At 43.6% G+C, this 63,877-nt stretch overlaps 1 long non-coding RNA gene across 2 annotated transcripts; it reads left to right on the plus strand.

The window, feature by feature from the left end:
- The first annotated feature begins 31,297 nt into the window (after window positions 1–31,297).
- On the plus strand, window positions 31,298–37,285 carry LOC106573160 (galectin-2). Of its 2 annotated transcripts, none has more exons than XR_006767485.2 (4): window positions 31,298–31,393; window positions 31,653–31,732; window positions 33,786–33,957; window positions 35,852–37,285. It is a non-coding gene; the product is annotated as a galectin-2 (long non-coding RNA). The 2 variants fall into 2 exon arrangements; XR_006767486.2 differs by having other exon boundaries at window positions 31,383–31,453.
- Window positions 37,286–63,877: the final 26,592 nt, after the last annotated feature.

The following is a 63,877-nucleotide window of genomic DNA, read 5'->3' on the forward strand; positions in this document are numbered from 1 at the left end:
ACTGGGGTAGAGACTGGGGTAGAGACTGGGGTAGAGTATGGAGTAGAGACTGGGGTAGAGACTGGAGTAGAGACTGGGGTACAGACTGGAGTAGAGAGTGGAGTATGGAGTAGAGACTGGGGTAGAGACTGGTATAGAGACTGGGGTAGAGACTGGGGTAGAGACTGGAGTAGAGACTGGGTAGAGACTGGAGTAGAGACTGGGGTATGGAGTAGAGACTGGGGTAGAGACTGGGGTAGAGACTGGAGTAGAGACTGGGTAGAGACTGGAGTAGAGACTGGAGTAGAGACTGGGGTAGAGACTGGGGTAGAGACTGGAGTAGAGACTGGGGTAGAGATTGGGGTAGAGACTGGGGTAGAGACTGGAGTATGGAGTAGAGACTGGGGTAGAGACTGGTATAGAGACTGGGGTAGAGACTGGAGTAGAGACTGGGGTAGAGACTGGAGTAGAGACTGGAGTAGAGACTGGGTAGAGACTGGAGTAGAGACTGGAGTAGAGACTGGAGTAGAGACTGGGTAGAGACTGGAGTTGTGACTGGAGTAGAGACTGGGGTAGAGACTGGGGTAGAGACTGGGGTAGAGACTGGAGTATGGAGTAGAGACTGGGGTAGAGACTGGTATAGAGACTGGGGTAGAGACTGGAGTAGAGACTGGAGTAGAGACTGGAGTAGAGACTGGGGTAGAGACTGGAGTAGAGAGTGGAGTATGGAGCAGAGACTGGGGTAGAGACTGGTATAGAGACTGGGGTAGAGACTGGAGTAGAGACTGGAGTAGAGACTGGAGTAGAGACTGGAGTATGGAGTAGAGACTGGGGTAGAGACTGGTATAGAGACTGGAGTAGAGACTGGAGTAGAGACTGGAGTAGAGGCTGGGGTAGAGACTGGAGTAGAGACTGGAGTATGGAGTAGAGACTGGGGTAGAGACTGGTATAGAGACTGGAGTAGAGACTGGAGTAGAGACTGGAGTAGAGACTGGGGTAGAGATGGAGTAGAGACTGGAGTAGAGACTGGAGTATGCAGTAGAGACTGGGGTAGAGACTGGTATAGAGACTGGGGTAGAGACTGGAGTAGAGACTGAGGTAGAGACTGGGGTAGAGTATGGAGTAGAGACTGGGGTAGAGACTGGAGTAGAGACTGGGGTAGAGACTGGAGTAGAGACTGGAGTATGGAGTAGAGACTGGGGTAGAGACTGGTATAGAGACTGGGGTAGAGATGGGGTAGACACTGGAGTAGAGACTGGGGTAGAGACTGGAGTAGAGACTGGGGTAGAGACTGGTATAGAGACTGGGGTAGAGACTGGAGTAGAGACTGGGGTAGAGACTGGGGTAGAGTCTGGTATAGAGACTGGGGTAGAGACTGGGGTAGAGATTGGGGTAGAGACTGGTATAGAGACTGGGGTAGAGATTGGGGTAGAGACTGGGGTAGACACTGGAGTAGAGATTGGGGTAGAGACTAGGGTAGAGACTGGGGTAGAGACTGGAGTAGAGACTGGGGTAGAGACCGGGGTAGAGACTGAGTGATCCCAGCAGCTAGCCAGCCCTCTGTATGACAAGCCACTATAATTATGACATCAAATGACCTCACAGGCTCTCTCCCTCAGCCACACTGTAGGGTGTCCACCACTCCGCCCAGAGTGGGTTAAAACACACGCTTTGTGATGACATTTCCCTTCCTTATGTTATAAAATACATTCTACCAAGACAAATATGATTGTTCATGTTCTGTATCGTTCAGCGTGGCCTTTCTCTGACCTATCATCAGCATTACATTCAAAAAGTCGCATTTCGTTAACCAAATACATCCAATAATAAGCACCGAGCTCAGTTGACATAGTGATGCAGCTTTACCTACAAAACCTTTGAGGATTTTTACATTTTGTGGTCGACATCTTCCAAGTTGTTTATGTGCTTCGCAAAAATAGAAAAATTTGCATGACACGAGCGGAATTTAAAAGTAAAAGTCTTTGAAAATTAAAAGCTTGTGGTAGGCTCAGTTCTCTGTTGACATTTCACAGAGATACGCTTGTTTTTTTGTGAGACGTCTTTGAAAACCCCCCCAGGAACTTCACATTAATATGAACACTGTATAGTAAAATATGCCACTACAACATGTCATCATCTATCTTACCTCTATGCTGTTTATTGTCCTCCGGATTTGAGAAGAAAGATGACGAGATCAACGGCGCGCCTGTCAGGAAGCATTAATTCTCTCACAGCATCCTAGCCTAGCTGATGCGATGCTATTTTCCTGATTTATTAAGACTTTTTTTGTTGCTCAGGCCTCCATTGATTTAGTCACCCTAACTTTTACCATCCTACAAGGGAAAACAATTACAATACGTTTTGAACGGATTACGACAGAGGGCTTCCCTGTAGCTCAGTTGGTAGAGCATGGTGTTTGCAACGACAGGGTTGTGGGTTCGATTCCCACGGGTTGCAAGCACAGGAAAAAAAAAAAAAAATGTATGAAATGTATGCATTCACTAATGTAAGTCACTCTGGGTAAGAGTGTCTGCTAAAAAGTAACATGAGGGGCACGTGCCCCCTCAGATTTGTCCTGTTGAATTTTTTTTATTATGAATTGATTTTTCTCTGTAATACTGCTAGTCACATAGCAATTTTAAGAAGTTAGCTTTAGCTAGCCCAGATAGGTTCCCAATCTCCCAACCTCGTCTTAATTAGCTACCAAGAAGCGATTTCAGGCTATCAAGTTAGAGTAGCTAGCTTGTCCTATTATCTTATCTATCCTGCTGGCAAGGTTGGTAGACTTTAGAAAATCAAGCAATAACTAAATGTGCTGAATAAGACTCACATTCCTTTAAATGTTTTATCCAGATTTTAGCAGAGATGCGGAGAAACACCAGTCAGGAGGATACAGACAGCTCAAGAGGAATGCTTAGATATGCAGAAAAATAGACAGTTTTTTTGACACAGAATTAAGATGAATGATTACGGCTCTGGATTGAAACCCTGGCCATCCTCACGTACTCTGTGCCCACTTTCAGACAGTTAGGCACAACGCAGAGACGGCCAGACACTAACACAGAGACGGCCAGACACTAACACTGAGACAGACAGGAACTAACACAGAGAAAGACAGGAACTAACACAGAGACAGACAGGAACTAACACAGAGACAGACAGACACTAACACAGAGACGGCCAGACACTAACACAGAGACGGCCAGACACTGAACACAGAGACGGCCAGACACTAACACAGAGACGGCCAGACACGTAACACAGAGACGGCCAGACACTAACACAGAGACGGCCAGACACTAACACAGAGACGGCCAGACACTAACACAGAGACGGCCAGACACTAACACAGAGACGGCCAGACACTAACACAGAGACGGCCAGACACTAACACAGAGACGGCCAGACACTAACACAGAGACGGCCAGACACTAACACAGAGACGGCCAGACACTAACACAGAGACGGCCAGACACTAACACAGAGACGGCCAGGCACTAACACAGAGACGGCCAGACACGAACACAGAGACGGCCAGACACTAACACAGAGAAAGACAGGAACTAACACAGAGACAGACAGGAACTAACACAGAGACAGACAGGAACTAACACAGAGACAGACAGACACTAACACAGAGACGGCCAGACACTAACACAGAGACGGCCAGACACTAACACAGAGAAAGACAGGAACTAACACAGAGACAGACAGGAACTAACACAGAGACGGCCAGACACAAACACAGAGACGGCCAGACACTAACACAGAGACAGACAGGAACTAACACAGAGAAAGACAGGAACTAACACAGAGACAGACAGGAACTAACACAGAGACAGACAGACACGAACACAGAGACGGCCAGACACGAACACAGAGACAAGCACACGGACACCAGAAGAAGAAGTGGAGAAAAACAACAATGGTTGATTCACTGAACGTCATACATACAACCAGTCCTGTTGTAAGATAGTGATACAACTAGTCCTGTTGATAGGACTGATACAACTAGTCCTGTTGATAGAACTGATACAACTAGTCCTGTTGATAGGACTGATACAACTAGTCCTGTTGATAGAACTGATACAACTAGTCCTGTTGATAGGACTGATACAACTAGTCCTGTTGATAGAACTGATACAACTAGTCCTGTTGTAAGATAGTAATACAACTAGTCCTGTTGATAGGACTGATACAACTAGTCCTGTTGATAGGACTGATACAACTAGTCCTGTTGATAGGACTGATACAGCTAGTGCTGTTGATAGGACTGATACAACTAGTCCTGTTGATAGGACTGATACAACTAGTCCTGTTGATAGGACTGATACAGCTAGTCCTGTTGATAGGACTGATACAACTAGTCCTGTTGATAGGACTGATACAACTATTCCTGTTGATAGGACTGATACAACTAGTCCTGTTGATAGGACTGATACAACTAGTCCTGTTGATAGGACTGAACAACTAGTCCTGTTGATAGGACTGAAATAACTAGTCCTGTTGATAGGACTCAAACAACTAGTCCTGTTGATAGGTCTCATACAACTAGTCCTGTTGATAGGATTCATACAACTAGTCCTGTTGATAGGACTGATACAACTAGTCCTGTTGATAGGACTGATACAACTAGTCCTGTTGATAGAACTGATACAACTAGTCCTGTTGATAGGACTGATACAACTAGTCCTGTTGATAGGACTGAAACAACTAGTCCTGTTGATAGGACTCAAACAACTAGTCCTGTTGATAGGTCTCATACAACTAGTCCTGTTGATAGGTCTCATACAACTAGTCCTGTTGATAGGACTGATACAACTAGTCCTGTTGATAGGACTGATACAACTAGTCCTGTTGATAGGACTGATACAACTAGTCCTGTTGATAGGACTGATACAAGCTATGTCCTGTTGATAGGACTGATACAACTAGTCCTGTTGATAGGACTGATACAACTAGTCCTGTTGATAGGACTGAAACAACTAGTCCTGTTGATAGGACTGATACAACTAGTCCTGTTGATAGGACTGATACAACTAGTCCTGTTAATAGAACTGATACAACTAGTCCTGTTGATAGGACTGATACAACTAGTCCTGTTGTAAGCTACTGATACAACTAGTCCTGTTGATAGGACTGATAAAACTAGTCATGTTGATACAACTAGTCCTGTTGATAGGACTGATACAACTAGTCCTGTTGATAGGACTGATAAACTAGTCCTGTTGATAGAACTGATACAACTAGTCCTGTTGATAGGACTGATACAACTAGTCCTGTTGTAAGCTACTGATACAACTAGTCCTGTTGATAGGACTGATAAAACTAGTCATGTTGATACAACTAGTCCTGTTGATAGGACTGATACAACTAGTCCTGTTGATAGGACTGATACAACTAGTCCTGTTGATAGAACTGATACAACTAGTCCTGTTGATAGGACTGATACAACTAGTCCTGTTGTAAGATAGTGATACAACTAGTCCTGTTGATAGGACTGATACAACTAGTCCTGTTGATAGGACTGATACAACTTGTCCTGTTGATAGAACTGATACAACTAGTCCTGTTGATAGGACTGATACAGCTAGTCCTGTTGATACAACTAGTCCTGTTGATAGGACTGATACAACTAGTCCTGTTGATAGGACTGATACAACTAGTCCTGTTGTAAGATAGTGATACAACTAGTCCTGTTGATAGGACTGATACAACTAGTCCTGTTGATAGAACTGATACAACTAGTCCTGTTGATAGGACTGATACAACTAGTCCTGTTGATAGAACTCATACAACTAGTCCTGTTGTAAGCCACTGATACAACTAGTCCTGTTGATAGGACCGATACAACTAGTCCTGTTGATAGGACTGATACAACTATTCCTGTTGATAGGACTGATACAACTAGTCCTGTTGATAGAACTGATACAACTAGTCCTGTTGATAGGACTGATACAACTAGTCCTGTTGATAGAACTCATACAACTAGTCCTGTTGTAAGCTACTGATACAACTAGTCCTGTTGATAGGACCGATACAACTAGTCCTGTTGATAGGACTGATACAACTAGTCCTGTTGATAGGACTGATACAACTAGTCCTGTTAATAGAACTGATACAACTAGTCCTGTTGATAGGACTGATACAACTAGTCCTGTTGTAAGCTACTGATACAACTAGTCCCTTTGATAGGACTGATAAAACTAGTCATGTTGATACAACTAGTCCTGTTGATAGGACTGATACAACTAGTCCTGTTGATAGGACTGATACAACTAGTCCTGTTGATAGAACTGATACAACTAGTCCTGTTGATAGGACTGATACAACTAGTCCTGTTGTAAGCTACTGATACAACTAGTCCTGTTGATAGGACTGATAAAACTAGTCATGTTGATACAACTAGTCCTGTTGATAGGACTGATACAACTAGTCCTGTTGATAGGACTGATACAACTAGTCCTGTTGATAGAACTGATACAACTAGTCCTGTTGATAGGACTGATACAACTAGTCCTGTTGTAAGATAGTGATACAACTAGTCCTGTTGATAGGACTGATACAACTAGTCCTGTTGATAGGACTGATACAACTTGTCCTGTTGATAGAACTGATACAACTAGTCCTGTTGATAGGACTGATACAGCTAGTCCTGTTGATACAACTAGTCCTGTTGATAGGACTGATACAACTAGTCCTGTTGATAGGACTGATACAACTAGTCCTGTTGTAAGATAGTGATACAACTAGTCCTGTTGATAGGACTGATACAACTAGTCCTGTTGATAGGACTGATACAACTAGTCCTGTTGATAGAACTGATACAACTAGTCCTGTTGATAGGACTGATACAACTAGTCCTGTTGATAGGACTGATACAACTAGTCCTGTTGTAAGATAGTGATACAACTAGTCCTGTTGATAGGACTGATACAACTAGTCCTGTTGATAGGACTGATACAACTAGTCCTGTTGATAGAACTGATACAACTAGTCCTGTTGATAGGACTGATACAACTAGTCCTGTTGATAGGACTGATACAACTAGTCCTGTTGTAAGATAGTGATACAACTAGTCCTGTTGATAGGACCGATACAACTAGTCCTGTTGATAGGACTGATACAACTAGTCCTGTTGATAGGACTGATACAACTAGTCCTGTTGATAGGACTGATACAACTAGTCCTGTTGATAGGACTGATACAACTAGTCCTGTTGATAGGACTGTGGTGATATATGACCAGGAGAGAGTTACTTGAAACCAGCCTGTGGTGATATATGACCAGGAGAGAGACTGGAGACCAGCCTGTGGTGATATATGACTAAAGATACAGGAGCCCTAGGTGTCTGCTCATCTGTCTTGGTTGACCTTGTCTCAAATGACTGTCTCTGTTCAGTGTGACAGAGAGAGAGAGAGTATGTGTGAGTTTGTGTGTTTTCAAGCGAGAGATAGAGAGAGCCTCTCCTGGGTTGTGTCTCCTGCTCCATGTCCGTGTCTTGCCTGATTATTTAATGGAGCACAAGGCTTTCACTACTGAACCAATCCAAGCCTGTCCCCAAGGAGATACAGACTACATCCCATAGAGCACCATGTTCTTACCTACTGAACTAGTCTTGACCAGGACCCATAGGGCACCATGTTCTTATCTACTGAACTGGTCTTGACCAGGACCCATAGGGCACCATGTTCTTATCTACTGAACTAGTCTTAACCAGGACCCATAGGGCAACCATGTTCCTATCTACTGAACTAGTCTTGACCAGGACCCATAGGGCAACCATGTTCCTATCTACTGAACTAGTCTTGACCAGGACCCATAGGGCAACCATGTTTCTATCTACTGAACTGGTCTTGACCAGGACCCATAGGGCAACCATGTTCTTATCTACTGAACTGGTCTTGACCAGGACCCATGGGGCACCATGTTCTTATCTACTGAACTGGTCTTGACCAGGACCCATAGGGCACCATGTTCCTATCTACTGAACTGGTCTTGACCAGGACCCATAGGGCAACCATGTTCCTATCTACTGAACTAGTCTTGACCAGGACCCATAGGGCACCATGTTCTTATCTAATGAACTGGTCTTGACCAGGACCCATAGGGCACCATGTTCCTATCTACTGAACTAGTCTTGACCAGGACCCATAGGGCACCCTGTATCTCCTTGAGTGAAGAGAGATCCATCCGTAAACATAACATAACAAGCCATTCTTCCAGCCAGTGGTTAAATGCTACATGAATCAAGAAGCTTTGATGGATGGATGAATAGATGACGGATGGACGGATGGAAGTGAGGTTTTCCACTCAAAACAGATGGGTCACTGAGTCAAAGAGGGAAGGGAAGATGAGTGAACAAGATATCCCCAACTCATAGGTCCTATTTATATCAGATGGCTAAGTGCATCGCTATACTGCCTTCCTGAGACACTGGCTGGAAGAATGGGTTCCCTTACAACAAAAACACGTCAAATTTGCAGTTTCACATGTGAAATAGCTGTTTTCACATGTTGAGCATAAATTTCACACGTGAAACTATGTTTTTTACATGAATTATATTTAGAGTTCACATGTTAACACCACTTTCACATGTGAGGAGAATAACATGTTTTGAATTGCAGTTTCACATGTAAAATGTGTGGATTCACATGTTTCTTGTTAAAATTGGATATGCAGTTTCACATGTAAAAAACATTCACATGTGAAAATCACACTTTCACATGTGTAATTGTACGTTCACGTGTGAAAATCTATCATGTGAAAATCAAATTTGCAGGTTCAAATAGAAAATAATTGAAAGAAATAATTGTATTTTCCTCACGTGTGAAAAGAGGGTGTTAACATGTTGCAGTAACAATGTTTCCTCCGGTGGAATTAGGGCGACCACATCTAAAAAGTCCAAATGCAGGACAAGAAAATTATTTTGCTGGACATTCGCTGAACAGTGGACAGAAGAATGTTTTTGGAGGGGTGGGCAGGTTAATGGATCACGTTTTACATATGAGATGAGTGATGCAAGATTTGTAAACATTAAGTGACTAAGATACCGTAGAATAGTATAAAAACAGTATATACATATGAGATGAGTAATGCCAGATATGAAAACATTATTAAAGTGACTAGTGTTCCATTCCTTAAAGTGGCCAGTGATTCCTAGTCTATGCCTACAGGCAGCAGCCTTTAATGTGCTAGTGATGGCTGTTTAACAGTCAGATGGCCTTGAGATAGAAGCTGTTTTTCAGTCTCTCGGTCCCAGCTTTGATGCACCTGTACTGACCTCGCCTTCTGGATGATAGCGGGGTGAACAGGCAGTGGCTTGGGTGGTTGATGTCCTTGATGATCTTTTTGGCCTTCCTGTGACATTGGGTGCTGTTGATGTCCTGGAGGGCGGGTAGTTTGCCCCTGGTAATGCGTTGGGCAGACCGCACCATCCTCTGGAGAGCCTTGCGGTTTGCTTTCAATTGTGCATCTGTAAAAATTTGTGAGGGTTTAAGGTGACAAGCCAAATTTCTTTAACCTCCTGAGGTTGAAGAGGCTCTGTTGCACCTTCTTCACGACACAGTCTGTGTGCGTGGTCCATTTCAGTTTGTAATAGAGTAAAAGAATGTATTGTATGGTGCAATCCTCTAGTGAGTCATTTACTTTGTAACATTCATATCAAGCAAAACTTCTGAAGTCGAGAACAAAAATTCTTAGTATTGCAAACAAAAATAATGATATTGAAAACAAAACATAAACTCAAAAGTGTTAATATCAAAATAAAATATTGCAAGGACATAATTTCCAAATTCGAGAACAAATCAATTATAAATGGATGCAACGTTTGTTTTTGCAGTTTTAAAAGAATTATGATAACACAATTTAATAAAACTTTCCCATCTTTCCTGCAGGTTTCCCTATCTTCAGTTGTTGCCTCATTGTCTTACATCAGATGACGTATCGATTCCGCCTGCGCTGATTGGTTGAGAGACGAGATGACGTAAGACAATGTTACCCTGGCCTTTGCTTTCGCTGCCTTTTTTTTCCAGTTGTAAGTTTTGGCATATTCATTCCAGCAACACAGCACCCTGCATCCCATTGCTTTGTATGGCCTCTGAAGCTAAGCAGGGCTGGTCCTGGTCGGTCCCTGGATGGCAGACCAGATGTAGCTGGAAGTGGTGAAAAATAAACATGTGGAAAGTAAATGTCATGTTGAGAATTCTTCTTTCACATGAGGGAAAAAACGTGAAAAATGAACATGTGAAAATTCACACGTGTCTGAAAACCATGTGTTTGACTAATGTGAAAAATGTTATCATTGTGTCTGGCCCTAGGCCCCAGGAGCAGGGGTTACCCTTACAAAATAAAGAGGGGGGGGAAAAAACCTGCTCATTGGGCCTAGGGCCAGACAATGAGAACAGGGCCTCCCTGGAAAACACTGGCAAATGTAACATGTACAGTGCTCCACTTCAACGGCTGAATGTGCTCATCTCCCCGTCCTTCTTAACCACAGACAGAAAATACAATAACAAAACATTTTTTTTTTTTAAGATTGTCTGTGGAAAGTTTCATCAGTTTTAACAGTTTGTAAGGAAATAAAAAGCTGTGAAAACAAGCCAACATGTTTCTGAGAAGGTTTCAGTTCGGCTTGGATGCATATTTGATGTGGTTGAAATACTGTCAGTTTTTATGATGCTGATAAAGATAGCACCTTTACAGACGGTATCTAACTGCACATTCACATTCTGTCAAGATGCTAAAAGAAATATATCATATTTCTCATTTTACTGCAAAAAAATGCTTAATTCTGCAGGAATATATGAAGGCTCTGGGAGAGGTTATAGACCTACAGTCAGTGTCCAGATTTCAGTTTCCATTTATCCCATCTGAACAGTAGGCTACAGTTCCCTTTGACGTGCCATAGGCCTGTTTAAATCCCTGTCTTGTGACTATCGAATTTGTGACAATCATCATCACACATCATAACCATAGCTGACACTGCTATCATCCTCTTCATCACATCGTAACATAGCTGCTATCATCCTCTTCTACCTCGTCACCTGATCTTTCCCAAACACCACTGTTCTGGTCCTCCCTTCTCTTTATTCTCAACTCTCCATTTCACAGCTTTTCTCTTATTGAATTAAACATCCTGCGGGTGGACATTAACTTTTTCTGCCTCTTCCCAAAAGCATTTGGCGATTGGCATGTAGGCAATTTAGGACACATACAGTCAGACCCTAAAGCTTAGGTTTATGCACTAATGCCAGACAGACTAAAATAATTAAAGAAAACCTCAATGTAGCCTATAGATATAACTTGCACAAGAATGATACATTTATGGATTTTTAAGGTATCGTTTTCTCTTTATTCAACCTGGACCGCCAGTTAAGTTGGCAATCAAACTACATCCGGTTTCGGCAAGGGATTGTTTATCCTTACCAATATGGCCGACTAGTGACGTCATCACGTCCTGGGTTACTTCCTGTTATAGTCATGTGCCCCATCCAACATGGCAGCCCCCCCGTGGCCATCTTATTGTTTACATACTAGCATTGCTATCCATAGCATACTAACCCACTAGCCGCTAACCATAGTGCTAATGTTTGCCATGCCAACCCAGTAATGCGAGCATACTGTAGGTCTATGGCTGTATTGGTAATGCATGCCATATGAGGAGCTGCTAAATGGATTCACATAGCTGATATACTGAGAGAGAATGACAATCAAATAAAAACACATCAGAGATCTTACAATTAGACAAGAAGGAAATGTTCATTTGAGAAAACAACACAGAAACAGACACAGAGACAAATAACCCCTTCCCCTTCTTTATTGCAGGCTTGTGATATGTGATTAATCAACATTGACACTAGTTCATTTTAAAATAGTAGTTTAACAATTAAAACACGTTTAGAAACACTTCACTTCAAAGAATAAACACTTCATCACATCAAAATGTACAAACAAGATAAGTGGTATGTAAAGGTTAGACATGTCCGGGTAAACAACAACAGATCACTGAGTAGTAGCAGCAGGCTATTATTACTGAAGCATCATACCAGCTGGCCAACCTCCACTGGAGATATGGGACTGTAGGGTTGTTGGTCCACCTAGCTATCTGGAGATGAATGTACTGACTATGACTGGTCCACCTAGCTATCTGGAGATGAATGTACTGACTATGACTGGTCCACCTAGCTATCTGTAGATGAATGTACTGACTATGACTGGTCCACCTAGCTATCTGGAGATGAATGTACTGACTATGACTGGTCCACCTAGCTATCTGGAGATGAATGTACTGACTATGACTGGTCCACCTAGCTATCTGGAGATGAATGTACTGACTATGACTGGTCCACCTAGCTATCTGTAGATGAATGTACTGACTATGACTGGTCCACCTAGCTATCTGGAGATGAATGTACTGACTATGACTGGTCCACCTAGCTATCTGGAGATGAATGTACTGACTATGACTGGTCCACCTAGCTATCTGGAGATGAATGTACTGACTATGACTGGTCCACCTAGCTATCTGGAGATGAATCTACTGACTATGACTGGTCCACCTAGCTATCTGGAGATGAATGTACTGACTATGACTGGTCCACCTAGCTATCTGTAGATGAATGTACTGACTATGACTGGTCCACCTAGCTGTCTGTAGATGAATGTACTGACTATGACTGGTCCACCTAGCTATCTGGAGATGAATGTACTGACTATGACTGGTCCACCTAGCTATCTGTAGATGAATCTACTGACTATGACTGGTCCACCTAGCTGTCTGTAGATGAATGTACTGACTATGACTGGTCCACCTAGCTATCTGGAGATTAATGTACTGACTGTAAGTCTCTTTGGATAAGAGTGTCTGCTAAATCACTAAAATGTTGAATGTAAAATGATGTCTGTAGAAAAAACAGACTGTATTAGCCTGCCCTATATATGAGAGTAGCGTGGCAATAATATTATAGACAGGCATAAATTTGCTGACTCTCAGCATTTTTACTTCATGTACTTTAGTTCGTAAGGGAGTTCTATGAGGTCTAGTCACATGATCTAGTCACACTATCATCTCCTGAGAATGTTGACAGTTTTTATCCATTTCCACGGAGCTCAGAGATGAAAGGGATTCTGTCTTCATCCCTAGGTAGCACTGTAGGACCATTACAGAACCCCAAATGAATCCACTCTCTCGCTTTGCTGGAGGATGGGGGGGTAAGGGAAGGGGCGAGGCGCTCTGACTATTAAGTACCCAGTGGAGTCACACAAACACTGTTTAAAAAAAAAAGCTTTTTAAGAAAGCCATTGCTGTGTTGATTAAATCAGTGATAACTGTTGCAGCTTTGGGGACGTGTTGAGAGAGTGAGCCTGTGGACGGGGTACTTGGTAGGTACAGCATTTTGTGGAGTTTGTTACAGTGGTTTATTGTCCAATCTTGGAAAGGAAATTTGAACATGTAACTATAATAAACATAGAATGTAATGTACTTCCTGAAACTCTTTGGAGATGATGCTGATTTCAGGAAGAATAAACAACGTTTTACAAATCCAGCTCGGTCACATTTTGGTCTGTTGGCATTTAAAAATAAACAAACAAAAAAAAGTAGAAAATAAGCATTAGAAAGTCAGAAGTGTGTTAATACAAGAAACCTGTTCATTTCCATGTTTCCTCTCAATATGGCTGTGTATCAGATGTAAAGACACTGTCAAGCCCCTTAGACTGATTCTACACATTCACTGCTCTGCAGAAGAAGCCTTTGCCACCTGTTTTTCTTCAAGCCCTTTTGAAAGGAATAGTTTTTCCACGTCTGGGGAAACAATGGAGCACCCAGAGGGTTGTAGATGAGTGTGTGTGTGAAAGAGAGAGAGAGAGAGAGAGTGTGCCGAGGGGAGGGAGAGGGAGAGGGGAGAGTGAGAGAGAGACAGCGAGAGAGAGCGAGAGGGGGGAGATGGGGAAAGAGAGAGAGAGAGAGAGAGAGGGAGAGAGAGGGAGAGCGAGAGAGAGAGAGAGAGAGAGAGAGAGAGAGAGAGAGAGAGAGATAGAGAGAGAGAGAGAGAGAGAGAGAGAGAGAGAGAGAGAGAGAGAGAGAGAGAGGGAGAGCGAGAGAGAGAGAACAGAAGAAAAAAGAGAGAGAGAGAGGTTGTTGCTTAGAAATATAAAAGGAGCCAAGACAGTTGTCAGTGTTGTGCACTCTGAAAAAAATAGGCCAAGTATTATTAAAAATATATAGGCCAACTATTATCCTTTTAAATACACAGGAGGTGATGTTGTTTTTGTGAAAAATACTCCCAAATATGTGCGAGAGCATTGAGTGATTACCATATTTACGACAATGCAACATTTGTTTTCTATTGTAAAAATCATTTTGGGTTGTTGCAAAATATTTCAAATATTTCAAAATATATATATATTTTAAAGAGAACACATCTGATTGTCTACCTCTATTTATCCTGAATGGCATGAGTGACACAGTACCAGCAGCAAAACATCACATCACCATGCTGCTGCAGGGATATTCAGGAAGATCACGCTGCTACTTGAGGAGAATAGAAAACCTGCTCTCTCCTTTCATTCCCATGTTGAGTGACAGCATTCTGACCTCCAGAATGCTACGAGCCATTTCAGGAGACATCAGAGACAGAACACTAGGCCTTCAGAAGCCGTTTGGCAGCTATACTAGATTTGTAGCTCTGCTCTGGGTGCCTTCATGGTGAGACACAGACAGATCAAATATAATTGTCATTTCTGACTGATCCCCTCTATCCATGAGAAAAAGAGAGAGATACAGAGAGAGATACAGAGAGAGATAGAGGGTAGGGAGGGAGGGAGATACAGAGAGAGAGAATGAGGGAGGGAGGGAGGGAGGGAGGGAGGGAGGGAGGGAGGGAGGGAGGGAGGGAGGGAGGGAGGGAGGGAGGGAGGGAGGGAGGGAGGGAGGGAGGGAGAATTTCTGTTGGTTGGATTCAAAAGAAGAGTAACAGTCATTGGGTTATTGGTAGAAGAGTAACAAATCAAATTCTAGTAGTCACATGCGCTGAATACGGATAAGAATAAGAGATAAAAGTAACAAGTAATTAAAGAGGAGCAGTAAAAAATAACAATATATACAGAGGGGTGCCGGTACAGAGTTAATGTGCTGTGGCACCGGTTAGTTGAGGTAGTATGTACATGTAGGTAGAGTTAATTAAAGTGACTATGAATGATTGACAACAGAAAGTGGCAGTGGTGTGGAGAGGGGAGGGAGCGGGGCTACACAAATAGTCTGGGTAGCCATTTGAATAGATGTTCAGGAGTCTTATGGCTTGGGGGTAGAAGCTGTTTAGAAGCCTCTTGGACCTAGACGCTCCGGTACCGCTTGCCGTGTGGTAGTAAAGAGAACAGTCTATGACTAAGGTGGCTGGAGTTTTTGAAAATGTTCAGGGCCTTCCTGTGACACCGCCTGGTATAGAGATCCTGGATGGCAGGAAGCTTGGCCCCAGTGATGTACTGGGCCGTTCGCACTACCCTCTGTAGTGCCTTGTGGTCAGAGGCCGAGCAGTTGCCATACCAGGCTGTGATGCAACCAGTCAGGATGCTCTTGATGATGCAGCTGTAGAACCTTTTGAGGATTTGAGGACCCATGCCAAATCTTTTCAGTCTCCTGAGGGGGAATAGGTTTTGTCGTGTCCGCTTCACGACTGTCATGGTTTGTTTGGACCATGTTAGTTTCTTGGTAATGTGGACACCAAGGAACTTGAAGCTCTCAAATTGTTCCACTGGAGCCCCGTCGATCAAAATGGGGGCATGCTCTGTCCTCTTTTTCCTGTAGTCCACAATCATCTCCTTTGTCTTGATCACGTTGAGGGAGAGGTTGTTGTCCTGGCACCACACAGCCAGGTCCTATAGGCCGTCTCATTGTTGTTGGTGATCAGGCGTACCGCTGTTGTGTCATCGGCAAATGTAATGATTGTGTGGAGTCGTGCCTGGCCGTGCAGTCATGAGTGAACAGGGAGTACAGGAGGGGGCTGAGCACGCACCCCTGAGGGGCCCCTGTGTTGAGGATCAGCGTGGCGTATGTAGTCATTTAGGCAGGTTACCTTAGTGTTCTTGGGCACAGGTACTATGGTGGTCTGCTTAACACATGTTGGTATTACAGACTCGGACAGTGAGAGGTTGAAAATGGCAGTGAAGACACTTGCTAGTTGGTCAACGCATGCTCGCAGTACACGTCCTGGTAATCCTCTGGCCCTGCGGCCTTGTGAATGTTGACCTGTCCAAGGTCTTACTCACATCAGCTGCGGAGAGTGATCACACAGTCTTCCGGTACAGCTGGCGCTCTCATGTATGTTTCAGTGTTATTTGCCTCGAAGCAAGCATAGAAGTAGTTTAGCTCGTCCAGGTAGGCTCGTGTCACTGGGCAGCTATCGGCTGTGCTTCCCTTTGTAGTCTGTAATGGTTTGCAGGCCCTGCCACATCCGACGAGCGTCAGAGCCGGTGTAGTATGACTCGATCTTACTTCAGTATTGACGCTTTGCCTGTTTGATGGTTTGTCGGAGGGCATAGCGGGATTTCTTATAAGCTTCCGGGTTAGTCCCGCTCATTGAAAGCGGTAGCTCTAGACTTTAGCTCAGTGCAGATGCTGCCTGTAATCCATGGTTTCTGGTTGGGGTATGTACATACGGTCACTGTGAGGACGACGTCGACGATGCACTTATTGATGAAGCCAATGACAGATGTGGTCCAATGCCATTGGAGGAATCCCGGAACATATTCCAGTCTGTGCTAGCAAAACAGTCCTGTAGCTCAGCATTTATTGATCTAGTCACTGGTACTTCCTGCTTTCATTTTTGCTTGTAAGCAGGAAACAGGAGGATAGAATTATGGTCAGATTTGGCAAATGGAGGGCGAGGGAGGGCTTTGTATGCATCTCTGTGTGTGGAGTATAGATGGTCCAGAGTTCGTTTCCCTCTGGTTCCACATTTAACATGCTGATAGAAATTTGGTAAAACTGATTTAAGTTTCCCTGCATTAAAGTCCCCGGCCACTAGGAGCACCGCCTCTGGGTGAGCGTTTTCTTATTTGCTTATGGCGGAATATAGCTCATTCAGTGCTATCTTGGTGCCAGCCTCTGACTATGGTGGCATGGAAACAGCTACAAAGAATATAGATGAAAACTCTCTCGGTAGGTAATGTGGTCTGCAGCTTATCATGAGAAACTTTATCTCAGGCGAGAAATGGCTCGAGACTTCCTTAGATATCGTGCACCAGCTGTTGTTTACAAAAATACATAGACCGCCGATTCTGCCAGTCCGTGGTGAGTAATCACAGTCCTGATGTCTAGAAGTTATTTTTGGTCATAAGAGACGGTAGCGGCAACATTATGTACAAAAATAGCAAAAAAAAGAAGTTACAAACAACACAGATAAATGAACAAAAAAACATAATCGGTTGGGGGCACCTAAAACGTCTGCCTTCTGTTCCGGCGCCATTTTAGGTCAGCGGGTCAGAGTTAGAAGGGTAACAGTCAGTGTATTCAGTTTCCTTGTTGGTTTATTGTTTTGTAGAAGTTTCACTGTTTATTAAAAGATGTGGAACTCTAATCACGCTGCGCCTTGGTCCGTCTCTCATCACGATCGTGACAATGGTTCTATTCAGTTAGGCCGTGGATCTATTCAGTTAGGTCGTGGATCTATTCAGTTAGGCCGTGGTTCTATTCAGTTAGGCCGCGGATCTATTCAGTTAGGCCGCGGATCTATTCAGTTAGGCCGTGGTTCTATTCAGTTAGGCCGCAGATCTATTCAGTTAGGCCGTGGATCTATTCAGTTAGGCTGCGGATCTATTTAGTTAGGCCACGGATCTATTCAGTTAGACCACGGTTCTATTCAGTTAGGCCGTGGATCTATTCAGTTAGGCCGTGGATCTATTCAGTTAGGCCGTGGTTCTATTCAGTTAGGCCGTGGTTCTATTCAGTTAGGCCGTGGTTCTATTCAGTTAGGCTGTGGATCTATTCAGTTAGGCCGCGGATCTATTCAGTTAGGCCGTGGATCTATTCAGTTAGGCCACGGATCTATTCAGTTAGACCACGGTTCTATTCAGTTAGGCCGTGGATCTATTCAGTTAGGCCGTGGATCTATTCAGTTAGGCCGTGGTTCTATTCAGTTAGGCCGTGGTTCTATTCAGTTAGGCCGTGGTTCTATTCAGTTAGGCTGTGGATCTATTCAGTTAGGCCGCGGATCTATTCAGTTAGGCCGCGTATCTATTCAGTTAGGCCGTGGATCTATTCAGTTAGGCCGTGGATCTATTCAGTTAGGCCGTGGTTCTATTCAGTTAGGCCGTGGATCTATTCAGTTAGGCCGTGGATCTATTCAGTTAGGCCACGGATCTATTCAGTTAGACCGCAGATCTATTCAGTTAGGCCGTGGATCTATTCAATTAGGCCACGGATCTATTCAGTTAGACCGCAGATCTATTCAGTTAGGCCGCGGATCTATTCAGTTAGGCCGCGGATCTATTCAGTTAGGCCGTGGTTCTATTCAGTTAGGCCGCAGATCTATTCAGTTAGGCCGTGGATCTATTCAGTTAGGCTGCGGATCTATTTAGTTAGGCCACGGATCTATTCAGTTAGACCACGGTTCTATTCAGTTAGGCCGTGGATCTATTCAGTTAGGCCGTGGATCTATTCAGTTAGGCCGTGGTTCTATTCAGTTAGGCCGTGGTTCTATTCAGTTAGGCCGTGGATCTATTCAGTTAGGCCACGGATCTATTCAGTTAGGCCGTGGTTCTATTCAGTTAGGCCGTGGATCTATTCAGTTAGGCCGTGGATCTATTCAGTTAGGCCGTGGATCTATTCAGTTAGGCCGTGGATCTATTCAGTTAGGCCACGGATCTATTCAGTTAGACCGCGGATCTATTCAGTTAGGCCGTGGATCTATTCAGTTAGGCCGTGGATCTATTCAGTTAGGCCGCGGTTCTATTCAGTTAGGCCGTGGTTCTATTCAGTTAGGCCGTGGTTCTATTCAGTTAGGCCGTGGTTCTATTCAGTTAGGCCGTGGATCTATTCAGTTAGGCCGTGGATCTATTCAGTTAGGCCACGGATCTATTCAGTTAGACCGCAGATCTATTCAGTTAGGCCGTGGATCTATTCAGTTAGGCCGTGGATCTATTCAGTTAGGCCGCGGATCTATTCAGTTAGGCCGTGGATCTATTCAGTTAGGCCACGGATCTATTCAGTTAGACCGCAGATCTATTCAGTTAGGCCGTGGATCTATTCAGTTAGGCCGTGGATCTATTCAGTTAGGCCGCGGATCTATTCAGTTAGGCCGTGGATCTATTCAGTTAGGCCACGGATCTATTCAGTTAGACCGCAGATCTATTCAGTTAGGCCGTGGATCTATTCAGTTAGGCCGTGGATCTATTCAGTTAGGCCGTGGATCTATTCAGTTAGGCCACGGATCTATTCAGTTAGACCGCAGATCTATTCAGTTAGGCCGTGGATCTATTCAGTTAGGCCGTGGTTCTATTCAGTTAGGCCGTGGATCTATTCAGTTAGGCCGTGGATCTATTCAGTTAGGCCGTGGTTCATGTTGGAACACGAGATGATTTAGAAGCCTTTCATCTGTCCTTTCCATTTGAACAGAGTCATTGGTTTCTGAATGGCAGAACGACTGCCAGGCGAGCTATTCTTCAGTTCATCTGCTCACCTACTTTTCCGTCAGGAGGGATACGCATCTTAATAAGCTATTCTATATTCTAGGCCTATGTATAGAATTCATTTGTGGATGACCTACGCTCCTCAGAGCATGACAGGAGGCAAAGTAAGTCGATGTTTAGAAATAGAATGACCAGGGAAATAAAATAAATTACTAAATGTATATTATTTATTTTTAGAGAATGACTGTCTTGAAATTGGATCAGGCAATTAATTAGTAAGTGCATTAACTAGTGCAATTATCTCTGAGGTAGAAAATGTAATGTATTTCAGATGGAGAAATGGCATTGCTAACGACAGCACTCCACCACGATGGAGAATGAGAAATGACAACACGAGTGAATAATTGATACATAACGATGTAATTTGTTCTCATCTCATCATATAATTAAGCAATAATGGCCGATTGGGTGTGGTATATGGCCAATATACCACGGCAAAGGGCTGCTCTTAGGCATGACGCAACGCAGAGCCGTGGTATACTGGTCATATATCACTAACCCCCTGAGGAGCCTTGTTGCTGTTAAGAACTGGTTACCAACGTAATTAGAGCAGTAAATATACATGTTTTGTCATACCAGTGGTATACGGTCTGATATACCACGGCTGTCAGCCAATCAGCATTCAGGGCTCAAACCACCCAGTTGATAATGTATATTAGTGGTTAATTATCCTAGATTCATCTTGCTTTTCATCATGTGTAGATCCCCTTCCATGTTACTGGTATGCCTAGTTTATTCACCCTGCCAAACACTTAAATATTCAGCAATAGCATTTAGACATCTAGAGCAGGACTCTCTAACCCTGTTCTTGGAGAGCTACCGTCCTGTAGGTTTTCGCTCCAACCCTAATCTAGCACACCTGATTCTAATAATTAGCTGGTTGGTATATTTAATCAGGTTAGTTACAGCTGGTGTTGGATTGAAAACCTACAGGAGGGTGTCTCTCCAGGAACAGGGTTGGAGTTAAAACCTACAGGAGGGTCTCTCTGCAGGAACAGGTTTGGAGTTAAAACCTACAGGAGGGTGTCTCTCTGCAGGAACAGGGTTGGAGTTAAAACCTACAGGAGGGTGTCTCTCTGCAGGAACAGGGTTGGAGTTAAAACCTACAGGAGGGTTCATCTGCAGGAACAGGGTTGGAGTTAAAACCTACAGGAGGGTTCTCTGCAGGAACAGGGTTGGAGTTAAAACCTACAGGAGGGTGTCTCTCCAGGAACAGGGTTAGAGTTAAAACCTACAGGAGGGTCTCTCTGCAGGAACAGGGTTAGAGTTAAAACCTAAAGCAGGGTATCTGTCCAGGAACAGGGTTGGACAGCCCTGCTGTAGAGTATGTCTGTGTTGGTGGTAGTATGCCTACCCTTCTTCTTGTTTTGTCATTTATCAGGTGAAGACTTCAAATAATGTCTCCCTCGTTTACTGACAAGACTTAAATGAAAGTGCATTCTAAAAGGTGACATTTAAAACTCGAAGGAGAGTCTGATCAGGGATGTGTATGGCCTCGGTGTCAGATTAGGAATCTTCATATGATAACTAATTGCCGATGTATTCAGCCTTGCGATTAAAATGTCATTCAGTCTTCACAGTTCACACAATGTTCACCAGTCTTCACAGTTCACAAAATGTTCACCAGTCTTCACAGTTCACAAAATGTTCACCAGTCTTCACAGTTCACAGCAACATGTTCCAACCAGTCTTCACAGTTCACAAAATGTCAACCAGTCTTCACAGTTCACACAATGTTCACCAGTCTTCACAGTTCACAAAATGTTCACCAGTCTTCACAGTTCACACAATGTTCACCAGTCTTCACAGTTCACACAAAACCTGAAATGCAAATATGGTGGCAATAAGGCAATGGGGAATTGTGTGTGTGTGTGTGTGTGTGTGTGTGTGTGTGTGTGTGTGTGTGTGTGTGTGTGTGTGTGTGTGTGTGTGTGTGTGTGTGTGTGGGGGGGGGGGGGGGGCTTCATTAAATAGTACCCGCAAAACACCAGTCTCAACATCAACAGTGAAGAGGCCATATCTCAGCCTGGCCAATAAAAATAAAAGATTTAGATGGGCAAAAGAGCACAGACGCTGGACAGAGGAACTCTGCCTAGAAGGCCAGCATTCCGGAGTTGCCTCTTCACTGATGACGTTGAGACTGGTGTTTTGAGGGTACTATTTAATGAAGCTGCCAGTTGAGGACTTGTGAGGCATCTGTTTCTCAAACTAGACACTCTAATGTACTTGTCTTCTTGCTCAGTTGTGCACCGGGGCCTCCCACTCCTCTTTCTATTCTGGTTAGAGCCAGTTTGCTCTGTTCTGTGAAGGGAGCAGTACACAGCGTTGTTCGCGATCTTCAGTTTCTTGGCAATTTCTCGTATGGAATTGCCTTCGTTTCTCAGAACAAGAATAGACTGACGAGATTCAGAAGTAAGGTCTTTGTTTCTAGCCATTTTGAGCCTGTAATCGAACCTACAAATGCTGATGCTCCAGATACTCAACTAGTCTAAAAAAGGCCAGTTTTATTGCTTCTTTAAATCAGAACAACATTTTTCAGCTGTGCTAATAGAATTGCAATAGGGTTTTCTGATGATCAATTAGCCTTTTAAAATGATAGACTTGGATTAGCTAACACAACGTGCCATTGGAACACAGGAGTGATGGTTGCTGATAATGGGTCTCTGTAGACATTCCATAAAAAATCTGCTGTTTCCAGCTACAATAGTCATTTACAACATTAACAATGTCTACACTGTTTTTCTGATCAATTTGATGTTATGTTAATAGACAAAAATGTTTGCTTTTCTTTAAAAAACAAGGACACTTCTAACTGACCCCAAACTTTTGAACGGTCGTGTATATAATGGACATATATAATGGACATATATAATGGTCATATATAATGAATATAGACTGTATATTGACCATATATAATGGACATATATAATGGACATATATAATGGACATATATAATGAATATAGACTGTATATTGACCATATATAATGGACATATATATATATTTTATTTATTTTTTATTTCACCTTTATTTAACCAGGTTGGCAAGTTGAGAACAAGTTCTCATTAACAATTGCGACCTGGCCAAGATAAAGCAAAGCAGTTCGACACATACAACAACACAGAGTTACACATAGAATAAAACAAACATACAGTCAATAATACAGTAGAAAAATAAGTCTATATACAATGTGAGCAAATTATGTGAGATAAGGGAGGTAAAGGCAATAAAGGCCATGGTGGCAAAGTAAATACAATATAGCAAGTAAAACACTGGAATGGTAGGTTTGTAGTGGAAGAAAGTGCAAAGTGGAAATAGAAATAATGGGGTGCAAAGGAGCAAAATAAATAAATAAATACAGTAGGGGAAGAAGTAGTAGTTTGGGCTAAATTATAGATAGGCTATGTACAGGTGCAGTGATCTGTGAGCTGCTCTGACAGCTGGTGCTTAAAGCTAGTGAGGGAGATAAGTGTTTCCAGTTTCAGAGATTTTTGTAGTTCGTTCCAGTCATTGGCAGCAGAGAACTGGAAGGAGAGGCGGCCGAAGGAGGAATTGGCTTTGGGGGTGACCAGTGAGATATACCTGCTGGAGCGCGTGCTACAGGTGGGTGCTGCTATGGTGACCAGTGAGCTAAGGGGGGACTTTACCTAGCAGGGTCTTGTAGATGACCTGGAGCCAGTGGGTTTGGCGACAAGTATGAAGCGAGGGCCAGCCAACGAGAGCGTACAGGTCGCAGTGGTTGGTAGTATATGGGGCTTTGGTGACAAAACGGATGGCACTGTGATAAGACTGCATCCAGTTTATTGAGTAGGGTATTGGAGGCTCATTTGTAATGGACATATATAATGGACATATATAATGGACATATATAATGAATATAGACTGTATATTGACCATATATAATGGACATATATAATGGACATATATAATGGACATATATATATATATAATGAATATAGACTGTATATTGACCATATTTATTGACCATATATAATGGACATATATATAATGAATATAGACTGTATATTGACCATATTTATTGACCATATATAATGGACATATATATAATGAATATAGACTGTATATTGACCATATATAATGGACATATATAATGGACATATATATATATATATATATATATATATAATGAATATAGACTGTATATTGACCATATTTATTGACCATATATAATGGACATATATATAATGAATATAGACTGTATATTGACCATATATAATGGACATATATAATGGACATATATATATAATGAATAAAGACTGTATATTGACCATATATAATGGACATATGTAATGGACATACATAATGGACATATATAATGGACATATATATATATAATGAATATAGACTGTATATTGACCATATATAATGGACATATATAATGGACATATATAATGGACATACATAATGGACATATATAATGGACATATCTATATATAATGAATATAGACTGTATATTGACCATATATAATGGACATATATAATGGACATATATAATGGTCATATATAATGAATATAGACTGTATATTGACCATATATAATGGACATATATAATGGACATATATAATGGACATACATAATGGACATATATAATGGACATATCTATATATAATGAATATAGACTGTATATTGACCATATATAATGGACATATATAATGGACATATATAATGGACATATATAATAAACATTCATGTTCAAAGTGAGAGACATGCTGGCTTAACAACTCATCTTCAGTAGATTGTGTGGAGGACGATCAAGCGGAGCTGTTTTAATCATTTTAATCAACTGTAGAGATATACAGGCCATAGTACATTGGAGAATTCCTTCCATTGCCTTTCCTTGGTCGTTAGTTAGGGGGTTTCTTATATATATTTTAATCATTTTCCATCTTGGTTGTTGATTAAGATGTTCTAATCATTATCCATCTTGGTTGATGATTAAGATGTTCTAATCATTATCCATCTTGGTTGATGATCAAGATGTTCTAATCATTATCCATCTGGGTTGATGATTAAGATGTTCTAATCATTATCCATCTTGGTTGATGATCAAGATGTTCAAATCATTATCCATCTTGGTTGATGATTAAGATGTTCTAATCATTATCCATCTTGGTTGTTGATTAAGATGTTCTAATCATTATCCATCTTGGTTGTTGATTAAGATGTTCTAATCATTATCCATCTTGGTTGATGATTAAGATGTTCTAATCATTATCCATCTTGGTTGATGATTAAGATGGTCTAATCATTATCCATCTTGGTTGATGATTAAGATGTTCATTACAACAGGTCAGGAGTTGATCACTTCGACAACGTGATGTAATGTGTGTCACCACAAAGAAAGTGTTACGCCCTGATCTGTTTCACCTGTCCTTGTGCTTGTCTCCACCTCCCTCCAGGTGTCGCCCATTTTCCCCATTATCCCCTGGGTACTTATACCTGTCTTCTCTGTTTGTCTGTTGCCAGTTCGTTTTGTTTCGTCAAGCCTACCAGCGCTTTTCCCTCTGGTCCTGTCTATTGATTCTTCATGTTTTGGCCATTTCTGCCCGCCCTGACCCTGAGCCTGTCTGACGTCCTGTACCGTTGCCCCACAACTCTGGATTACCAACCTCTGCCCGCCCTGACCCTGCCTGACGTCCTGTACCGTTGCCCCACAACTCTGGATTACCAACCTCTGCCCGCCCTGACCCTGAGCCTGCCTGACGTCCTGTACCGTTGCCCCACTAGTCTGGATTACCAACCTCTGCCTGACCTGACCCTGAGCCAGCCTGACGTCCTGTACCGTTACCCCACTAGTCTGAATTATCGACCCCTGCCTGCCTTGTCCTGTCGTTTGCCTGCCCCTTTTGCTGTAATAAACATTGTTACTTCAACACAGTCTGCATTTGGGTCTTACCTGAAATGTGATAGAAAGTCTCGGTATGTTGGATACAATGGAAATTGATGGTATGAAAAATCTTTAGCCGCAGTCCAATTTACATAATTAAATCAGTTTGTTTACATTATTGAAGAGCCCCTGAGAGCAATCGTTTTTCACATAATACTACTGAATTCCCTGTTTTCTCTCTGAACGCGTGTTGCTCTAGTCCTGGGCTAATAGAAAACCCCTCATATTGTAGCCCAATTAACATGTCTCTCCAGGGGGAATACAGCTGAAGCATTAAACTAAAATCTACTGTTGAACTATCTTCAGGTCATCTGAATGGGTTTTATTTCTCTTTGTAAATCACCAAAACAAACAACCAGGAGGGACTGTTTCTAACTTGTTCGATTGATTGATTCACCGTGCCTTCAGAAAAACTCCCTAGTCCTTGCAGATGACTCCATAACGTGATGCAGCCACCACCATGCTTGAAAATATGAAGAGTGGTACTCAGTGATGTGTTCTGTTGGTTTTGCCCCAAACATAACACTTTGTAATCAGATCATAAAGTACATTTCTTTGCCACATTTTTTCATATTTTACTTTAGTGCCTTATTGCAAACAGGATGCATGTCTCGGTAATGGTTTATTCTGTACACTTCCTTCTTTTCACTTTGTCAATTAAGTTAGGTTTGTGGAGTAACTACAATGTTGTTGATCCATCCTCAGTTCTCATATCACAGCCATTAAACTCTATAAATGTTTTAAAGTCATTGGCCTCATGGTGAAATCCCTGAGCTGTTTCCTTCTTCTGCGGCAACTGAGTTAGGTAGGACGCCTGTATCTTTGAAGCAACTGGGTGTATTGATACACCATTGAAAGTGTAATTAACTTCACCATGTTCAAAGGGATATTCAATGTCTGCTTTTTTATTTATTTTTTTACAATAGTTGCCATTCTGTGGGAGGCATTGGAAAACCTCCCTGATCTTTATGGTTGAATCTAAATCTGAAATTCACTGCTCGACTGAGGGACCTTACAGATAATTGTATGTGTTTGGTACAGAGATGAGGAAGTCATTCAAAAATTATGTTAAACACTATTATTGCACACAGAGTGAGTCCATGCAATTTATTATGTGACTTGTTAAACCCTCTTTGGGCTAGACTTCCACTGGAACTGAAGGGCGCGCAATTGGATATGGATATTAAACATTTAGGTACATACAAGTGTCTTATATCGGTTGAAAGCTTAAATTCTTGTTAATCTAACTGCACTGTCTGATTTACAGTAGGCTTTACAGTGAAAGCATGCCATGCGATTGTTTGAGGACGGCGCCCCACATCAACATATATTTCCACTGGCACAGGTTTCATAAAATCACAAATAGCAATTGAATATTCACTTACTTTTTGAAAATCTTCCTCTGATTTGTCATCTAACGGGTTTCAGCTATTACATGTAGTGTCGTTTTGTTAGATAAAATCCTTCTTTATATCCCAAAAAGTAAATTTAGTTGGCGCCATCGATTTGAGTAATCCACTCGTTCAACATGCAGAGAAAGGAATCCAAAAATCTACACCTAAACTTTGTTTCAACAAGTCAGAAATACGTTTCTATTTATTCCTCAGGTACCCTAAAATGTAATTAAACTATAATATTTAATACGGAAAGAAGTATTAGCAGGTGTGCATCCTCTTCATCGTGCGCGCAAACACAGATTTCCAAACTTGTGTCATTGTACTAAAACTAATATTTCTTACTCGTTATTCAAGTTACAAGCCTGAAACCTTGAACAAAGACTGTTGATAGCCAGTGGAAGCCATAGGAATTGCAATCTGGGAGCTGGAATTGGATATGCCTCTATGCTTTCCATTGTAATAGCATGGGCTCTCAAAAAATATATATTTCCAGTTGGATTATCTTTGGATTTTCTCCTACCATATCTATTGTGTTATAATCTCATACATTATTTTAACATTTCTACAAACTTCAAAGTGTTTTCTATCCAACGGTACCAATCCCATGCATATCCTGGCTTCTGGGCCTGAGTAACAGGCAGTTTACTTTGGGCACGTCAGTCAGGCGGAGATTCTGAAAAAAGGACCCTAGCCCTATTTTAACTAGAGAGGTCTGGTATAGTGTTAATTAGAGAGGTCTGGTATAGTGTTAATTAGAGAGGTCTGGTATAGTGTTAATTAGAGAGGTCTGGTATAGTGTTAATTAGAAAGGTCTGGTATAGTGTTAATTAGAGAGGTCTGGTATAGTGTTAATTAGATAGGTCTGGTATAGTGTTAATTGGAGAGGTCTGGTAGAGTGTTAATTAGAGAGGTCTGGTATAGTGTTAGTTAGAGAGGTCTGGTATAGTGTTAATTAGAGAGGTCTGGTATAGTGTTAATTAGAGAGGTCTGGTATAGTGTTAGTTAGAGAGGTCTGGTATAGTGTTAATCAGATAGGTCTGGTATAGTGTTAATTAGAGAGGTCTGGTATAGTGTTAATTAGAGAGGTCTGGTATAGTGTTAATTGGAGAGGTCTGGTATAGTGTTAATTAGATAGGTCTGGTATAGTGTTGATTAGAGAGGTCTGGTATAGTGTTAGTTAGAAAGGTCTTGTATAGTGTTAATTAGAAAGTTCTGGTATAGTGTTGACTAGAGAGCCATTTTGCTGGAGGGGGAGAGGAAGACCAGTCTAGCGTAACCCAGAAGGTGATGATTGAAAGCCCAGGCCGGACATAAGGCCAATTGTGTGTTATCAATCTGCTTTCTCAGTAGTATCTTCTCAGTAGTATCTTCTCAGTAATATCGTCTCAGTAGTATCTTCTCAGTAATATCGTCTCAGTAGTATCTTCTCAGTAATATCCTCTCAGTAGTATCTTCTCAGTAATATCGTCTCAGTAGTATCTTCTCAGTAATATCCTCTCAGTAGTATTCCACCGTTCCGCCACACCGTTCCACCACAACACCGTTCCACCAAGCAGTCAATCTCATTGAAATGATGGATTCCTTCTGTCAACAATTACAGGGCTTTATGTACCAGACAAACTGAGACTGGGTAGGTGCAGGGGTAAATCATTTACAGAGCTATGTGTACCAGACAAACTGAGACTGGGTAGGTGCAGGGGTAAATCATTTACAGAGCTATGTGTACCAGACAAACTGAGACTGGGTAGGTGCAGGGGTAAATCATTTACAGAGCTATGTGTACCAGACAAACTGAGACTGGGTAGGTGCAGGGGTAAATCATTTACAGAGCTATGTGTACCAGACAAACTGACACTGGGTAGATGCAGGGGTAAATCATTTACAGAGCTATGTGTACCAGACAAACTGAGACTGGGTAGGTGCAGGGGTAAATCATTTACAGAGCTATGTGTACCAGACAAACTGAGACTGGGTAGGTGCAGGGGTAAATCATTTACAGAGCTATGTGTACCAGACAAACTGAGACTGGGTAGGTGCAGGGGTAAATCATTTACAGAGCTATGTGTACCAGACAAACTGAGACTGGGTAGGTGCAGGGGTAAATCATTTACAGAGCTATGTGTACCAGACAAACTGAGACTGGGTAGGTGCAGGGGTAAATCATTTACAGAGCTATGTGTACCAGACAAACTGAGACTGGGTAGGTGCAGGGGTAAATCATTTACAGAGCTATGTGTACCAGACAAACTGAGACTGGGTAGGTGCAGGGGTAAATCATTTACAGAGCTATGTGTACCAGACAAACTGAGACTGCAGGGGTAAATGATTTATATTTTTTCAAAGTTTGGAAGCATCATGCTTGTATATTGTTGAACAACAGGAAGAAACAACTTGTCTTTTTATTGGCTGATGCAGGTGACATGAAGAAACAACTGGTCTGTTATTGGCTGATGCAGGTGACATGAAGAAACAACTGGTCTGTTATTGGCTGATGCAGGTGACATGAAGAAACAACTGGTCTGTTATTGGCTGATGCAGGTGACATGAAGAAACAACTGGTCTGTTATTGGCTGATGCAGGTGACATGAAGAAACTTCACAAACAACGGTTTGTGATATAATCAGTGCCATTCACTTTTCATATAATGCTATTTTTGCACCTAATTTAAAGAAATGTAAAACATGAATTAATGTGCTGTTGTTTTCTTGCTGGTTCTGGTCCTGTACGTGAGGAAAAACTAAATCAGCATTTATTGAAGGAGCATGCGTATTCTCTAATGAATTAAATATAATATTTTCAGCTAATTTTCTGCTTAAGTCTCTGCTCAAGCATATCTAATTGAGTTCATGCTATTGTAGGTTTGATGCAAAAGGTAAGTTACTCAAGTAATATGTAATGCAAATTTACTGCAAGATCACAAAATGTGTTGACACAAGCACATAGCTATTGTTGTTATTTTGGGTTTTAATGTGCTGATTGTTTATGAAGTCACCTAATCCCAGAGCTGGACTGGGTGAAATCTGAATGAGCAACTCTGCAAGATTTAACAAGAAATAATCCCTGATGAATTTGATCACAAAGCCTTTGCTATAATTTACACCTAAATAATAATGTATTTAATGTTACATCGATAGTGTTTTTAAAATATTAAATATTAAAAGATTCATTGCATTATAATTTACAGTAATGGTAAGAATACAGCTGAATCATCTAGGCTTATCTGTATTGATTTGAATGGTTTGCAATCCGTGTCAGCAGTGACACCAGCGAGAGGGCAACGATTACGAAATGACTGGTGCACGACCATCATAACCCTGATCATCAATATAACCCTGATCATTACCATAACCCTGATCATTACCATAACCCTGATCATTACCATGGATCATAACCCTGATCATTACCATAACCCTGATCATTACCATGGATCATAACCCTGATCATTACCATAACCCTGATCATTACTATAACCCGGATCATTACCAAAACCCTGATCATTACCATAACCCTGATCATTAACATAACCCTGATCATTAACATAACCCTGATCATTACCATGAACCATAACCCTGATCATTACCATGAACCAGAACCCTGATCATTACCATGGTAACACCCTGGTTAGGCCAGGGTGTTACATGGGTGGGCGTTCTATGTTTATTTTTCTATGTTGGTTTGTTTCTTTGGTTGGCCGTGTGTGGCTCTCAATCAGGAACAGCTGTAGTTCGTTGTTGCTGATTGGGAGTCATACATAGGCAGCCTGTTTTTCCTTTGGGGTTTGTGGGTGATTGTTTTCTGTGTAGAGTTAATCCTGACAGGACTGTTTGGCTGTCGTTTCTTTTCGTGTTTCGTTTGTCGTGTTCTTTCGTTTATTAAAATTCCTAATGATGAACACATCCTCCGCTGCACCTTGGTCTCTTTCTGACGACGGCCGTTACAGCCATGCTCTCTCTCTCTTTCTCTCTCTATTGTACCATAGTATAGTCCTGTGTGTGGAAAAAAATATTATCTCTCTCAACATAGTGGCATTTGAGTACTGATCAATCACAGTTGATTACAGATCAAAGAGCAGGCTGTTCAGTATGAGTGACATCATCAGTGCAGTACAGTAGTAAGCTGTCTATACTGTCACCAAGCTCCTTGTTAAAGCCCAGTATTGGGCTCTAGGCTAAGTGAGATAATCAAACAGCTGTGGGTTGAATCATCATGAAGTACCTCTTGACCCCCTCATCATGCTAATCAGTTAGTGATATGTGAAGGGGGCTGGACTTATAACCTCACCTTTTAATCTCTCTTTGTCTCAGCATAGAGGCTTCTCTTGTCCCATCCCATAGTAGATTCAGGACTGCTTTTCACCACCAGTGACAACATGGCAAAGCCAATGGGAAGTCTTATTAACCTTCATGCTCGTGTGGATAATAAAGGTACATATTGAACAGGCTTTGTAACCTACATGTTTACTGCATTGAGATATGTGTTGCTGGGTAAATTATCTGGTTACTATTATGTACATCGCTATACAATATTAGTGGGACATAAACTGTAAATTGTGATTACAATGATTATCAAAAGCCAGAGATAAATGATTGAATAGCATAAAGCAAACCAAACGTGACACATTTAAAAGACGATCCCTTTCACCTTATGTTCAAAGATAGTCAACTATATGCTTCTTAACAACAGGAACTTGAGCTGAAGAATGTGAAGCTGAGAGCTGGAGACCAGTTGAAAGTGGAGGGGAGGATTCTGCATGAGGCGAAGGGGTACGTACATTTAACTGGTTTGGTCTGGTCTGGTCTGGTCTGGTCTGGTTTGGAAATCACACCCAGAGACCCATCACATTCATTTAGAAGAATAACTGAAAAACAAACCATCAGTTCCACAAATGTTTGTTCTAAAGACTAAAGAATGGAGAATGCTTTAGTGTTGGTATACTGTATGTGTGGTATACTGTATGTCTAGTATACTCTATGTGGTATACTGTATGTGTGGTATACTGTATGTCTAGTATACTCTGTGGTATACTGTATGTGTGGTATACTGTATGTGTGGTATACTGTATGTCTAGTATACTCTATATGGTATACTGTATATGTGGTATACTGTATGTGGTATACTGTATATGTGGTATACTGTATGTGGTATACTGTATGTGGTATTCTTATGTGTGGAATACTGTATGTGGTATACTGTATATGTTGTATACTGTATGTGGTATATTGTATGTGTGGTATACTGTATGTCTAGTATACTCTATGTGGTATACTGTATGTGTGGTATACTGTATGTCTAGTATACTCTATGTGGTATACTGTATGTGTGGTATACTGTATGTCTAGTATACTCTATGTGGTATACTGTATGTGTGGTATACTGTATCTCTAGTATACTCTATGTGGTATACTGTATATGTGGTATACTGTATGTCTAGTATACTCTATGTGGTATACTGTATGTGTGGTGTACTGTATGTCTAGTATACTCTATGTGGTATACTGTATGTGTGGTATACTGTATGTCTAGTATACTCTATATGGTATACTGTATATGTGGTATACTGTATGTGGTATACTGTATATGTGGTATACTGTATATGTGGTATACTGTATGTGGTATACTGTATGTGGTATACTGTAAGTGTGGTATACTGTATAGTGTGGTATACTGTATATGTGGTATACTGTATGTGTGGAATACTGTATGTGTAATACTGTATGTGGTATACTGTATGTGTGGTATACTGTATATGTGGTATATCGTATGTGTGGTATACTGTATATGTGGTATACTGTATGTGTGGTATACTGTATGTGTGGTATACTGTATGTGGTATACTGTATATGTGGTATACTTTATGTGGTATACTGTATGTGTGGTATACTGTAGGTGGGGTATACTGTATGTGGGATATACTGTATGTGGGGTATACTGTATGTCTAGTATACTCTATATGGTATACTGTATGTGTGGTATACTGTATGTGTGGTATACTGTATGTCGTATACTGTATGTGGTATACTGAATGTGGTATACTGTATATGTGGTATACTGTATATGTGGTATACTGTATGTGGTATACTGTCTGTGGTATACTGTATGCGGTACACTGTATGTGGTATACTGTATGCGGTACACTGTATGTGGTATTCTGTATGTGTGGTATACTGTATGTGTAGTATACTGTATGTGTGGTATACTGTGTGTGTGGTATACTGTATGTGTGGTATACTGTATATGGTATACTGTATGCAGTATACTGTATGTGGTACACTGTATATGGTATACTGTATATGGTATACTGTATGCGGTGTACTGTATGTGGTATACTGTATGTGGTATATTGTATGTGTGGTATACTGTATGTCTAGTATACTCTATATGGTATACTGTATGCGGTGTACTGTATGTGGTATACTGTATGTGTGAAACCAATTCATGTTAGAGAAGTGCAGACATGTAGTGGGGTTTCTGGAATGATTTGTCTTGTGACTTCCTATTGCACATGTGACGAGGTGAGTTCAAGAAGGGTTCTGTTTGCGGCGAACATGTTACTTAGCAACAATTTCAATTGAACGATTTGAATGAACAGCTATGATTACTGTGGTCATACTGCTAATGACTTCATATTCCTACTACATGCAATAGAAAGCCTACATGGACACATTATTATTTGTATTGGCAGTTTAGACCCAAAACAGACACTTATGTTCGCCGCACACTACCCTTCTCGGACTGATTCCTAATGTTACCGAACGTTTGCGGCTAGCTCAAATGGAATATGATAGCGAATTATTTCCCTTGTTGAACAAACCTCAGGTTCCAGATAGAACTGGGCTGTGACGAAGATCACCTGGCACTGCACTTCAACCCACGTTTTAAGGATGACACTGACGGCGCTGTGCTTGTGTGCAACTCAAAGATTGACGGCTGCTGGGGTCATGAGGAGAGAGAGAAATACAGTGACCTCCAAAGGGGTTCTACTGTCAAGGTGGGACAATTGTTGGGATGGGAAGAGGGTCCTGACTGGACCAAGGTGGATGTTTGTCCGGATATATACAAATGTTTAAATAAATGAAAATATAATATTTGAGGAAAAAAGGGCATTGTGGTATTTCTTAAAGGGATGAGTCAGATGAACTATTCGATAACATTTTTATGTCTCTGAGTCCACTATGATGGAAGTTAAAGGTAGTTTTGCGTGCCAATGCTAACTTGTGTTAGCGCTAGCTTAGTGCAAAGACTGAAAGTATGCTAGCTGTACACGAAGACTAGCAATCTTTTTTGCTGATTCACCACCTATAACTTCATACTGGACGATTCACCACCTATAACTTCATACTGGACGATTCACTACCTCTAACTTCATACTGGACGATTCACTACCTCTAACTTCATACTGGACGATTCACTACCTCTAACTTCATACTGGACGATTCACTACCTCTTCATACTGGACGATTCACTACCTCTATCTTCATACTGAACGATTCACTACCTCTAACTTCATGCTGGACGATTCACTACCTCTTCATACTGGACGATTCACTACCTCTAACTTCATTCTGGACGATTAACTACCTCTATCTTCATACTGGACGATTCACTACCTCTAACTTCATTCTGGACGATTCACTACCTCTTCATAATGGACGATTCACTACCTCTTCATACTGGACGATTCACTACCTCTAACTTCATTTTGGACGATTAACTACCTCTATCTTCATACTGGACGATTCACTACCTCTAACTTCATACTGGACGATTCACTACCTCTTCATACTGGACGATTCACTACCTCTAACTTCATTCTGGACGATTCACTACCTCTTCATACTGGACGATTCACTACCTCTAACTTCATACATGGACGAATCACTACCTCTTCATACTGGACGATTCACTACCTCTAACTTCATACTGGATTATTCACCACCTCTGACTTCATACTGGACGATTCACTACCTCTAACTTCATACTGGACGATTCACTACCTCTTCATACTGGACGATTCACTACCTCTAACTTCATTCTGGACGATTCACTACCTCTTCATAATGGACGATTCACTACCTCTTCATACTGGACGATTCACTACCTCTAACTTCATTTTGGACGATTAACTACCTCTATCTTCATACTGGACGATTCACTACCTCTAACTTCATACTGGACGATTCACTACCTCTTCATACTGGACGATTCACTACCTCTAACTTCATTCTGGACGATTCACTACCTCTTCATACTGGACGATTCACTACCTCTAACTTCATACATGGACGAATCACTACCTCTTCATACTGGACGATTCACTACCTCTAACTTCATACTGGATGATTCACCACCTCTGACTTCATACTGGATGATTCACCACCTCTGACTTCATACTGGACGATTCACTACCTATAACTTCATACTGGACGATTCACTACCTCTAACTACATGCTGGACGATTCACTACCTCTAACTTCATACTGGACACAGAGACATACAAACGATATCCACGAGTTCATCTGACTCTGGGGAAGTAGATGAAGGGCTTTATTGTCAAAATCCTGAACTATCCCTTTAAGATTGTTCAGTTTAGTTAGTGATGAGTTATTAAATACTGACTGCATTATTCAGTGTAGTTAGTTATAAGTTATATCATACTGACTGGATTATCGAGCATGCAGTACTGCAGTACAGCCTTTTATTACTAGATAAATGGATAATCTTGGGCGTATATTTCTTTTTAAATGTATTTAACCTCTAATGAACTAGGCAAGTCAGAGTTGAACTAGGCATATAGTGATGTAACAATGAAACCATGTGGGTGTTAGAGTAAGTCAAAGTGTTGTCATAGTGACGGCTTTCCTCTCTCCGTTCTCTCTCTCAAGATTGTCCTGAAGCTGACCGGAGATGTGTTTGAAGTGGAGATGCCTAATGGACATGTGATCAAGTTCCCCAACCGTCACGTCCTGGAAGTCATTACCTACGTTCGTATCAGAGGGGACTTGAAGCTCACCGCCTTTAAGATCTACTAAAGAGACCCATAACATCCACCTTGTGTAGCCTGGCAATTTGTTTCGTAGGTCTTCCAACTTCCGGTGCATTCTGGCCCAATGACACACAAGCAAGTGGGCGGAGCTACATATAGTGTTAGACCAATGGGTAGTAAGACAGGATCAATGGCCTGTATCAAATACTAAATGGAAATATGGGATGACCATGGTACGGTTTGTTGTAAGAATATTCTGACATACACTAAACACAAGGGACAACTGGGGACGAGGTTAGGATACTGTCAACTAATTACATTCCTTTACAAATACAGACGTGTTACACACACACACATCTTGGCCGGATGAAATATCAGTCAATGTTTTACTTGTTTTGGTGAGAAAGAGCAAACTAAATGTTTTAGTAATCACTTCAAAGAATGTATTCTGATACTGTAGTAGACCCAAATGATTACATTATGACTGACCTAATCTCTCATGTTCTGATACTGTAGTAGACCCAAATGATTACATTATTACGGACCTAATCTCTCATGTTCTGATACTGTAGTAACCCAAATGATTACATTATTACTGACCTAATCTCTCATGTTCTGATACTGTAGTAGACCAAATGATTACATTATGACTGACCTAATCTCTCATGTTCTGATACTGTAGTGACCCAAATGATTACATTATGACTGACCTAATCTCTCATGTTCTGATACTGTAGTAGACCAAATGATTACATTATTACTGACCTAATCTCTCATGTTCTGATACTGTAGTAACCCAAATGATTACATTATTACTGACCTAATCTCTCATGTTCTGATACTGTAGTAACCCAAATGATTACATTATTACTGACCTAATCTCTCATGTTCTGATACTGTAGTAACCCAAATGATTACATTATTACTGACCTAATCTCTCATGTTCTGATACTGTAGTAGACCAAATGATTACATTATGACTGACCTAATCTCTCATGTTCTGATACTGTAGTGACCCAAATGATTACATTATGACTGACCTAATCTCTCATGTTCTGATACTGTAGTAGACCAAATGATTACATTATTACTGACCTAATCTCTCATGTTCTGATACTGTAGTAGACCAAATGATTACATTATGACTGACCGTGACTCTCGTCGACAGATTGCGTCAACAATTACTGAGCAGAAAATAGAATAGCCATTGACTCCATGGCAAAAAAAATGTATGATGATTTGAAAATGTTATTTTCTGTATACATTTAATGAAGCAAAACATAATGGATACATGTCATGTCATCAATAAAGTTCAGCATCATTAAGTAGTGAATTCCGTTTCTTTAGTTCCATGATAACATTGTAGCCCTATTCCATACATTTAAACGTTTTTTTTAAACGATCTTATTTTCTTAGAGTATAATTGTCCCAAAAGTTGAACTCCCAAGCTTCAAGGCTTTCGATATAGCTTTAAAAAAAAGAAGAAGAGATTCCTCCATTTGGGTGACACCCACTTCTGTGGAATGTTTTGTGTGTGTCTTGCTGGTTCACCTGGAATCTATAAAACGACATCTTTATCAGATCAAACACTATAAAGACTTCATGAATAGCCCTTGAGAGAGTATTATCTGGTGTACTCCTACACACAAGAACAGATTTTCCTGAGTGTGAATTGGAAGGTGGGGATCCACTGGGGTATACAGCATCAAGGTATAAAAAGACCACGTGAGAATCCAAGCTATACGTATAATCTCTCCTATCACCGAAAAGGAATTACTTTTAGATGCCTTATGTTCTTCAGACCCACTCCTTTCCTGTCCTGTCCTGAACTGTCCTGTCCACTCTCCCAGACTCCCAAAGGGACAATATATCACGGGCCATGTGAGAGGTTGTCCCTCAGAGTGACTGCAGCTTCAATTACAAGCCAGTTGAGAATGAGGCCAAGGCATCCATCAACAGCAGGCGAGCAATACCTCGAGACCTCTTTAACTTTAGACATCGGGCACAAGCTGTTATTGACAAATAGACACACGCCACCACCCCTCGTCTTATCAGACGTAGCTGTTCTGTCCTGCCGATGCACGGAAAACCCAGCCAACTGTATATTATCCTTGTCATGGTTCAGCCACCACTCGGTGAAACATAAGATGTTACAGTTTTTAATGTCTCGTTGGTAGGATAGTCTCAAACTGAGATCATCCAGTTTATTCTCCAGTGATTACACGTTGGCCAATAGAATGGATGGTAGAGGCGGGTTACCCACTCACCCAAGAATTCTCACAAGGTACGCTGATCTCTACCCTATGTATTTCCGTCTTTTCTTCACACGATTGACAGGGATTTGGGCCTGGTCTCGGAGAAGCAGTATATCCTTTGCGTCAGACTCATTAAAGAAAAAATATTCATCCAATTCGAGGTGAGTAATCACTATTCTGATATCCAGAAGCTCTTTTCGGTCATAAGAGACGGCAGCAGCAACATTATGTACAAAATAAGTTACAAACAATGTGAAAGAACTAACAAAATAGCACAGTTGGTTAGGATCACATAAGACGGCAGCCATCCTTACTATATGAATGCAGGTTGAGGTGAACGCTTCAGCCTCTCATCTGACTGACCACAGTAATAGAAGACATGGATGGAAGAAGAAGAGTTGACATAAAACAGAACAGTGCAAATAAACTGTGCCAAATAAATATTGCAGAACTCTGTTTCTGTACCCCCCCCTCTCTCTCTCTCTCCCCAATTTTTCACTCTCTCTCTCTTCCCTGTCTCTCTCTCTCTGTACCCCTTCCCTCCCTCTCTCTTCTCTCCCCCTCGCTCTCTCTCTCTCTCTTTCTCACTCTCTCTCTTCCCTGTCTCTCTCTCTGTTCCCCTTCCCTCCCTCTCTCTTCTCTCCCCCTCGCTCTCTCTCGCTCTCTCCTCTCTCTCTCTCTCTCTCTCTCTCTCTTTCTCACTCTCTCTCTTCCCTGTCTCTCTCTCTCTGTTCCCCTTCCCTACCTCTCTCTTCTCTCCCTCTCTCTGTATCCCCCTCTCCCCCCTCTCATCTAGCGACAACAAAGGGAAGGTGTTGGAATAATTCAGCATTGGAACTTCTTACACACGGAACAGCATTCTCCTTTGATCTAGGAAGCTTTGAGTTTTTTGTTGGGTGCAAATATGTTTGGGTAAAAATACCGCCCAATTCCCCTTAGCAACAACATTGGCCTATCAGGCCCACTTCACCCTCTTTCTTTACTCTCTCTCCACTCTTTCACTCCTTTTTCTCTCTCCTTTCTCCTCTTTTTGCTCTTTTTTGTCCCTCTCTCACCTTTCTCCAGTCTCACTCCATCCCTCTCCCTCTGCTCTCTCTCTGTCCTCTAGTCAATGAGAGGAGGAGAGGAGAGAGCAGACTAGAACTAAGTTAGGTCTGCACTCTAATGACAGCATGGTCTGCTGATCCCGCTGACCGACCAGCTCTCTCCCCCCTCTCTCCTTGTACCTCACTCCCTCTCTCCCTCTCTCCTTGTACCTCACTCCCTCTCTCCCTCTCTCCTTGTACCTCACTCCCTCTCTCCCTCTCTCCTTGTACCTCACTCCCTCTCTCCCTCTCTCCTTGTACCTCACTCCCTCTCTCCCTCTCTCCTTGTACCTCACTCTCTCTCTCCCTCTCTCCTTGTACCTCACTCCCTCTCTCCCTCTCTCCTTGTACCTCACTCCCTCTCTCCCTCTCTCCTTGTACCTCACTCCCTCTCTATCTCCCCCCTTTCTCTCTCCCCCTCTCCCTCGCTACCTCTCTCCCTCCCTCTCTCCGTCTCTCTCCCCTCTCCCTCTCTCCTTGTACCTCACTCCCTCTCTCCCTCTCTCCTTGTACCTCACTCCCTCTCTATCTCCCTCCTTTCTCTCTCCCCCTCTCCCTCGCTACCTCCCTCCCTCTCTCCTTGTACCTCACTCCCTCTCTCCCTCTCTATCTCCCCCTTTCTCTCTCCCCCTCTCCCTCCCTCCCTCCCTCCCTCTCGCCGTCTCTCTCCCACTTTCTCTCTCTCCCACCCTCTCCGTCCTCTCTCTCCCCCTCCCTCTCTCCATCTGTCTATCCCATAATAACCCCAACTGTTTGATGACACAATGACATACTGTCCTGTAAGAAAGCAGTCAAATCAGCCACAGTGTTATTCCACCAGGAACCTGGCTGACAGACCACAGTGTTATTCCAGTAGGAGCCTGGCTGACAGACCACAGTGTTATTCCACCAGGAGTCTGGATGACAGACCACAGTGTTATTCCACCAGGAGTCTGGCTGACAGACCACAGTGTTATTCCACCTGGAGCCTGGCTGACAGACCACAGTGTTATTCCACCAGGAGCCTGGCTGACAGACCACAGTGTTATTCCACCAGGATCATGGCTGACAGACCCCAGTGTTATTCCACCAGGAGCCTGGCTGACAGACCACAGTGTTATTCCACCAGGAGCCTGGCTGACAGACCCCAGTGTTATTCCACCAGGATCCTGGCTGACAGACCACAGTGTTATTCCACCATGAGTCTGGCTGACAGACCACAGTGTTATTCCACCAGGAGTCTGGCTGACAGACCACAGTGTTATTCCACCAGGAGCCTGGCTGATAGACCACAGTGTTATTCCAGTAGGAGCCTGGCTGACAGAGCACAGTGTTATTCCACCATGAGTCTGGCTGACAGACCACAGTGTTATTCCAGTAGGATCCTGGCTGACAGACCACAGTGTTATTCCAGTAGGATCCTGCCTATCAGACCACAGTGTTATTCCACCAGGAGCCTGGCTGACAGACCACAGTGTTATTCCAGTAGGAGTCTGGCTGACAGAACACAGTGTTATTCCACCAGGAGCCTGGCTGACAGACCACAGTATTATTCCATGAGGAGCCTGGCTGACAGACCACAGTGTTATTCCACCAGGACCTGGCTGACAGACCACAGTGTTATTCCACCTGGAGCCTGGCTGACAGACCACAGTGTTATTCCAGTAGGAGCCTGGCTGACAGACCACAGTGTTATTCCACCAGGACCTGGCTGACAGACCACAGTGTTATTCCACCATGAGTCTGGCTGACAGACCACAGTGTTATTCCAGTAGGATCCTGGCTGACAGACCACAGTGTTATTCCAGTAGGATCCTGCCTATCAGACCACAGTGTTATTCCACCAGGAGCCTGGCTGACAGACCACAGTGTTATTCCACCAGGAGCCTGGCTGACAGACCACAGTGTTATTCCATGAGGAGCCTGGCTGACAGACCACAGTGTTATTCCAGTGAGGAGCCTGGCTGACAGACCACAGTGTTATTTCAAGAGGAGCCTGGCTGACAGACCACAGTGTTATTCCACCTGGAGCCTGGCTGACAGACCACAGTGTTATTCCACCTGGAGCCTGGCTGACAGACCACAGTGTTATTCCACCAGGAGCCTGGCTGACAGACCACAGTGTTATTCCACCTGGAGCCTGGCTGACAGACCACAGTGTTATTCCAGTAGGAGTCTGGCTGACAGACCACAGTGTTATTCCACCTGGAGCCTGCCTGACAGACCACAGTGTTATTCCAGTAGGAGCCTGGCTGACAGACCACAGTGTTATTCCACCTGGAGCCTGGCTGACAGACCACAGTGTTATTCCACCAGGAGCCTGGCTGACAGACCACAGTGTTATTCCACCAGGAGTCTGGCTGACAGACCACAGTGTTATTCCACCATGGAGCCTGCCTGACAGACCACAGTGTTATTCCACCTGGAGCCTGGCTGACAGACCACAGTGTTATTCCAGACACACACACACACACACACACACACACACACACACACACACACACACACGCAAACACACACACGCACACACACACACACACACACACACACGCACACACACACACACACACACACACACACACACACACACACACACACACACACACACACACACACACACACACACACTAGTGCTGAGCGATTAGTGCTTTTTGTGGCCGGTTCAGTTTTAGTTTGATTATTACAAAATAATCACGGTTTTCAATGTCTTGTTTTAATGTATTTTCTTTACATTAAATGTACTGTGCATTATGTGGGTTGAAGGCTGTAACAACACAGAATAAAACAATGAATTAAAGTCCCATGATGGTAGTGACTGTCCGTTGCTGCTTATCTGCCAAGGTGGCATTGAGCTCACAGAAAAAAACTGAATGATGTGGAATTCAAATCATTGAACCTACATTGGTTAATTAGTTGTTTAATAACTGAAAGATAAGCAAACTTTCGGTTAACGTCCAGCATTAACACACACACTACGGCAAGGGGACAGTACTAATTAACATCACTTTATTGGTCAATTGTTCCCACCGAAATTTGTCTTCAGCTTTTAATCCAAGTTCTCCGAAAGAAACACACAGCCCACAGACAGACAGACAGACAGACAGACAGACAGACAGACAGACAGACAGACAGACAGACAGGCATACAGACAGACATACATACAGACATACAGACATACAGACAGACAGACAGACAGACAGACAGACAGACAGACAGACATACAGACATACAGACAGACAGGCAGACAGACAGGCAGACAGACAGGCATACAGACAGACAGACAGACAGACATACAGGCATACAGACAGACAGACAGACAGGCAGACAGACAGGCATACAGACAGACAGGTATACAGACAGACAGACAGGCATACAGACATACAGACATACAGACAGACATACAGGCATAAAGACAGGCATACAGACATACAGACATACAGACAGACATACAGACAGGCATACAGACAGGCATACAGACAGACAGGCATACAGACAGACAGACATACAGACAGACAGACAGACAGACAGGCATAAAGACAGGCATACAGACAGACAGACAGGCATACAGACAGACAGGCATACAGACATACAGGCATACAGACATACAGACATACAGACATACAGACATACAGGCATACAGACATACAGACATACAGGCATACAGACATACAGGCATACAGACATACAGACATACAGACATACAGACATACAGGCATACAGACAGACAGGCATACAGACATACAGACATACAGGCATACAGACAGGCATAAAGACAGGCAGACAGGCATACAGGCATACAGACATACAGACAGACATACAGGTAGACAGACATAAAGACATACAGACAGGCATACAGACAGGCATAAAGACATACAGACAGGCATACAGACAGGCATAAAGACAGACAGACAGGCAGACAGCAAGGCATAAAGACATACAGACAGGCAGACATACAGGTAGACAGACATAAAGACATACAGACAGGCATACAGACAGGCATAAAGACATACAGACAGGCATACAGACAGGCATAAAGACAGACAGACAGGCAGACAGCCAGGCATAAAGACATACAGACAGGCATACAGACAGGCATAAAGACAGACAGACAGGCAGACAGCCAGGCATAAAGACATACAGACAGGCATACAGACAGGCATAAAGACATACAGACAGGCAGACAGGCATAAAGACAGACAGACAGGCAGACAGCAAGGCATAAAGACATACAGACAGGCATACAGACAGGCATAAAGACAGACAGGCATAAAGACAGACAGACAGGCATAAAGACAGACAGACAGGCATACAGACAGGCATAAAGACAGACAGACAGGCAGACATACAGGTAGACAGACATAAAGACAGACAGACAGGCAGACAGCCAGGCATAAAGACATACAGACAGGCATACAGACAGGCATAAAGACAGACAGACAGGCAGACAGCCAGGCATAAAGACATACAGACAGGCAGACAGGCATAAAGACATACAGACAGGCAGACAGGCATAAAGACAGACAGACAGGCAGACAGGCATAAAGACAGACAGACAGGCAGACAGCCATAAAGACATACAGACAGGTAGACATAAAGACAGGCAGACATACAGACATACAGACAGGCATACAGACAGGCATACAGACATAAAGACATACAGACATACAGACAGGCATACAGGCAGGCATAAAGACATACAGGCATACAGACAGGCAGACAGGCATACAGGCATACATACAGGCATACATACAGGCATAAAGACATACAGGCATACAGACAGGCATAAAGACATACAGGCATACAGACAGGCATAAAGACATACAGGCATACAGACAGGCATACATACAGGCATAAAGACATACAGGCATACAGACAGGCATAAAGACATACAGGCATACAGACAGGCATACAGACATACAGGCATACATACAGGCATACAGGCAGGCATAAAGACATACAGGCATACATACAGGCATAAAGACATACAGGCATACAGACAGGCATAAAGACATACAGGCATACAGACAGGCATAAAGACATACAGGCATACATACAGGCATACAGGCAGGCATAAAGACATACAGGCATACATACAGGCATAAAGACATACAGGCATACAGACAGGCATACAGACATACAGGCATACATACAGGCATACAGGCAGGCATAAAGACATACAGGCATACATACAGGCATACAGACATACAGGCATACATACAGGCATACAGGCAGGCATAAAGACATACAGGCATACATACAGGCATAAAGACATACAGGCATACAGACAGGCAGCCATAAAGACATACAGACATACAGACAGGCATACAGGCAGGCATAAAGACATACAGACAGGCAGACATACATAAAGACATACAGACAGGCAGACAGACATACAGACAGGCAGACAGACATACAGACAGGCAGACAGACATAAAGACATAGACAGGCAGGCATAAAGACATACAGACAGGCAGGCATAAAGACATACAGACAGGCAGACATACAGACAGACAGGCAGACATAAAGACATACAGACATACAGACAGGCATCCAGGCATCCAGGCTGGCATAAAGACAGACAGGCAGACATAAACAGGTTTTGGAGGTGTGGAGGTGTGGGGGGCTGCCCCACTAGGTGCCTGGGGAGCTGTTGTTATGGGGGAGGGGTGGTAAGTGCCTTCCTCAAGAGCACAATGACAGGCAATGGCATCTAGGATTTAATACCAGAAACCATCCGTTGTTGGCTCACCTCTCTAACCACTAGGATACCTGCTACCCCTCAGACCAGTCATTCAACTCCTCCTGTGTGTTTTCAAGGCAGCCCAAATGGTTCCCTATTCCCTATATGGTGCACTACTTTTGACCAGAGCCCATATGGTTGAGACCAGGGGACAGGAGGAGCTCCGTAAGCCCTGGTCAAAAGTAGTGCATTAAAAATGGGAATTGGGTGCCATTTGGGACACAACCATGGACAGGGTGAATCTGAACGGTCTCCTGTTTATACAGAGGTACTAATAAAAATATATCACCTGGTCTCAACCTGTTTGACACTAACAATGATAAAACCGTCTGGTTAGGCTGGTTGCTTACTGAAGAGATCAGGTGTAATTTAGCCAGGTTGGTAAGTATGTGTGATATTAAACTGGATGTGTGATGACCGGGAACCAAGGTTGAGTGAGGGTGACGTGGACATATGGTGACTAGTTACACCACCTTAATGTCATGGCTGCAGCTCCCACTCCACAGGAAGGAACTCTCTCTACACCACCTAGCCAGGATACAGCTCCCACTCCCCAGAGAGGAACTCTCTCTACACCACCTAGCCAGGATACAGCTCCCCAGGAAGGAACTCTCTCTACACCACCTAGCCAGGATACAGCTCCCACTCCCCAGGAAGGAACTCTCTCTACACCACCTAGCCAGGATACAGCTCCCCAGGGAGGAACTCTCTCTACACCACCTAGCCAGGATACAGCTCCCCAGGGAGGAACTCTCTCTACACCACCTAGCCAGGATACAGCTCCCCAGGGAGGAACTCTCTCTACACCACCTAGCCAGGATACAGCTCCCCAGGGAGGAACTCTCTCTACACCACCTAACCAGGATGCAGCTCCCACTCCCCAGGGAGGAACTCTCTCTACACCACCTAACCAGGATGCAGCTCCCACTCCCCAGGGAGGAACTCTCTCTACACCACCTAGCCAGGATACAGCTCCCACTCCCCAGGGAGGAACTCTCTCTACACCACCTAGCCAGGATGCAGCTCCCACTCCCCAGGGAGGAACTCTCTCTACACCACCTAGCCAGGATGCAGCTCCCACTCCCCAGAGAGGAACTCTCTCTACACCACCTAGCCAGGCTGCAGCTCCCACTCCCCAGGGAGGAACTCTCTTTACACCACCTAGCCAGGATACAGCTCCCACTCCCCAGGGAGGAACTCTCTCTACACCACCTAGCCAGGTTGTGTCTCCGGACCCGGCTCCAGGAGTGGGCTAAAGGAGGCTTAGCCTCCTCAGCTCAAACTTGATGACCCTCAGTTTTAGTTTTATGTCCCTATATAAGTTAAAATGATTGAGCGACAGGTTTGCGCACCCAAAAAAGTGTATCCCCGCTGCACTCCATCAGCACAATGGACAGTGCGTCCTCCGGTGTGTGTAGGGGGCTGTGGTAAGCCACTGGCCAGTTAGGTATAAAAATAGGGATTTTTTTTTCTTCTCATCTCTCATCTCTGAGTAACATGATTGTCCATGTTTGAAGCGGAACTATAGGCCTATTTATTAGGCAAGACAGCAGTGGATGGCTGTTTCTCACTGTAGTAGACTGTAGGCTGTATCTCACTGTAGTAGACTGTAGACTGTAGGCTGTATCTCACTGTAGTAGACTGTAGGCTGTAGACTGTATCTCACTGTAGTAGAGTGTAGGCTGTATTTCACTGTAGTAGACTGTAGGCTGTATCTCACTGTAGTAGACTGTAGACTGTAGGCTGTATCTCACTGTAGTAGACTGTAGTCTGTATCTCACTGTAGTAGGCTGTAGTCTGTATCTCACTGTAGTAGACTGTAGGCTGTAGGCTGTATCTCACTGTAGTAGACTGTAGTCTGTATCTCACTGTAGTAGACTGTAGTCTGTATCTCACTGTAGTAGGCTGTAGTCTGTATCTCACTGTAGTAGACTGTAGGCTGTAGTCTGTATCTCACTGTAGTAGGCTGTAGGCTGTATCTCACTGTAGTAGACTGTAGTCTGTATCTCACTGTAGTAGACTGTAGTCTGTATCTCACTGTAGTAGGCTGTAGGCTGTAGACTGTATCTCACTAAGGTAGACTGTAGTCTGTATCTCACTGTAGTAGACTGTAGTCTGTATCTCACTGTAGTAGACTGTAGGCTGTAGACTGTATCTCACTAAGGTAGACTGTAGACTGTATCTCACTGTAGTAGACTGTAGGCTGTATCTCACTGTAGTAGACTGTAGTCTGTATCTCACTGTAGTAGACTGTAGACTGTAGGCTGTATCTCACTGTAGTAGGCTGTAGTCTGTATCTCACTGTAGTAGGCTGTAGACTGTAGACTGTATCTCACTGTAGTAGACTGTAGGCTGTAGACTGTATCTCACTGTAGTAGACTGTAGTCTGTATCTCACTGTAGTAGACTGTAGGCTGCATCTCACTGTAGTAGACTGTAGGCTGTAACTCACTGTAGTAGACTGTAGGCTGCATCTCACTGTAGTAGACTGTAGGCTGTATCTCACTGTAGTAGACTGTAGGCTGTATCTCACTGTAGTAGGCTGTAGCTGCTGTCTTGGCAGGAACTAATGGGGATCCATAATAAACCCCAGGAAGAGTAGCTGCTGTCTTGGCAGGAACTAATGGGGATCCATAATAAACCCCAGGAAGAGTAGCTGCTGCCTTGACAGGAACTAATGGGGATCCATAATAAACCCCAGGAAGAGTAGCTGCTGCCTTGGCAGGAACTAATGGGGATCCATAATAAACCCCAGGAAGAGTAGCTGCTGCCTTGACAGGAACTAATGGGGATCCATAATAAACCCCAGGAAGAGTAGCTGCTGCCTTGACAGGAACTAATGGGGATCCATAATAAACCCCAGGAAGAGTAGCTGCTGCCTTGGCAGGAACTAATGAGGATCCATAATACTGAATACAAATACAGCTGTGTGTACGGCTGCATTCACATAGGCTGTTTGTAATAGGTGAATTGCCCTGACTATACTACATGGCCAAAAGTATGTTGAACATCTCATTCCAAAATCATGGGCATTAATATGGAGTTGGTCCCCCCTTCGCTGCTATAACAGCCTCCACTCTTCTGGGAAGGCTTTCCACTAGACGTTGGAACATTGCTGTGGGGACTGCCTCAAGAGCATTAGTGAGGTCGGGCACTGATGTTGGGTGATTAGGCCTGGCTCGCAGTCTATGTTATAATTCATCCCGAAGGTGTTTGATGTGGATGAGGTCTCTGTGCAGGCCAGTCAAGTTCTTCCACACCGATCTCGACAAATCATGTACGGACCTCGCTTTGTGCACAGGGGCATTGTCATGATGAAACAGGAAAGGGCCTTCCCCAAACTGTTGCCACAAAGTTGGAAGCACAGAATCGTCTAGAATGTCATTGAATGCTGTTTCCCTTTACTGGATCTAAGGGGCCTAGGCTGAACCATAAAAAACAGCCCTAGACCATTATTCCTCCTCCACCAAACTTTACAGCTGGCACTATGCATTGGGGCAGGTAGCTTTCTCCTGGCATCCACCAAACCCAGATTTGTCCGTCTGACTACCAGATGGTGAAGTGTGATTCATCACTCCAGAGAACGCGTTTCCACTGCTCCAGAGCCCAATGGCGTCGAGCTTTACACCACTTCAGACGACGCTTGGCATTGCGCATGGTGATCTTAAGCTGGTGTGCGGCTGCTCGGTCATGGAAACCCATTTCAGGAAGCTCTCGATGAACAGTTCTTGTGCTGACGTTTCTTCCAGAGGCAGTTTGGAACTCGGTAGTGAGTGTTGCAAACGAGGACAGACGATTTTTACGTGTTATGCGCTTCAGTACTCGGCAGTCCCGTTCTATGAGCTTGTGTGGCCTACCACTTCGCGGCTGAGCCGTTGTTGCTCCACTTCACAACAACAGCACCTACAGTACAGTTGACTGGGACAGCTCTAGCAGGGCAGACATTTGACGAACTGTAATGTTGGAAAGGTGGCATCCTGTGACGGTGCCACGTTGAAAGTCACTGAGTTTTTCAGTAACGTCATTCTACTGCCAATGTTTGTCTAAGGAGGATTGCATGGCTGTGTGCTCGATTTTATACACCTGTCAGCAACAGGTGTGGCTGAAATAGCGGAATCCACTAATTTGAAGCGGTGTCCACATACTTTTGTATATACAGTGTATCTTATTGCCTATATTCATTACCAAAACAGCTGGTACAGAGATACAGATCTATAAACCCCTCAATGATCTTGGAGTCTCGGCATTTGAACGTTCTGTTTTATTCTGGTATATTGTGATTATAGAAGCAAAAAAACAATGTTTTGCCCCACCACCGATTTCAACTGCCCCCTTAGTCATTTTATTCTGGCGCCGGGTCGTACAGAAACATCTGTAGTGTCCTAAACGGTTTGACCTAAAAAAAACGATTGTATGACCACTCCACTGTTTTGCTCTATCTATGACCCCGACAGGAGACTCGTCTGAAGTCGGCACCGTCGATGTGCCAACTTCTGTTTGGTAGAGTACGAACCGTTTCGTCTACAAACACGATGGTGTGCTCCGTTTTACTCTACGACTCCCACAAGTGTCAAGGGACTTGTCTGAAGGTAACCGGTACCGGTGGAAAGGAACTGACGGAAGTATGAAAGAAAAGGGGTTAAATACCGTGTGTAAAAAAAATGTAAAGCTACATTTTGAATTTAGGACAGAAAGTTCAAAAACCTTATTTCTTGTGATTTATTATTTGACTGTCTTTTTTTGCCATTTCTGAATGTGATATTCAATGTGTTTCTATGTGTCTGTGCGGCTCCCAGGGGAGGGACTCCCTGTCTGCTCCATCACCTACTCTTAGCACTAGGTCCAGCTGCTGCTAGCCCCCGGAACATCTCAGCCACAGTACATGCTGAGAGATGCCTCCGTTTAAATGTTGAGTATGGGGAAGCAGGACAAAGCAGGAGGATGCTGGAATGAAGCAGGAGGATGCAGGAGGATGCAGGAGGAAGCAGGAGGATGCAGTCGAAGAAGCCGTCAAATAGGCAGCATTTTATTCTCTCCTTCCTCTCTCTCCTTCCCTCCTCTTCTCTCCTCCCTTGGCTTAGCTGTGACAGGGAGAATACATCAAAGAGACAGACATGTCAACTCCTATCCTCATATCCTACTAAGTTCACTTCACCATCCGAGTATCCGAGCCACAGACAAATTCTTCATCCCAAATCTGAATCCTTGGTGTGATTAACAACCTTGTGTTGTCCAACTTAGTTTTTCCACCTTTTTCTTTGGCGGAGAAATCCGCAATGCGGCAGGGTCTGAGTGGAAATATCTGATGTCGTCCTCCTCGTCAAAGAGAACCCACTCCCAAAAAACGTATCCTTTTCCCACTTCCATCCACAAAAGGCGAAAAGCGATAGTCCCATTCTCCCTAATGTGTAATAATAAAGCAGTCAGAGATCATCGCAGAGAGACGCTCTTCTTCGCTGTTGTTAAAACCCCCCAATAGTACCATCTTCCTCCTGTCTCACCAATGGGAGTAATGTTTCTCTTGTTTCAGGGCAGCCAGACACAGACAGCGCCTGGCAGACGACTCTCTGTCTGTGGCATCGAAGAGACAAGCGACCAAACAATACAAGGAGGAGAGGAAAAAGGCTGCAGCAGTAAAATGAGGTTCATATTTCTCTGGTTTTACATTTCTGTCACTCTCTTCGTCGCTCCACCTCGTCACGATTCCGGACTCTATTTTTGGGAGGGATTTTATTTTTGTGTTCTGTCGACATTCGGCTGCTGAGAGGAGAAGGAGGTGGTGAAAAGCTGTTCAGTTCTGTGTTCTTCTGACGCACCAGAGAAAGTCCTATATCATGACGCCATAAGATGATGAAGAGGGTGAATTGGCCAAGCCCTATATCATGGAGCCATATGATGATGAAGAGGGTGAATTGGCCAGGCCTTATATCATGAAGCCATAAGATGATGAAGAGGGTGAATTGGCCAAGCCCCATATCATGGAGCCATATGATGATGAAGAGGGTGAATTGGCCAAGCCCCATATCATGGAGCCATATGATGATGAAGAGGGTGAATTGGCCAAGCCCCATATCATGGAGCCATATGATGATGAAGAGGGTGAATTGGCCATAAAGGACAGAAGGGGATGGTTTGGAGGATGAAGATGAAAAAGTCCCTGGTGTAGATGAGTGGGAAAGCCTCCCCTCCAGTTGCTCTGATATCTCTCCTGCAACTCAATATGAAGGATATGTAAAAGCCCTGTCTGGGTTGCAGAGGACGTTACTCCAGGAATATTTGATGGCAGCAACAGTACTCTCCATCGAGCTAAATTACCATTCATATGAGTGTGGGTTACATTCTCTGTTGCTACGGAGATAAGACCAAATATAGAACCAAAGTGTCATAAAGTATCGCTTTAATACTTTGGTACCAGGTTACACTCCCCAACCATAACTCTCTCCTCCATCAGGAGGGTTCTAGAGGTACCAGGTTACACTCCCTAACCCTAACTCTCTCCTCCATCAGGAGGGTTCTAGAGGTACCAGGTTACACTCCCTAACCCTAACTCTCTCCTCCATCAGGAGGGTTCTAGAGGTACCAGGTTACACTCCCTAACCCTAACTCTCTCCTCCATCAGGAGGGTTCTAGAGGTACCAGGTTACACTCCCTAACCCTAACTCTCTCCTCCATCAGGAGGGTTCTAGAGGTACCAGGTTACACTCCCTAACCCTAACTCTCTCCTCCATCAGGAGGGTTCTAGAGGTACCAGGTTACACTCCCCAACCCTAACTCTCTCCTCCATCAGGAGGGTTCTAGAGGTACCAGGTTACACTCCCTAACCCTAACTCTCTCCTCCATCAGGAGGGTTCTAGAGGTACCAGGTTACACTCCCTAACCCTAACTCTCTCCTCCATCAGGAGGGTTCTAGAGGTACCATGTTACACTCCCTAACCCTAACTCTCTCCTCCATCAGGAGGGTTCTAGAGGTACCAGGTTACACTCCCTAACCCTAACTCTCTCCTCCATCAGGAGGGTTCTAGAGGTACCAGGTTACACTCCCCAACCCTAACTCTCTCCTCCATCAGGAGGGTTCTAGAGGTACCAGGTTACACTCCCTAACCCTAACTCTCTCCTCCATCAGGAGGGTTCTAGAGGTACCATGTTACACTCCCTAACCCTAACTCTCTCCTCCATCAGGAGGGTTCTAGAGGTACCAGGTTACACTCCCTAACCCTAACTCTCTCCTCCATCAGGAGGGTTCTAGAGGTACCAGGTTACACTCCCTAACCCTAACTCTCTCCTCCATCAGGAGGGTTCTAGAGGTACCAGGTTACACTCCCTAACCCTAACTCTCTCCTCCATCAGGAGGGTTCTAGAGGTACCAGGTTACACTCCCTAACCCTAACTCTCTCCTCCATCAGGAAGGTTCTAGAGGTACCAGGTTACACTCCCCAACCCTAACTCTCTCCTCCATCAGGAGGGTTCTAGAGGTACCAGGTTACACTCCCCAACCCTAACTCTCTCCTCCATCAGGAGGGTTCTAGAGGTACCAGGTTACACTCCCCAACCCTAACTCTCTCCTCCATCAGGAGGGTTCTAGAGGTACCAGGTTACACTCCCCAACCCTAACTCTCTCCTCCATCAGGAGGGTTCTAGAGGTACCAGGTTACACTCCCTAACCCTAACTCTCTCCTCCATCAGGAGGGTTCTAGAGGTACCAGGTTACACTCCCCAACCCCAACTCTCTCCTCCATCAGGAGGGTTCTAGAGGTACCAGGTTACACTCCCCAACCCTAACTCTCTCCTCCATCAGGAGGTTTCTAGAGGTACCAGGTTACACTCCCCAACCCTAACTCTCTCCTCCATCAGGAGGGTTCTAGAGGTACCAGGTTACACTCCCCAACCCTAACTCTCTCCTCCATCAGGAGGGTTCTAGAGGTACCAGGTTACACTCCCTAACCCTAACTCTCTCCTCCATCAGGAGGGTTCTAGAGGTACCAGGTTACACTCCCTAACCCTAACTCTCTCCTCCATCAGGAGGGTTCTAGAGGTACCAGGTTACACTCCCTAACCCTAACTCTCTCCTCCATCAGGAGGGTTCTAGAGGTACCAGGTTACACTCCCTAACCCTAACTCTCTCCTCCATCAGGAGGGTTCTAGAGGTACCAGGTTACACTCCCTAACCCTAACTCTCTCCTCCATCAGGAGGGTTCTAGAGGTACCAGGTTACACTCCCTAACCCTAACTCTCTCCTCCATCAGGAGGGTTCTAGAGGTACCAGGTTACACTCCCTAACCCTAACTCTCTCCTCCATCAGGAGGGTTCTAGAGGTACCAGGTTACACTCCCTAACCCTAACTCTCTCCTCCATCAGGAGGGTTCTAGAGGTACCAGGTTACACTCCCTAACCCTAACTCTCTCCTCCATCAGGAGGGTTCTAGAGGTACCATGTTACACTCCCTAACCCTAACTCTCTCCTCCATCAGGAGGGTTCTAGAGGTACCAGGTTACACTCCCCAACCCTAACTCTCTCCTCCATCTGTAGGGTTCTAGAGGTACCAGGTTACACTCCCCAACCCTAACTCTCTCCTCCATCAGGAGGGTTCTAGAGGTACCAGGTTACACTCCCCAACCCTAACTCTCTCCTCCATCAGGAGGGTTCTAGAGGTACCAGGTTACACTCCCCAACCCTAACTCTCTCCTCCATCAGGAGGGTTCTAGAGGTACCAGGTTACACTCCCCAACCCTAACTCTCTCCTCCATCAGGAGGGTTCTAGAGGTACCAGGTTACACTCCCCAACCCTAACTCTCTCCTCCATCAGGAGGGTTCTAGAGGTACCAGGTTACACTCCCTAACCCTAACTCTCTCCTCCATCAGGAGGGTTCTAGAGGTACCAGGTTCCACTCCCTAACCCTAACTCTCTCCTCCATCAGGAGGGTTCTAGAGGTACCAGGTTACACTCCCCAACCCTAACTCTCTCCTCCATCAGGAGGGTTCTAGAGGTACCAGGTTACACTCCCTAACCCTAACTCTCTCCTCCATCAGGAGGGTTCTAGAGGTACCAGGTTACACTCCCTAACCCTAACTCTCTCCTCCATCAGGAGGGTTCTAGAGGTACCAGGTTACACTCCCTAACCCTAACTCTCTCCTCCATCAGGAGGGTTCTAGAGGTACCAGGTTACACTCCCTAACCCTAACTCTCTCCTCCATCATCTCATTGCCAACCCCTCTTGCTCTCATTGCCCACCCCTCCTGCTCTCATTGCCCACCCCTCCTGCTCTCATTGCCCACCCCTCCTGCTCTCATTGCCCACCCCTCCTGCTCTCATTGCCCATCCCTCCTGTTCTCATTGCCCACCCCTCCTGCTCTCATTGCCCATCCCTCCTGCTCTCATTGCCATCTCCTCCTGCTCTCATTGCCATCTCCTCCAACCATCCAGCTCTCCATGCCAGCCCATCTGAAATGCTCTCCTCCCAGTCCGAGAGGCTCAACCACTCAGCCTCCCCAGCCTTTTATCCCTGGAAAAATGTGATGTGTTCCAGCAGCTCATCAGTGTTGTGTCATTCTGTTTCCACCTAACTACCTGACTATCACCTGGTCCTCTCTGTTCTGTCTGCGTCCCAAGTGGCACTCTATTCTCTTTGATAGTGTACTACTTTAGACCAGGGCCCAGTGGACCCTTAGGCAATAGGGTACCATTTGGGATGCATCCTCTGTCCTCAGCCTCTTGGAAGATCCAGCTCCTCTCTCTCTCTACACTTGAACCTGAAAGGGTTCTTCAACTGTCCCCATAGGAGAACCCTTTGAATAACCGTTTTTGGTTCCAAGTTGAACCTTCTTGGTTCCAGGTAGAACCCTTTTGAGTTCCATGTAGAACCCTTTACAAAGAGGGCTCTTCATGGAAACCAAAAGAGTTCTACTTATATGGTTTTCCTGTGTGGGAGAGCCGAAGGACTCTTTTTAAACCCTTTTTTTGTCTGAGAGTGTACGGCTGGAGACAGCTGGCTTCAGACTAATGAGGCAGAATAACACTGACCTATTGTGTCCCATAGATCTCTATGGCATCCTATAGAGAAGAGACAAATGCATAGATACTATTAAATTACTATTCTGAAATTACTATTTATTCCTAATTCTATTGACAAATTGTTAATTTTGACGTTTGCCTTTTTAGAAAACAGTTATTTCTACTGAAAACGTGCCAAAGTATCCTATGAAGAATAAAACTGTCGATTTTGACATTTTCCTATTGGGAAACGGATTAAATACTTAAATGATGTCTAATTTCAAAGAAGCTTATTATTATTTATTTTTATTTTTATTGTAAACGTGCCAAAGCAGGGTTATTGTATGTCGATAGAAGTGCAGTCTGCCAGTAGAAGCGTTGGTGATAATAACCATTTAACCATATGCAAAACCACGTGCACCAAACAGCACAATATCTATTTGAAGTGTTTTTTCCTTTATACCTTCTCATTAATCTTCCTTAAATATAATCCAGAAACCGTTTGCTACAGCACCATATTTTTAGGGAGACGGGAGATGAAAAAATAAGACCAGGAGGAAATATTAACACCTCACCCCTCCCCAAAATAGGAATAAATCACGCCACACGTTAATTGCATTTAAAGGGAGGGGGGGGCGGCAGTGTGCTTGGCATACACCATGTTTCCATGACAACCGCCTCCGACTCCAAAAAGAGAGAGATGTGAAAAGGAGGGGATGAGGAGGGGTAGAGGGGTGTGAGAGGAAGGGTGTGGAGACCCCCCAAAAGGATCAGCATAATTACAGCTAGCCTGTCTGTCTGTCTGTCTGTCTGTCTGTCTGTCTGTCTGTCTGTCTGTCACAAGGGGACTAGCTACTGCAGGTCTGGAGATTACAGCTAGCCTGTCTGTCTGTCTGTCTGTCTGTCTGTCTGTCTGTCTGTCTGTCTGTCTGTCTGTCTGTCTGTCTGTCTGTCTGTCTGTCTGTCTGTCTGTCTGTCTGTCTGTCTGTCTGTCTGTCTGTCTGTCTGTCTGTCTTTCAGTCAGTCACAGGGGCACTAGCTAATGCAGGTCTGGAGATTACAGCCTGTCTGTCTGTCTGTCTGTCTGTCTGTCTGTCTGTCTGTCTGTCTGTCTGTCTGTCTGTCTGTCTGTCTGTCTGTCTGTCTGTCTGTCTGTCTGTCTGTCTGTCTGTCTGTCTGTCTGTCTGTCTGTCTGTCTGTCACAGGGGCACTAGCTACTGCATGTCTGAAGGCACAGATACAGCTCTATCTATCAACCTCACGAGACCAAAACAATTAAAAACATTTAAAGAAACGATATTGTAGTAGTTTAGTCTACATTTTAAATATTTTGGTTTCATGTATTCTCCAGTTAGTCAGGGTAGGTAACAAAGTATTTCAGTTAATGGGAGATTTGTAATGATTCCAACTATAATTTATTTCAGAGTATCCTGCACAGTTTCTGCAATTGTCTTGTGTAATATAAAAGCTTGTTTTATTGTTTTTCCACTTTGACCCCTAGACATCACGCATCGCTGTGGGATGCCAAGTAGATCTTAGCTGTGACAGAGGTCTCCTTTGACTCTGACTTCTTAGTGCGGTACACTGAATTTTCAGCTGATTTAATTCAGTGTACGTACGTTGATGTGCGGCAGTAGACATATGAAATGTGTATCTTCATCTGTTTGAGTGCTGAGGCATGCCTTAATATAGGTGTGGTTCTATACTCTGGGGTTTTCACAATGAACGTTGATTTCTTCTGCACTTCTCAAACATATTTCCTGGGCTCAACTGTTCACTATTCATGTCAGAAACATCACAATCTGTTAAATGAAGTGTTGTGAGCACAAACGTTACATATTACTTGCTATGATTAATTAACAAAAGTAATGAGCTTTAGCTTAACAAACACAATCAAATGGAAACAAATAAATACACTTGGCAAATGCACTGATACCAGATACGATATATGAGGTATCAGATATGAATTACGATATATGAGGTATGAGATATGAATTACGATATATGAGGTATGAGATATGAGATGAAATATGAGGTATGAAATATGATATATGAGGTATGAGATATGAAATATGAGGTATGAGATATGAGATATGAGGTATGAGATATGAGATATGAGATTTGAGCTCTACTATATTAGATATAAGAAATGAGGTATGAGGTTTAAGGTATGACGTATGAGGTATGACGTATGAGATATGAGGTATGAGATATGAGATGAAATATGAGGTATGAGATATGAGATATGAGATATGAGAAATGAAATATGTGGTTTGAGGTGTGAGATATGAGGTTTGACGTATGCGATACGAGGCATGAGGTATGACGTATGAGTACGAGGTATGAAGTATGAGATATGAGGTATGAGATACAAGGTATGACATATGATGTATGAGATATGAAATATGAGATATGACAAATGAAATATGAGATATGAGGTTTGACGTATGAGATACGAGGTATGAGATATGACGTATGAGATGTGAGGTATGAGTATGAGGTATGAAGTATGAGATATGAGGTATAAGATTTGAGCTATACTATATTAGATATAAGAAATGAGGTATGAGGTATGAGGTGTGAGATATGATGTATGAGGTATGAGGTATGAGAAATGAGGTATGAGGTATGAGATACGAGGTATGAAATAAGAGATATGAGGGGGAAAAAATCGTATTCATTTTTCTTCTGGGTCCAGCTACACTACAGTATTCTGTCCCAAGCTACCTCCATACATGTCCTTCACTCTAGTCTGTGGAGAATGGTAAATAAATCCAGCATTATTAAAGGATGTGCAGCTAGCGCACAGCAACAGAGAGATCATAGTGTTGAACTGAAGCACACAGCAACAGAGAGGTCATAGTGTTGAACTGAAGCACACAGCAACAGAGAGGTCATAGTGTTGAACTGAAGCAGCTAGCACACAGCAACAGAGAGGCCATAGTGTTGAACTGAAGCAGCTAGCACACAGCAACAGAGAGGTCATAGTGTTGAACTGAAGCAGCTAGCACACAGCAACAGAGAGGCCATAGTGTTGAACTGAAGCAGCTAGCACACAGCAACAGAGAGGTCATAGTGTTGAACTGAAGCCCACAGCAACAGAGAGGTCATAGTGTTGAACTGAAGCACACAGCAACAGAGAGGTCATAGTGTTGAACTGAAGCAGCTAGCACACAGCAACAGAGAGGTCATAGTGTTGAACTGAAGCAGCTAGCACACAGCAACAGAGAGGTCATAGTGTTGAACTGAAGCAGCTAGCACACAGCAACAGAGAGGTCATAGTGTTGAACTGAAGCACACAGCAACAGAGAGGTCATAGTGTTGAACTGAAGCAGCTAGCACACAGCAACAGAGAGGTCATAGTGTTGAACTGAAGCACACAGCAACAGAGAGATCATAGTGTTGAACTGAAGCACACAGCAACAGAGAGGTCATAGTGTTGAACTGAAACAGCTAGCACACAGCAACAGAGAGGTCATAGTGTTGAACTGAAGCAGCTAGCGCACAGCAACAGAGAGGTCATAGTGTTGAACTGAAGCACACAGCAACAGAGAGGTCATAGTGTTGAACTGAAGCACACAGCAACAGAGAGGTCATAGTGTTGAACTGAAACAGCTAGCACACAGCAACAGAGAGGTCATAGTGTTGAACTGAAGCAGCTAGCACACAGCAACAGAGAGGTCATAGTGTTGAACTGAAGCACACAGCAACAGAGAGGTCATAGTGTTGAACTGAAGCAGCTAGCACACAGCAACAGAGAGGTCATAGTGTTGAACTGAAGCACACAGCAACAGAGAGGTCATAGTGTTGAACTGAAGCACACAGCAACAGAGAGGTCATAGTGTTGAACTGAAGAACACAGCAACAGAGAGGCCATAGTGTTGAACTGAAGCAGCTAGCACACAGCAACAGAGAGGTCATAGTGTTGAACTGAAGCACACAGCAACAGAGAGGTCATAGTGTTGAACTGAAGCAGCTAGCACACAGCAACAGAGAGGTCATAGTGTTGAACTGAAGCACACAGCAACAGAGAGGTCATAGTGTTGAACTGAAGCAGCTAGCACACAGCAACAGAGAGGTCATAGTGTTGAACTGAAGCACACAGCAACAGAGAGGTCATAGTGTTGAACTGAAGCACACAGCAACAGAGAGGCCTTAGTGAAAAGCAGAGTCATAAAGCAGACATGTCCAGTTTAATCGACCATAGTTCATATCAGAGGCACTAAACGTCAGACGAGTTTCCTGACTGCAGTAACTCCTGGTCTGAGGCGCCTGTCAGAACCCTGTTTATGTCAGAGGGAAGGAAAACATCATGTTGACCATGAACGGAGAACAAATGTTCTGCTAGGCCTTCTGAGTGCAGCTCTGGAGCCTTCTGTGGAAAAGCACTATTTCATCTCAGATTCACTTCCTAAGACAGAACAGCAATGACAAGGGAGAAAAAAGGAAAGCAACTAGCCCCATTTGTTACAGACAGACATGAAACATTTATGAGGGGAAAAATCCTGGGACAACACCTCTCTCTGTCCCAGGGATACACAGCTGGGGTTAGACTCACAGAGATACACAGAGATTCAGAGCTAGGGTTAGACTCACAGAGATACACAGCTAGGGTTAGACTCACAGAGATACACAGCTAGGGTTAGACTCACAGAGATACACAGCTAGGGTTAGACTCACAGAGGTACACAGCTAGGGTTAGACTCACAGAGATACACAACTGGGGTTAGACTCACAGAGATACACAGCTAGGGTTAGACTCACAGAGATACACAGAGATACACAGCTAGGGTTAGACTCACAGAGATACACAGCTAGGGTTAGACTCACAGAGATACACAGCTGGGGTTAGACTCACAGAGATACACAGAGATACAGAGCTGGGGTTAGACTCACAGAGATTCACAGCTAGGGTTAGACTCACAGAGATACACGGCTAGGGTTAGACTCACAGAGATACACAGCTGGGGTTAGACTCACAGAGATACACAGCTAGGGTTAGACTCACAGAGATACACAGAGATACACAGCTAGGGTTAGACTCACAGAGATACACAGCTAGGATTAGACTCACAGAGATACACAGCTAGGGTTAGACTCACAGAGATACACAGAGATACAGAGCTGGGGTTAGACTCACAGAGATACACAGCTGGGGTTAGACTCACAGAGATACACAGCTAGGGTTAGACTCACAGAGATACACAGCTAGGGTTAGACTCACAGAGATACACAGGGACACACAGCTGGGGTTAGACTCACAGAGATACAGAGATACACAGCTAGGGTTAGACTCACAGAGATACACAGGGATACACAGCTAGGGTTAGACTCACAGAAATACACAGCTAGGGTTAGACTCACAGAGATACACAGGGACACACAGCTAGGGTTAGACTCACAGAGATCCAGAGATACACAGCTAGGGTTAGACTCACAGAGATACACAGAGATACACAGCCAGGGTTAGACTCACAGAGATACACAGAGATACAGAGCTAGGGTTAGACTCACAGAGATACACAGCTAGGGTTAGACTCACAGAGATACACAGAGATACACAGCTAGAGTTAGACTCACAGAGATACACAGAGATACAGAGCTGGGGTTAGACTCACAGAGATACAGAGCTAGGGTTAGACTCACAGAGATACAGAGCAAGGGTTAGACTCACAGAGATACACAGTTTAGACTTGGGCTTAATGACATACACAGAGCCCCACAGAGACACAGAGAGGTCCACAGACACAGCTAGGTCAGAGACTCAACACAAGACTAACAGACTCCCAGATCCACATCTAGGACTAGCGAAGTGGTACACAGACACACTGCGAGGTCCAAGTCGTGATGTATTATGCATGTGGTTTGGATTAATTGCAGGGATTTTATTTGCATAGCCCTCTTCTACTTTGATCAACTATGCTCATTTCATCACGGCAGTACCATCCCCATGACCTTGGCTGGCTGTGGGTGGGAGGCAGGCCTGCTGCAGGCTGTTTACTTTATATCAATGGGGTTTTCTTTTCTTAATTATGTTTAACGCTTGTATGTTTATTAATAGTTTTTCTAAATTAATTTAGGGTCCCAAATGGCACCCTATTCCCTTTATAGTATACTACTTCTGACCACTATCCATCCACATACACAGAAATGTGGAAAGACGTGTGGAACAAGCTTTCATTTTGTTAAGCTTGTCTGATCCTGAATTTTTGTTTGTCAGACCACTTGCTCAGTCCCTCCTATGGGTCCTGGTCAAAAGTAGTGCACCCTATTCCCTATGGTCCCTGGTCTAAAGTAGTGCACCCTATTCCTTATGGGCCCTGGTCAAAAGTAGCGCACCCTATTCCCTATTGGCCCTGGTCTAGTCGTGCACCCAGGGTGACCACATGTCCCAGATTGTGAGGGACAGTTCCGCATTTTGGCTCTTCTTTGTCCCGCCTCCCACAACCAACCAATCATGTCCCGGACTTTTATCAACAATTTACAAAAAAAGGTTGTTTTGTCTCGTATTTCAGTCAGACATTCCAAAATGTATCTTTTGCATCAGAGAGGAAGAGGTGAAGCGAGAGGTTTCACTCTCGACAAACTCTGTCCAAAATAAGCCCAAGCTTGGGCTTTTTTGGACCTAAACTTGTGGCTTCTCGCCTCTGGGACGACTCCCATAGTTAGGAGACATGAGCATCCATATCATAAGGACGCTGTACTGGTGACGTTATACACTTCTCCAATCGTTGTTGAAATCTGATATTCTAAGCAGCGCAAGACAGTTAGTGACCAATGCAATATATTCAACCAATCACATTTGTCAAATGTTTTCGGTCTAAATTCCAACTTGGAGGACAGTTAACTACTAACAAAAATTGTGAGTCTGATGAAGAGCTTCTAGCTTCTGATGAAGAGCTACTAGCTTCTGATGAAGAGCTGCTAGCTTCTGATGAAGAGCTACTAGCTTCTGATGAAGAGCTACAAGCTTCTGATGAAGAGCTGCTAGCTTCTGATGAAGAGCTACAAGCTTCTGATGAAGAGCTACTAGCTTCTGATGAAGAGCTGCTAGCTTCTGATGAAGAGCTACTAGCTTCTGATGAAGAGCTACTAGCTTCTGATGAAGAGCTGCTAGCTTCTGATGAAGAGCTGCTAGCTTCTGATGAAGAGCTACTGAAGTCAGTAAACAGCCGTATTAGACAGAAAGGTGATTAGACTGAAAATATATCAGGTGACTTCGTCAAACGTGAGGCTCTCTATGCTCATTAGTTGCTCATTCAACATATGTGCTGCTACTTCACTCAATTCGGTTTCCAAAGTTTCCCTTCCTAACTGTTTGATGTTCACTGAGACCAAACAGAAATGTTTCCTTGGCCATGTATTCTGACATTTCTGTAAAACAGCCACACATCTGGTATCTCGTTTCTGCAAGACCTCATCTGGTATCACGTTTCTGCAAGACCTCATTTGGTATCTCGTTTCTGCATGACCTCATTTTGTGTGAGGACAAGGAGTATAGGGAGTGAATGATTTCCTTCGGTGCAGAGGGAGTTTTTTTGTGTGTGTGCAGGAGGGAGGGAGGGGGAGTCCTGCCCCCCAAAATTATAAACTGTCCCGCAAAATCATCCCTTTGTCCCACATTTGGGTATTTCAAATGTGGTCACCCTAGAATAGGGACGCAGACAGAGTAGATCCAATGGTGGGGAGATGCAGATGGTCAGAAATGGCAGCACAACTAGACAATAAAAGCACTTGACTAATAGCATGAATTTACTCCTTTTAGTCACATTAGATCTGGATTGCAGACTGGGTCACTTTAGACCTGGATTACAGAGTGGGTCACATTAGACCTGGATTACAGAGTGGGTCACACTAGACTTGGATTACAGAGTGGGTCACATTAGACCTGGATTACAGAGTGGGTCACATTAGACCTGGATTACAGAGTGGGTCACATTAGACCTGGTTTGGAGAGTGGGTCACATTAGACCTGGATTACAGAGTGGGTCACATTAGACCTGGATTACAGAGTGGGTCACATTAGACCTGGATTACAGAGTGGGTCACATTAGACCTGGATTACAGAGTGCAGAATAGTCATTTCTTAAAAAACAACAAAAAAGATTGCATAGAGCCAATAATTTATTATGAATGACGGTGCTTTACACTTCCAGAGATTTCAATGCATTAGCTGTGCCCTGTGAATGTTGGAATGGATCGCTGAATGGCATTTAGCAAAGAGTATTATGCAAATGTGTTGTTGAATTGGTGGGGTTCTAATTAACATATGTGAATCCCAAATTGAACCTAATTCCTTTTATAGCGCACTACTTTGGACCAGAGCCCTATGGGATGATTAGTAATTCCTTATATGGTGAAGTTCTGGCTAAAACAACAAGTCCCTAGAAGCCAACACACACACAGGCAGATTAACAACAACCTCCTAGAAACTATAGAACAGCCAACAACACACACACAGGCAGATTAACAACAACCTCCTAGAAACTATAGAACAGCCAACAACACACACACAGGCAGATTAACAACAACCTCCTAGAAACTATAGAACAGCCAACAACACACACACAGGCAGATTAACAACAACCTCCTAGAAACTATAGAACAGCCAACAACACACACACAGGCAGATTAACAACAACCTCCTAGAAACTATAGAACAGCCAACAACACACACACAGGCAGATTAACAACAACCTCCTAGAAACTATAGAACAGCCAACAACACACACACAGGCAGATTAACAACAGCCTCCTAGAAACTATAGAACAGCCAACAACACACACACAGGCAGATTAACAACAACCTCCTAGAAACTATAGAACAGCCAACAACACACACACAGGCAGATTAACAACAACCTCCTAGAAACTATAGA

This window comes from Salmo salar, chromosome 02, assembly GCF_965601325.2.
Source record: "Salmo salar chromosome 02, fSalSal1, whole genome shotgun sequence".
Classification (NCBI taxonomy): Eukaryota; Metazoa; Chordata; class Actinopteri; order Salmoniformes; family Salmonidae; genus Salmo; species Salmo salar.